We start from the raw sequence: 72,089 nt of genomic DNA, 5'->3' as shown, positions 1-72,089 counted from the left end.
AATAATCAATGACTCTCCTTGCAGGCTGTGATTTGGTCCAATGGAGGCTGGGAATTGTGGGTAGGTGTATGGTGGCAGGTTCTGCTGTGGTTAATAGATGGTGAATGGAGTGAGAGAGAAGGAAAGCAGTAGCTGTTTCAGCCCCCCGGGGATTTGAGATATGATGCGATTCGTTTCTCTCAGTCTCTTGGTGAGATTGAAAAGTAATCCGGCTGGATCCAGAGAGAAAATGCTGGAAAAGTACCGCCTGCACAGGGATTTGGGCAGCAACAAAGGCCACTGTGTTCCAGTAGGGTGTCAATTGGAGATGAAAATCAAAAGAAAAGCTCATGGATATCAGATACTGTTCCAAAATGATACATGGTTATCCTGAGATACAGCTCTAAAATTAGCATGGGCAATGCTGAAATGGTGATTAGTTAAAAACAACAACAACAACAACAACAACAACAACAACAACAACAACAAAAGTGTTTGTGTTTTTAAAGAACAGTTAATTCAAAAACAGTAAAATAAAATAAAATAAAAAATAAATCTAATTTAGTCAGTAGTCCCCTTACCCCAAATGTAGGAGATCAGCAACAAGTTTGGTGTTAGTTTCTTTACTTTTGCAAATAGAGTAATGAAGTCTGTCTCACCTATAAGCTTTTCTATATACAGTACATGTTACACAGATTTGTTGAGGTATTTTAGGACCCAGTGTGACTTACTGATGAGACAAGATCAAAAAAGACACATTATGGCTCAGCCATCTTGAATGTCATTCTTTGTTGCACAGTTTAGTATCAATAATCCAACAGGTCTTGCTTTACAATTTGCAGGCAGAATAATACTGAAAATATGGTTATGGAAATATTGTTAATTTATTTTCAGTAATCTCTTTATCCTGGTCATTGTTATGGAGAATCCAGAGCCTATCCATGGAACATTTGGCAAGAAGTGGTTATACACCATGGAAGGGATGCCAGTTTATCACAAGCATACACATTCGCACCAGAGAACCCAGAGGAAACCCACGTGGACATAGAAAGAATATGCAAGACTATGAAACTCTATACAGCCAGTAATCCAAGCTCTGGATTGAACCAGGGACACTAGAGCTGTGAGGCAGCAATGCCACCTGCAAATAATAGTATACTTTTTTGTTGATACATAGTACATCTTCGGATGCATTTGGCACATGGTCAGTAATGTAATCTGGGGTCATGGAATGTTTTCTGTCTTTCAACATCAGACACCCTCACCCAGTTGACCCAGCTTGCGTTGATAAGGCCCTGGCTTGTTTCCAATTAGCAATGCAACCATGGTTTGCCCCTGTTTATCCACAGATATATCGGTGCCTTATCAGCAGCATGTGGGATGTCCTTGATGACCTTCCTCTCTGAGGCACCTCTAATGTCAAGCAGGTTGTAAGACTTGCAGAACCTTCTACACCCTACTTGAATGGACATGCACTGAGCCTCACACCCTGTCTATAACACTTGAGATATGTGCATTTTGCTCTTTTCTGCTCAGTGACTTCCTCCATCCTCTCTTTCAGCTCTAGCATGTTTAACAATGTCTTCAGGAAAGTTGACTTGTCTACCTAGGTCCACTTTCAGTTGCCAGCCTTTTGCTTTTCCCAGCAAACTAGCTGTTGAAGATGATGGTTTATATGATGAAGATGGTCGTGTGTCTCTCTGGATTTAGGTGATTGCTGTGGCTGATGCAATCACAGATGGTTTACTGTCAGTACGTGGATATACAGAAGCTCCCCTCTCCCATGGCCTTTAAGCAGCAGCTGAGTATGTGCTCCAGTGTAACACTTCACTGGCACAGTGTTGATACTGGTGTTTCCACCTTGCCCCAGCATAAAATATGGGATGGCCTTAGAGGACATCAGAAACCAACTGGCCTATGAAATGAATGCACTGGGTATTGGACTGCCTGAGCTCAAACTACATAATCTTCTTGTCCATTGCAAACTCCCAACTCGTCCATGCATCCTGCTGCCACATTCCCCCATACTATTGGACTGGACCGCTTCAGGCCTACTCAAACCTCCTCTTGGATCACCTCTCCATGCCTTGTGATTTACGATACCCAGCAGGTAGGGCTGCTACCGGCTGAAATGGATCCTACCAGTGTCTTGTGCCTCACTCCTGAATCTGCCAGCTCAACTGTGTACCTTGATCTCTTTCACTTTCTCCTGTCCTGACGTTGATGTCCCCTTGGGATCTAGAGGTTGTTGGATTATTTGAACAGCAGCATGTCTCTTGCATGGCTAACCATGAACTCCTCACTCAGGCTGCTGAATGGGAGCTCAGGTTGTTGTTATGTCCATACAGAGTGATTCTGCTCATGCTTCATGTGTGCCCTAACCACCTGCAGAGCTAATGGCTTATTGTCCTCTCAAAGACCTTGACTGTGGAGATTGGGATCTCATACACTAGCAGGGGCCAAAGGATATATGGTACTGTAGGATGTGATGGTGGTAAATTCAAGCTTTGAACTTCCCTGGCAGACCTGATGTGTGCACTGCAAACAGCCATGACTCCAACTCCTGTGTGTTAGAGGGATGTTTAAATACAAATGTATAAATATAAACTTGACCTAATATTTTAAAAATCTAGTACCACTGATGTAATTTGAAGCAAATGTATGTAGATTTTTGCATGTTAACATTTTTAGGTGAGACATCCTTCCATAAGTTATTAGCTGCATTAGCTATTTTCCTGAGCTAATCCTTTGACACCCTTATCTCAGCTCAAAAGCCCTTGTTAATTACCCAGTGTGAAGGACCAGGTGTGTTAGATCATACTACACAAATGTTTAGTAAATGGGCTCACCATAATTGGACATAAATGGACTAGATTATTATTGACTTATTACCCAATACACATGTGCCAGGCAGAACACAGGCACTCGGAGGTAGAGCTGGTGAAAAAATGTGGGGATTTTTTATTTAAAGTCTGGTGCAAAAAGTGGAATTGCAGGGGTGTTGAGCAGGTGTATGTTGGTCACTATCTTCCTGGAGTGGGGTGCGATGTATGTGTTGGAGCTGCCGTGTGGTGGGACCCAGGAGGCCTGGCGGAGGTCTAGAGGTCTGGCAAGAGGAGTAGCTCAGCCAGGGAGTTCTTCTTCTGAGTTCGGCGTTATCTTTTTCATCGTCCGCCTCTGAAACCAGATAGGGAGTGCGACGAATCACGCACATTGTTTACAGAGCCCAAACTCACCATGCTGTCTCTGCTGCGCACTTTTATAGTTGCTCCTCTCCTCCCCAACAGTGAAAAAACGCTGCTCCAATCATCGTCTGCCAGCCGTGTGTGTTTCTGCCGCCCCGCCCTGCAGACATGTGCTCTCTTGCTATACAACCGGGGTGCTGAAGTGGCACTGTCTGTTCAGCACCCCGCTGGCAGTTGCACAAGGGGCACAATGCGCGTTGTGTGTTTGGGCTGCAGGCCCTCCGTCACAACATGAGATTCCCCTAATTCCATTCAAATATAGAATCTCTTCATGTCATAGGACTCATGAGATATACTGACTTGTGTCTCATACCACAGCCTGTATTTTTACAATATTTAATCAAATATGTACTGTTAAAATATTTTAAGAGTAGATTTATAATAGAAGATTTGTTCTACGAGATTTATTTATTTGTTTATGTTTGACAATGTACAGTCTATTGATCTAAAAGTCACAGGGATCCCCCTACAGTCTGAAAAGAACAAAATAAATGCAACTTGAAAGGGAGCCCATTAGAATTGTGTTATGGGAGGGTACAACGATCCATCCAAAGCACAATCCATCCATCTGTCTGCCATCAGCTGGGAAAAGGCAGAAAAATGCATACAGTAAGAAGAACAATTGAGTTAAAAATTGGTTAAAGAAAGTTAATGCTAACCAACACAATCTCTAGAAACTCTAGAGACTGGTGTGTTTTATGGATAGACAGGGCCAAGAACCTTGTAGTTTCATGGAGAAGTCTCAAGATAGCTATTTGCAGCGCTAATTGCAGGGTGGGGCAGTTTGTCACTTTCAGACCATTCAGAAATCATTGGATTAACTGCAATAAATCCAGTGATATACTGTATATCTGGAGATCAGAAACCAATTAGTTATCAATGTTTAGGAACGTGCAGTAATTACATTTTTGCTAATTTTGTAGACTTATTTGTAGCTATGGATTGAATAAAGAAATCAGTGCAGGTGTATTTCATTAACATTTAAGCAAATGTCAATTAATACATATATTAAATTTACTTTGTTAGTTTGTTCACATTACATATGGTTTATTAATGCTAAAGTTCATAGTTTGTTCATTTTAATTCATGCAATAAATAATGCTAATTTAAGGAACCTAAATGTAAAATGGTATTCATAACCATGACATATATTTAGCAGAGGTTTACCTACTTAGATAGGGGTAGGAGAAAGTGATGGCAATCTCCAAATTGAGGCTGTGAATGTGAATAATCATATTCTCTCATCTCCACATGAATAAAATTGCAACACATACATTTGTCAAGTTTAGCAATACAAAGCAGGTTACTTGTGTAAGAACACTCCAACTGTCCTCACTGTCAATCACAAATACCACATGTCCATGGCAGTGTCTGCTTCACAGCAACACACTGCGAACTTGCTATTTATAATCGTATTACAACCATCCGCTGACAAGACTGCTGTACTCACCATCAATAAAAGTGCCAGTGGCAGGTTAATCTATTTTTATCAGTGCAGAAACCCAGGTGGTGAGGGCCTTGCTGGGCCACAATTACACCCACTTTTAGCTAAGGACTTTTACTGCTGTTGCTTCCTGCACTAGAATCTGTTTTCCTGGAAAAACAACAACCACAGTCTGCTTGGAGAGCGCAGACACCCACACACAGCCAGTGAATAAATATGTTATTTAAGCAGGGGGTTGGGGAAAAGGTGCATAATATATATATATATATATATATATATATATATATATATATATATATATATATATATATATATATATATATACATATATATATATGAGAGTAGAGAATTTTTGTGAATTGTTTTGAAGAAAAGATCAAAAGGTTAAACAATTGAGGCAATTTTTCACAGCCTTTTTTGCTCATATTTACCAAGGGTGCCAATATATATATATATATATATATATATATATATATATATATATATATATATATATATATATATATACAGTATCTCACAAAAGTGACAGTGAGCTGCAGCATGGTGGCCAAGACCATACAGCTGTTTAACAGGACAGGTTCCTCTCAGAACAGGCCTTGCCATGGTCAACCAAAGAAGTTGAGTGCACATGCTCAGCGTCATATCCAGTGCTTGTGTTTGGGGAATAGATGTATGAGTGCTGCCAGCATTGCTGCAGAGGTTGAAGGGGTGGGGGGGGGGGTCAGCCTGTCAGTGCTCAGACCATATGCCACACACTGCATCAAATTGGTTTGCATGGCTGTCGTCCCAGAAGGAAGCCTCTTCTAAAGATGATGCACAAGAAAGCCCGCAAAAAGTTTGCTGAAGACAAGCGGACTAAGGACATGGATTACTGGAACCATGTCCTGTGGTCTGATGAGACCAAGATAAACTTATTTGGTTCAGATAGTGTCAAGCGTGTTTGGCAACAACCAGGTGAGGAGTACAAAGACAAGTGTGCCTTGCCTACAGTCAAGCATGGTGGTGGGAGTGTCATGGTCTGGGGCTGCATGAGTGCTGCCAGTACTGGGGAGCTACAGTTCATTGAGGGAACCATGAATGCCAACATGTACTGTGACATACTAAAGCAGAGCATGATCCCCTCCCTTCGGAGACTGGGCTGCAGGGCAGTATTCCAGCATGATAACGACCCTAAACACACCTCCAAGACGACCACTGCCTTGCTAAAGAAGCTGAGGGTGAAGGTGATGGACTGGCCAAGCATGTCTCCAGACCTAAACCCTATTGAGTATCTGTGGGACATCCTCAAACGGAAGGTGGAGGAGCACAAGGTCTCTAACATCCACCAGCTCTGTGATGTCATCATGGAGGAGTGTAAGAGGACTCCAGTGGCAACCTGTGAAGCTCTGGTGAACTCCATGCCCAAGAGGGTTAAGGAAATGCTGGAAAATAATGGTGGCCACACAAAATATGGAATGTGGAAATAGCTGCATGCCTTGGCTTTAGGGTATAACTACAGCAATAGCTCAGAGGTCCAAGTATAAATGCTCATTTTTAGATGCTCATTGTGAACTGGTTGTGAAGATAATGCTGCTACTCTAACATTTATACAACAGTAGAAGATTTTATTGTTCAACATGTTGTTTATTTTTGTTAGTTAGATGGAGTGATGTAGCTTTAGCTTATTCATAGTGTTAATATTAACCATCTACTACAATACATTTTCATAATTTGAAACTCATTCAACTAAGTATTTGCAATACTCTTTAGTGTGAGATTTGTTGGATAAGATATATTATTGGCTTCCACAGCTTGTGTAGTGTACAATTGAATGCAGTTTGGGATTTAGCCTTTGAATTAGTTTCCAGCCATGTCAGTATTAATTTGCATGATACATGATACATGATACATGCTATTTGTGTTATTTAAGGACATATACACTTACCATCCACTCAGACTCACCAGGCAACATTTTTCCAATCTTGAACTGTCCGATTTCAGTGAGCCTGTGAACACTGTAGTCTCAGATTCCTGTTTTTGGCTTATAGGACCAAAACCCGATGTGGTCTTCTGCTGCCATAGCCCATCTACCTCAAGGTTTCACATCTTGTGTGTGTGTTCTGGATGTGTGTTCTTTTCTGGTCACCGTGGTTGTAAAGAGTGGTAATTGGAGTTACTGTAGCCTTTCTGCCAATTTGAACTAGTCTGGACATTCTCCTCCACCTCTCCCATTAACAAGGTACATGGGCATGGACTTGGGTTTAACATTGGGTGTGGGGTTGGGGGACTGTAGGAGGTACTGTGTTCCACAATTCTGTGTTCTGAATGCAAAAGTAGTAGTAGCATTTCAAAACTTCTAGTGAGGCGGTAAACAGTGCACGCAAATACAATTCGCAATCACTGGATTAGGGTTAGCAAACATTCGTACTTGGAATCTGTCCCTACACACTGAGTCCCACCTCCACACACACTCTTGTGACCTGCTCCATAAAGTGTATGGAACTAGCAGACACTGAGGGTGGGAATACTCTTTAAGCTCTCCAATCAGTTGCCATAATAGTCAGTTTTCCTCCCATATTTTCACATAGCAAAGTTTCGGAAACAGCATACCCAGCACTGTGTTTGTATGTGTCACATAATCAAGAGATTGCAGTAATTCCTTCCACCTTTGGGTTTTGAGGATTTTCTATATGTTATAAAATGCATTATGTGTGTGACTATATCGAATTCCCTAAGGTGTGTGCCATTAACACAAAATGTAATTCTGCAAATTCTGTAAAAAAAAAAAAAAAAAAAGAAAGAAAGAAAAAAAGAAAAGAAAAGAAAGAAAAAAGACAGGGTGGGTGTGAAATGCTTTTTTAAATCACTTAAATCACTTTTGTGTACTGTAAGCCCATCTTTAGTTCAAAGAACTGCTGAAATGATCAGTCTGCCATTTCTCTCTTTCTCTTACTGTGTGTTTTTTGGTTTCATTTTCTCATTCTCTCTCTTTGTCTCTCTCTCTTTTGGAAAATGATGACAATGATGATGATGATAATGATGATGATGATGATGATGAGAAACAGAACTAAAATGAAATGCCATGATAATCACCATAATCCGTAAGCACCCACCTAACACGAATGCTTTATTCTGACATCTGACATTATATGAACCTCCAGTCACACTGAGAATTAGTAAGTAATGCCACTCAAGCCGTTGTAATTAAAGTCAGCCTAAATACGCTCAGCCAGAATAAACGCTGAGAGAACAGAGTGACAATCTTCAGCAACATGAACTGAACTTGCCGACACCAATGTCTTAAAATAGTTTGTATATACAGTACTCTGTGTACTTTCTGTGTCTCCAGGCAACTGTGTGGTGTATAGGTAGGGGGAGAGGTTGAGGCAGTCTCCATGTGAGTTTGGCAAATGGCAGACCATATATATGTGTGTGTGTGATGAGCAGTGAATATGAATAGCTCATCTCTTAAATGGCTGATTCTGTCACCTATCAAGTTGCATTTTCTTTCCATCTGTATATAGCAAGTGTCAAAGTGCAAGTGAGAGAATTGAGACGGAGAGAATATGCTTGAATAATAATACTTAATGTACTGCAATACAAGAATAACCTTCTGTTCTTGGGTTAAAGAAAGCATGAAACAGTAACTGCTTTAGCAGGGGTGGAAAATACTTGAATAGTTGTACTGTACTTAAGAGCTATTTTGGAAGATTTGTACATCTGGTTGAGCATCAAGGTTTGCATCGGGATTGGGATCCTGCGGGATGCAAAACTTGCATGAGTGGGAGGTTTTTACTCGTGGAGCAAGGTTTTATGTGGGAGAGAGTGATTTGAAGTTTATGGTACAATGAGAGAGCATGTTTGTTAACATATGCTGCAACTGCTGCTACAGATATACCTATTACTGGTACATGACCAAATAGTTTACAGTTTACAGACCTATCCTGTGTATTTATTGTCTTGCACTAGTCTCACATTTTGTATATTTGCACTCTATGTAGTCTTGTGTATTGTTGTGTTGCACCACGGTCCTGAAGAAATGACATTGCGATCCAATGTATACAAGATATATAGAGGAATCACAATAAAAACCCACTTGACTTGACTTGATTTACAGCATTCAGTCATCCTAAGTAATGGCCTCATTTAAATTAGGCTAAAAGTTTGTTTATGTTTTGGGATCAACTAAATTTGTTAGAAAATATCACTGGCAAGTACAAGCATGAATTGGATTAATTATACATTAACCCTTGTGCGTCCTTATAGACATTTTTGCCTTTGTCATTTTTTTTTTTATCATTTTGTCTGTGTTAATGCACACAGCATAAATTTAATTGGAATTTTTAATTGGAATATTTCACCCGCATTTGCTTTCATAAATCTATTTTTAAACTACATGCACAAAATAGTTACACTCAGGACCTTAAGGACAAATATGTCCCCATTGAAGCCCATTCAAACTGCAATATTTAATCCCCATGACATTTAAGCATAAATTCATGCATTCTGTGTTAATAGGCTTTTATTTTGTTTCAAAACATAGTTATTTTTTTTTTATTATTTATTTTTTTAAAATCTGAAATCTGTACTATTTTCTCAGGTTTAGCCTATGAGGAGAATGCAGGTGCATCTAAAAAAATTTAATATTGTGGAAAAGTAATTTTTTTTCTGAAATTTCATTTAAAAAGAGGAACATTCATATATTCTAGATTTGTTACACATAAAGTGAAATATTTCAAGACTTTTTTTTGTTTTACTCTTTATGTTTATGTCTTTCAGCTCATGGAACTCAAAAATGCAGTATCTCAAAATATTAGAATAAAGAATTTACAGAAATGTTGACCTGAGAAGAGCTCTAATCAGCTAATTAACTCAAAACACCTGCAAAGGTTTCCTGAACCTTTAATCTCTCAGTCTGGTTCAGTACACACAACCAGAGTCATGAGGAAGATCAACAATATTTTGCATTTCATTTGGAAATCAATGTCCCAGAGTCTGGAGGAAGAATGGAGAGGCACAGAATCCAAGTTGCTTGAAGTCCAGAGTGAGGTTTCCACAGTCAGTGATGATTTGGGGTGCCATATCATCTGCTGGTGTTGGTCCACTGTGTTTTATCAAGTTGAGACTCAATGCAGCTGCTTCAAGCTTTTTTTTTATGTTTTATTGAGATGCTGATTTCCTTTTCCAGCAGGACTTGTCACCTGCCCATAGTGCCAAAACTACTAGTAACTGGTTTGCTGACCATGGTATTACTGTGCTTGATTGGCCAGCCAACTCACCTGACCTGAACCCCATAGAGAATCTATGAGAGACACCAGACCCAACAATACAGACAAGCTGAAAGCCACTATCAAAGCAACCTGGGCTTCCATAACACCTCAGCAGTGCCACAGGCCGATTGTCTCCTGCCATGCTGCATTGATGCAATAATTTGTGCAAAAGGATCCTCAACCAAGTACTGAGTACATAAATGAACATACTTTTTAGAAGGTGGAAATTTCTGTATTATAATTTTTTTTTTTATTCTAATATCTTGAGATACTGGATTTTTTATTTGCATGAGCTGTAAGTTGTAATATTTCACTTTATCTGTAATAAATCTAGAATATATGAAAATTCCACTTTTTAAATTAAATTTCAGAAAAAAATGAACTTTTCCACAATATTAAAATTTTTTGAGATGCATCTGTACATGCTTTTCCTTTTTTCTGATTCTGCTGTATTATAGAGCATTAAATAAATAAATTATACTGTACTGGAAATCACAAATCCCACCCCATGTATCTGAGTCAAAGTAGGCTATTGAGCTTTGAATATTTGAGCCGGCATTTAAAGGGTTAAAATTCTGAAAATGAATGAATGTTTGTTACTTATGATCAGAGCAGATGTTAGTAAAAAATCTAAGAAAGTGAAAGTGGAAAAAAATATTAATATTTACTGTAATATTTCTATGACAGTTTTTTGACATAGACATTTTTGTCCTTTATGAACCTCAGTGGAAGGTTTTTTTCAATCTGACACTGCATAGAAAATATGAATGTATCAAAATTAATGTTGTTGTTAATCACTGATATATCAAAGACTGTAATAATCCAAGAAAAATATTCTGCTTAGCATTTAGTATATGGAAAATAATTACTATTTTTCTTGTTTTCACAAAAAAAGTGTCTGTGGCATTATGTAAACAAACCAGCAAGGGTTACAATTCTGAAAATAAATGAATGTTTGGTAATTATGATTAGAACTGTCACTGATTTAAAAAAAAAAAAAAAAAAATCAACATCAGTAAAAGTGGAAAACAATATTAATATATAATATTAAGCTCTCCTATGACATTGAACACACAGCAGTTTCGTTCACACAGCCAGACTGGTAGCTATTGGTACAGTAGCTATGATACTTGCCATTGGACTACTCTGAGTACATTTGTACTGTAATTAATGCATATTCATTCTGATGATAGTTTGCAATTATTCCTTATTTTCTCATTTGGTATTATCTTGCTATTCAGCTAAACTCTTTCTCTGGTCTGATCTTCTGTGTTCCACGCTTTGTTATTTAATCCCTTCATCTCACCATTGTCCTTTAATAAGTTTCACATATAATTTACTAAGATGTATTTTTCCTCTTTTATGTTTCTATATTTTTCCATGGGGGCACAGTGTCTTAGTGGTTAGCACATTTGCTTTGCACCTCCAAGGTTGGGGGTTTGAATCCCACCTCTGTATGTGAGTATGTAACTCTGTATGTGAGTTTGCATGCTCTCCCAGTTTCCTCACAAAGTCCAAAGATATGCATTGTAGGCTGATTGTCTGTAGTACGTGAATGGGTGTGTGATTGTGTCCTGCACCCCCTCCAGGGTGTCCCCCACCTTGTGCCCTGAGTTCTGTGGGATAGGTTCCAGCCTCCCCCACAACCCTGTGTAGGATAAGCGCTCTGGAAAATGGGTGGATGAATTAACGTTTTTCTATTTACAACAGAGGTGTTAGACTCCAGTCTGGGAGACTCACAGCACCGCAGAGTATAATATTCTACCCCATTTAGGACAACTTCAGCTCATTCAACTTGTCCTTATAGACAGAATATTAGCGTTTGAAGAATAAAAACACTAAAAACACAATGCTATTTAGGGCTTTGGAGCTCTAGGACCTGAGTTTGAGCCTCGTGCTTTACAGTGTTCCCCAGTAAGACCTTACATGTACTTAACTGCTCTGTCTATGTGAATTTTGACCTTAACTATAAAACTACAATTCTCAGATTGTCCATAATAAAATCTGTCCTTCTCATCATTTGTTAAAAATTAATGTTTTATTTATTGCTCTTACAGTTCTTACAATTCCAAAGTGTCAGTGCATTCTTTCAAAATGTTATGCTTCTGAATGTGTAAGCTGTGTAACAGGGATCAGTGTGCTGTGAAAATAAAAAAAGTGTACAGCAGAGGCATTTAGGATTTCACCAAAACACTGACATGCTCTCTGGCATCAAAGAGAGTGCACAAAATGGTTCATAGCTTTCCTGAGGAACACACAAAAAAAACAACATTAGAGGACATTCAGAGAGCAGTGGGGTAAATGGGTTTATAGTGGCAAGAGAGGGAGAAAGGGATGAAGAAAGAGGGAAGAAGAGACCTAATGGTAAGAAAGAGAGGAACAGAGACAGAGAGAGAGGGATTAGGACAGGGAGAGACACAAAAGGAGATTGGTAAAAAGAGCGAGAGAGATGAGAGGGAAAAGGAGATATGTGGAGACATCTGGGGGGACAGTAGAGAGATAGAGAGACATTGTTGGAATGTCAGCAATGGACAGTGAGACTTAGAAACAAAAAGAGGGAAATATATGGTAGGATATAGAGACAGGAAGAGAGAAAGATGAAAAAGATGGAGGGACAGAGAGAGAGAGAGAGAGAGAGAGAGAGAGAGAGAGAGAGAGAGAGAGAGAGGAAATCTGGGTCTGACAGGTGGTGATGGACCACCCTTCAGGGGGTGCAAGTGTGTGTGGGGGGGGCAGATGGAGGCTAGCCCCTGTCCCCTAGGGAGAGAATGGGTGCAGACTTCATGGTGTTTGTACAAGAGAGAGAGAGAGAGAGAGAGAGCGAGAGGGAGAGAGAGAGAGAGAGAGAGAGAGAGAGAGAGAGAGAGAGAGAGAGAGAGAGAGAGAGAGAGAGCTGAGTAAAGAAATGGTGATAATGATTTCCAATAATTCTGAATGTTGAAGGAAGAAGACAGAACAAGGAATGAGAGGGCAGACAGAATTTCCCTTCTACCTTTCACATAAACCGAGAGATGCTTTTAATTACCCAATATACAGTGTGTGTGTGTGTGTGTGTGTGTGTGTGTGTGTGTGTGTGTGTGTGTGTGTGTGTGTGACAGAGAGAGAGAGAGAGAGAGAGAGAGAGAGAGAGGTGCATTAAATGTAGATCATTGAGCTGTTGCATGGGAACAGTAATGCTAATAAAAGCAGCTAATTGCAGCTATTGATTAGTGCACAGTGAGACAATATGGTCCACTCTAATGAGACTTAAGAGAAATAATAGATAGAGGGAGTGAAAGCAAGAAAGAAAAAGATGGAGAAAAAAACAGAAAGAAAGAAAGTGGAGAGGGAGAGTAATAGTAAAAATTGAGATATAACTAAACAGATACAGATACGGGGACAGATAAAGAGAGTGAGACTTGGGAAAGAGAGAGGGATAGAGATTGATAGATTGATAGATTGATAGACAGTGAGAAAGTGATAGGGAATTCAAGGAAGTGAAGGGAAAAGTTAGAAATACAGAAAGAAAAATTGAGATAGACAGGAAGAGAGGGACAGAAAGAGAGAGGAATTTTAATTTTAAGCATTAAGCATTTATTTCAAGAACTTTGTAAAAAAAAAAAAAAAAAGTATAGAAATACTGTAGGTTTTATAATCTTTTATTTTGTTTATTGTAATCTTACAATAGGAAATATTACATACATTAGACTATATTCAAGATATTTTCATTTACTTGTTGCTAGGCTACTGGGATGCTGGAGACATTGACGCCGTCCGTCCGTCCGGCATGTTTTTGCTTGACTTTTTAACCATTTTCAGAATTTTATGTGAATATTCATCTGATCAATATATAGTATCACTTAGTTTAGATAAATTGTTCTTCATTTTGTTTATTTTTATTGCATTTCTCCATGTCTAACAATATATTAGAGGGTGAAGTTATAGCCTGACCTATAGGCTATTGGGATTGTTGCATCTTAGAGCTACATTCAGCTGCCAGACCTCTCTGTGTGGTGGATGTTCGTGCTGACTCAGGCTTGCCTGACATCTCTCCCTTCTCCATCCTTATCTCTTTTGTCTACTGACTTTTTTTTTTTGCTTGATATATAGCCGGTTGACTGTCCAGCTGCTGGAGTCGGTTGACTGAACAGCTTATGTGGGAGACGTTGGTTTAGGTGATCATAGCTATCCCAGTAGTCTACAGCTAGTCTATAGACATTGATCTGATGCGTGAAGTTTATATGTCGGAGTTTGTGTTTTGACTATGGGGGGCTTTCACTACATAGCCTTTGAACTTCGGCAGTTCACCTCCACCAATGCTAAGATCAGCAACGATGTGCTCCACCTCTGTCAGGCAGCGGGGTTATTCCAACAGAAATGCTAAGCTCACTGCTCACTGTGATGTATACAAAGAAGCCATGACTACTTATAACAAAGCAATACATTTGGCAAGAAAGGATTACTTTTCCAAGATTATTGGAGAGAATTCTGGAAACTCTAGAAATATTATACTCTACTACTGACCAGCTACTCAACACATCTCCAACCCCTGCACAGTTCTTTGCATCAAAATGTGAAGAACTCGCATTGTTCGAATTGAGTCACATTGACTCTTCATTTCCACTCTATCTTTACAAAAGAAAGAAAGAAAAATCTCTGAGAATCCTCTGAGAGTAATCAGTGTCACGTGGTAATGCCTACGTGCTCTGAGAATTTTAAGGTGTCCCCAGTTTATAGCCTCGTGCCACATTCTAGGGGTGTCTCCTTATTGCAAGATGGTAATGACAGACACCTCCCTCACGGGCTGGGGTGCAGTCTTAGATGGCTGTCCAGCTCACGGTCTCTTGAGTGGCCCTCATCTGGAGTGGCATATAAATCACCTAGAAATTCAGGCCATATTTCTAGTGCTGAAATTATTTCTTCCTCAATTGAGAGTTCAGCATGTGTTAGTTGTGACAGACAACACAGCGGTGGTCTCATATCGACCACCAAGGAGGATTATGTTCATGCCTCCTGTTCAGGCAGGTGCAACTAATTTTTCTCTGGGCAGAGGGAAAGTTTTTTTTAGTGAGTCCAATGTAAATTCTGGGCAACTGGAATGTGGGGACAGACATCCTGTGGCAGGGGCTGAGGATAGGTGGCTCCATCCACAAGTGGTGGAGTCCATATGAGGGAGGTTTGGCCAAGCGGAAGTGGATGTGTTCGGCTTCAAGGAGACTGCACACTGCCCGCTGTGGTTCGCCTCACTCCTCCCGCACCATTAGGGCTGGACGCCATGGTGCACATGTGTCCGAGGTCACACAAGTTCTAGCAAGAGTTTGCCAAGACTGAGTACGCCAATGTCTGCTGCTAGTAGCACCTTATTGGCCAGCTTGAATAGGCCAGCTCGAATATGGTTCTCAGAGATAATATCCATGCTAGATGGTATGCCTTGGGAGATTCCCATATGCAGGGATCTATTGTCTCAAGCCAGAGGGCTGATTTATCACCAGAACTATGGAAACTGTGGGTCTGGTCCCTGAGGGGCACTAGCTCATAGATTCTGGTCTCGCAACTGAGGTTGTAGAAACCATGTTGAACGCTAGAGCACCATCCACGAGGAAACTGTATGTGCTCAAGTGTCAACTTTTTATCTCGTGGTGTGAGGAACGTCAGCTAGACCCAGTGAACTGTGCAACAGCTACAGTCCTGAAGTTCTTTCAAGGACATTTCTCAGCAGGGTTGGCTGTTCTTACAGTCAGGTATATGTGGCCGCCATTTTGGCCAGCCACACACTATTGATGGAGCCTCTGTGGGGCAACATCCTCTAACTTCAAGGTTTATGCTTGGTGTCAGGTGGCTGAGTCCCATCTGCAACCCACGCATACCTTCCTGGGACCTTTCTGTGGCCCTGGAAGGTCTGTCAGGTGCCCCATCGGAGCCCTTAGAATCAGCCTCTGAGAAGATTCTGACTCTAAAGGTAGCTCTTCTGCTGGCCCTGACATCTCTCAAGTGAGTAGGAGATTTAAAAGCTCTCTCTGTTGCCCCTTCCTGCCTGGATTTTATACCTGGATTAGCCGAGGCCTTCCTGTATCCTAGGCCAGATTATATTCCTAAAGTGCCTACATCTGCTGCCCAGCCAGTAGTGTTGCAAGCTTTCTGCCCTCCTCCGTTCCTCACACCGGAACAAGAGAAAATGCACCTGATGTGTCCAGTACGGACTCTCTGTACTTACGTCCACCGCTCCAGCCAGTGGTGTAAATCGGAGCACCTACTGGTCTGCTTTGGTGGTGACAGTAGAGGTGATGCTGTGTTGAAGCAGAGCATCTCTAATTGGATAGTGGAAGCAATCTCAATTGCTTATGAGGCTTGTGGGCATTCCACTAGAGGGGTCGCTTCCTCGAAGGCTTTGTCCAAAAGGGGTATCCTTTCACGATATGTGTGCTCCGGCGGTGTTGTCGACACCGCACACATTCTGTCAATATTACAGCCTGGATATTCATTCTGCTCCGGGCTCGAGTGTCTTGCAGTGACCCTCGGGCTCGGATCTTTTTGAACAGGCCATACCCTCAGTATGACGGAGTAAGTATTCTCGTTCCCACTGCGTTGAGCTCACGCAACATGGAGTTCCCTTTAAAAGGGAACATCTGGGATATGCATTTAACTCTGTTCCCTGAGAAGGGAACAAGAGATTGCGTCGCTTTGTCATACTGGGGCATGCCTGTTAATTGTTTCTTCACTTCAGATAATAGAAGCTGATGGTGCGGTTCACAGGTGCCATTTATATATCATGTGACTTGCTTAATTGAAACGTCACCTGATCATGGCAGGCCTATAAATAGGCATGAAGCTTCAGATACCAGTCATGCAGGAGTGTGCTTCCCACAGCATTGAGCTCAAGCAACGTCTCGTTCTCTTCTCAGGGAACAGGGTTACATGCATAACCTAGATGATTTTGCAGCTATAAACTCAGTTACTACCTGTCTTCTGGCAGTAAATAAATAAGTAAATATTTTTTTTCAATTAAATGAGGACATAACTGAAATTGTACTGGTCAGCCCTAAAACAAAAAGAAAAATTATGTCTAAAAATCTGGGCAAATTAACTCCCTGGATTAAATCTGAGGTTACAAGTCTTAGTGTTATTTTAGATTCAGATCTAAGCTTCAAGTGCTACATGAACAAGATAACGAAAACATAATTTTTCCACCTTAGAAACATAGCCAAAGTATGACCATATATAAATTTTAAAAATCCTGAAAAACTGATTCATGCCTTTATTTCAAGCCGACTCAATTACTGTAATGCACTTTTTACTGACCTCCCAAAAAAGTATACAGCACAAAAAAAAAAAAAAACAAAACTGAGAGATTCCAGCTCATTCAGTACTCCACCGCTCAGTTATTAACCAGAACCAAAAGGATAGAACACATTAGTCCAGTTTTAGTTGCTCTGCACTGGCTCCCAAAAAGATTTAGAATTGATTTTAATGTCCTTAACAGGCTACATTGCTCATTCCCTTGTTAATTATTTGCCTTCAGTAACACTGTGGTCATCTGCTGCTGCTGAAGGTTTCCAGCAAAAGCTGAAAGAAAATTGGGGATGCAGCCTTTGTCAATTATGCCCCCAAACTTTTTTTTTTTTTAATAATTAACATTTAGCAGATTCTGCAAGGGGTATGTAAATTTATGACCATATGACCATTTATGACCAATAATAATAATAATAATAATAATAATAATAATAATAATAATAATAATAATAATAATAATAATCATCATCATCATCATAACACCAATAATAATAAACTTTATATAGCACCTGTTACGGCCCAATCTAGGTTGGGCCGCACAGAGTAACCAGCTCGGGATTCAAGTAGATTGATCTTTAAATAAGGGAATAAAAATGCAAACAAGGTTGTGTGAAAAAGGTTGTGGTATATTATGTCAGACAATATATACATATAATTGTACAAATAACCAACCAGGTGTCACGAACCTTGAGGCGGTACTGAAGCAGGCGCGGGAGGCGAGTGAACAGAGTAGAGTCGGGAAGTTCCGGAAGCGTAGTCGTAGAGTCAGCAAGGGTCAAGCGATCGGGCGAACAATACAAATGGGGATATCCAGATAGCGTAGTCGAGACGAGAAGCAAGGGTCGAGGATTATAAGAAACAACGAACTAGAAGAGCTTGGTAACGCAGCAAACTAATTTACTGAGCGTTCTGTAATTTACTCGGCTCCCCGTTCAGCTGAGGTTGTCGCTCAGCCCGCTTGCTCCATGGCAACTAGCGTTCCCCCCTTCTGCTTCAAGGAGACCCACGCTCCTCTCCCTGGTCGCACGGGGGACTTCTCTCGGCCTTCCAGTTCAGCTGGGGGCATCGCACCGCTTTCATGCTCTGCCGAGGAAATATCTCAGCCTCCCTGTGCCATTGTAGAAGCCGCCCGGCCTCCTGGTTTTGCAGGGGACATTTTCTCCAGGGGGCCAGGACCACCAGATGGAGGACGTATAATTTTGGGCGCTCCGGGAGTAGCGCCCTTGGGGGAGGGTTCTGTCACGTATCGGGAAACTCTGGACTCCACTTCCCATCAGCCACTGCACTGCACTAGTTGTCACATGACCACCTGCACCTGATTCACGTTTTGGTTAATGAGCACTCATGGGTATAAATAGTCCTTGTCTGCGCCATTAGTTTGTCTTTCGTTGTCTTAGACTCCCGTTGTTCATGTCTCGACGTTTGTTTCTTGCCACAGTGTGTTTCAAGGTTGTTATAGTGTATTTGTTTCTTAGTACGTTTCTTTAAATAAATGTCCTTATCTGCATCTGCGTCTGCAACTGCTTCTGGCTCAACCATCCGAATTGTGACACCAGGCGTATCTTCAGGGTAGGCCAAGGCCAAAATAATAAATAAAATGATCCTATGATTAGGTAGCTAGCTTACCTAAAAGGAAAGAAAAGAAAATACAAATATTCTTCCCTAACTACCTAAGCAAGAAACAGAGACAAAAGGAACCCTCTCCCAAAAGAAATGGCAGCAACACCCCTACTGCCAGTGAACCAATTTAACATATATACAAACTGAAGAGAATACTCAATAACAATATAGGGATAACCAAACTCAAAGTCGAACACCAGGCAAAAGTCAAAACCAGAACAGCAGTCAAAATACAGAGTTAGCCACAAGGGCAAGCAACACAAACCAAGCAATCTCCGAACAACAAATCACACATAAACACCTCCAACATCCCACCCATTCTCACTCTGTCTTCCTCTTTAAGAATGGCTGCCAATCAGTGAGGTCATCCTGGAGGCGGGGGCAAGGCAGGCTAGGGCAGGCTGGAAAGTCTGGGAGGGAGTTCGGACCTGCACACAAAATGTCACAGCACAAAAAAAAACTTCCCCCCAAGATTGCGGGTTGTAACACACCTTTCATACAAGGAATGCAGCTCAAAGTGCTTTACAATCAAGTAATTACATGCACCAAGTGCTTTACAAGAAAATAGACAAAGGATGAATATAAAAAAGGGATAGAATGCTAAAACATGGTTAATACATAGAGTTAATACTAAGTATTAACAGCATTTTGAACACCCTATATTTTTTTATTTTTATATAAGCTAATTTTAGATACTTTATGAAAATCCAACTAAGGAATAGGCATAAGGTATTCAATAAATATTTATTAGTGTCACGTCCCGAGATGTAAGGGAGTGGAATACGGAAGCAGGTGCAGGTAAAGTTTTTATTTAAAATATACTGGGCATATACTGGGCTAGGCAGGAATCGAAAATCGAGGTCTTAGGAAACGGGGTCAATAGCATGAAACATGAAATTAAGACAGGGAACTTGGAGCGGAAAACACCAGCAGGGACAAAGGGAACTAATCTAACGTTAACCTAAATTACTCTATCGAACTATATTAATCTATCGTGGTACGTGACACGAGCTAACTACTAACTAACTATACTAATACTCCACAAGGTGTACAGGCAAGCGAGCGGTATATATCCAGAAAATAATCAGCGTTAAGTGCTGGCAGCTGAAAACAATGAAGCCACACCCTCGAACAACAATCAATGACCGAACAGGGAGGAGACAGAACAGAAACAAAAGAAACGCACTTGTCCATGGTAAACAATGTCACAGTTATCAACATTCGATGAGCGTGCATTCGTTGATCACTCCCGCCCCTGGCTCGTGCACGTGCTCACCCTCCGGCACTCAAAGCGTGCGGCAGACTGCAGCTCTGTCTAAAGGGGTGATTGTGACATAACCCCCCCGGCGCGCCAAGGGCGCTCCTCTCCATTGGCGGTCCTGGCCCCTTGGGCAAAATGTCCCCAGCTGAACCAGGAGACTGAGTGGCGTCCTCAGTGGAGCAAAAAATCAAAGCCGTGTCCTGAGGGGCATCCTCAGTGGAACAGAAAAGCAGGGAGACATCCTCAGTGAAACAGAAAAGCAGAGCGACGTCCTCAGCGGAACAGGTAAGCCGAGCAGTGTCCTCAGCGGAACAGGTAAGCAGACCGGTGTCCTTGGCGGATTCTGCAGGCTGAACTTGGTTGGCTATGTTAACAGACTCAGGTGTGAGCAGAACGTGGTTGGTTGTGTCAGCAGACTTGGGCGTGAGCAGAGCTTGGTTGTCTGTGTCAACAGACTCGGTCATGAGCAGAACTTGGTTGTCTGTCTCAGCAGACTCGGTCATGAGCAGAACTTGGTTATCCGTGTCAGCAGACTCAGACGTGAGGGGAACTTGGTCGTCTGTGTCACCGGTGTCCAGCATGAGCAGAACCTGGTTGTCTATATCAGCAGACTTCGGTTTGATCAGAGCTTGGTTGTACGTGACCTCAGCTTCAGGCATGAGCAGAACCTGCTTGTTACTGACTTAGGGACCGACAGGAACTTGGAGTGATCAGAGCTTGGGTTGGCCGTCTCTTCGACCTGGGTCAGGAACTTGGTGTGAGCAGAGCTTGGGTTGGCCGTCTCTTCGACCTGGGACAGGAACTTGGCATGAGCAGAGCTTGGGTGGGTCATCTCTTTGACCTGGGACATGAACAGGACTTGGGAGGTCACCTCGTTGACCTCTAGCAGGAACTTGACCTTATAATGGAGTTCTGGAGCTGAGATCCCCTCATGGGTCTCCTGCTGAAACTCTGGGTCTGAGGTCACCACATTGACCTCTGGCTGGAGCTCTGAGGTCACCACATTGACCTCTCGCTGGAGCTCGGCATGAGAGACTGCCTTGTGGATCTCAAGCTGGAGCTCTGGGGCTGAGGTTGCCAGGTTGACCTCTGGCTGGGGCACTGAGGCCGCTACATTGCACTCTGGCTGGAGCTCTGAGGTCACCACGTTGACCTCTGGCTGGAGCTCTGGAGCTGAGACGTCCTCATGGGTCTCAGGCTGCAACTCTGGGGTTGAGTAATGCATCTTGGAGGAACCTCCCCCACATTGGCCGGAACCTGAAGCGGAGCTGTGAAGTTTACCCTGTCAATCCCCTCATAGTAGATGTGGAATGGCAGGTCAGTATTGTTCACCACAGTGACTCCCCTCAACAGCTGATCCAGGTCGTAACTCCGCCCTGGATCACCAAACTCCTTCAAAAATAGTTCCATAAACTGTGTACTTTTCTCCAGTCCCCGGGATCCCACAGCTGCTAAATGCTGCGCCCACTGGTGGGTTGGGCAATAAAACCGGGACACCATGAACCTTATCCATTGCCTCTCGCTGGGCTTGGTGTCCATTAGGCTCGAGAAATATGTCTGGCAGTCAACCTGAAAATAGTCAGGGTAGCCAAAAAACCCATCAAACCGATCTGGGAGATCCACGAAAGTCTCTTGAGGAAACTGGATCGAATCCAAGGCGGGGATAGTTTGCATAGCATGGCGCCTCCCCCGTCCTCCTGCTGCATCCATGTAAGGCGGAGCATTCTGTCACATCATGAGACGTAAGGGAGTGGAATACGGAATCAGGTGCAGGTAAAGATGTTTTTATTTAAAAGGAGGCAGGCAGACAAATCCAAAACATGAAACAGAGGTGTAGTCGAAAACAGGCATAGGGTCGGGCGATCGGCAAACAGGCATATACTGGGCTAGACAGGAATCGAAAATCGAGGTCTCAGCTCTGTCTAAAGGGGAGATCGTGACAATTAGTGGATCGTGAATTAAGAAGCATTCAAAATTGCTTCATTTTACTGGAAAAATCTACATCTAGATCTAATCATAAAGGCCAAAATCTTAATGAAATAACTAGCCACTTGTAGCAAACCACATACTGAGGTCTTTTATGTATAGGTTTAACAGGTTTCTCCTGCAATAAATAATGAAAAATATCAAATGAAAAGGGAAGATTGGAAGGGAGGGACATGAAAAAGATGAAAAATAAAATCAAGCCAGACAGAGAAAGAAATGGAAAGAGAAATATATTGTTGAATAGAGAAAAAAAGATGGAATTACACTGAAGGGTGGATATGGTGAAAGAGGTGAATAGAAACAAAGAGAAAGAAGAAAGCACAATTTATAAGAAATAAAGAAAATGTGGATTTTGAGTGATACATGTATAAAAAAATATGAAGAGCACGTAAGTTTTGTAATCACCACAAGGAAATCTACCTGACAGTTGCCATGGAGACAAGGTGCGATAGCCCCAACATGGACCTGTGGAGCAACACTTAATTGGAAAGCTTTTAGCCTGGACACTCACTCACTCAGTCACACACACACGTTCCATTACATAAGCATTCCATTATATACAGTAGAAGCATAACTGGCCAGTATGTGTGGGCATACTGTATCTCTGTCTCTCTGTGTTTGGGGGGGAAAAAGGCTTCGGAAAAAGAAAAATCTCCTCGGGAGATGCTGATTGCGACGTTGCATCAGCATTTATCTGCTCTGCTTGAGTCCATTACAGAAACGTTGATGTAACGTTTGTCTCTCAGCAGGAGATTTATAGAGGAATGTTGAGGGAATGTTATCAGTGAAGAGGCGTGTTTAACCTCCAGCTCAGACACAAAACACTCCTCTCACTTCACACTGAGAGAGACGGGATGAGATCGGCATGGGAGAAAACCTGTTTAAGTTCACACAGGGCTGTAAATCTCTCTCACACACACATGCATGCACACACAACTTTGTAGTACTTATGCAAGTACTTTTCAACTTTAGACTTTCTTTCCCTCTCTCTCTCACTACATCTATCCATCACACACACAGAGTGCATGACATTAGTTTGTGTGAATGTGTGTGTGTAATCTGACTGATTTGATAAGAGTTGGACAGGTCTGCCTGATCCCTCAGCCACTGGGTCAATGCTATCAGCCATCTCGACTGAATAACTGTAGGAAATAAGGCCTATAAGCTCCTCTTCCTGCTACATACACATGCATGCATACACACACACACACACACACACACACATACACACACTGAGGATCGATCTTTATCGACAAGCTCTGTAATTACATTTCATTAGCTTTGGTTGCTAATCCAACAGCTCCACAGAACCCGAGAAAGGAATGAGAAAAAAAGTTAATGAGGAGAAATAACAGAAGCAAACAGATGGGACATGCTGGAAGAAAGCAGAAAAATACAGGAAGAGGATGAAAGGAGTAGGAAGGAAATGGTGGATGTAGGTAATGAAAGAAGGACATTGTTTGTGATTGAGACTAAAGATAAATTAAAAAAATTAGATGGATGATAGATTGTCTTTTTATCAGGGATAGCCAAGGGTTATGCTGCATTCGACTTACCTCAGAAATGGAAAGTCAAAGCTCAGAATTACATTGTTGACCTCCATGTGTTCGAGCCAACTGTGATGAGATCTCTACTCATATGGCAGCAAGACAATGCAGAAAAATCATGCAGATACAGGTCAAGAACTTTAGGCAATATTCACATAAACATCTGAATGAAGAAAAATGTGATCTCTATGACTTTGATTGTGGCATGGGTGTTGGTACCAGAAGGGCTGGTTTGAGTATTTCAGAAAATGCTGATCTCCTGGAAATTTCACACTCAAAAGTCACTAGAGTTTACACAGAATGGTGAAATAAATAAATAAATAAATAAACACCTTGAGAGAGTGATAGATCTGTGGGTGGATATGCCTTGTTGATAATATAGCTCAGTGGAAAATGGCCAGATTGGTTCGAGCTGCCAGGAAGGATATATTAACTCATATAAACACTCTTTAAACTATGGTGAGCAGAAAAGCATCTCAGCATGCACAAAACATCGAACCGTGAGGTGGATGGGTTATAAGACCACATCAGGTTCCACTCCTGTCAGCAAAGAACAAGAATCTGGGGCAATAATGGGCAGCAGCTCACCCAAACTGGACAATCACCTGGTCTTTTTTCAATTTTCAACTGTCAATTTTCTTGCCAATTCTTAACCTCCTTGCTGAGGAAACGTAGGAAATTTGGGATAAAATAAAGTATAATGTATATAAACTAATGAATAAAATTTGGATAATTAATATTGAACAGACAAGTGAATGTTAAAACCTAAAGACAGCTGGATTTTCACATTAGATGATGTGGTGCTCACGTAAGAGCACACCAGAATGAAAATTAGGAAGTTCTAACAGACCTACTGTTAAAGATAACAATGCACACATGCACAGAAAAGCCTCATGACAGATGCACTGATGAAGTTAAGAGAGAAGCACGCAAGCACAAGCGAAAAGAACACACATACAAAAAGGAAGTGAGGATGGACTTGGTTATTAACAGAATATATCCAAAAGAACATTAACATAACAAAAAAAAGGAACATTACTCATTGCTTTTTACAGAATAAAGTTTCACAGTATGTCATATTTAGCACATGGATCTTTATTAACACACAGAGGCCATTGTGAAATTTGCGTGCACTTAGGTGCATTCAAGACTGAGAACGTCTGGGGAAAACGTGAGAGTGGGTTTGTGTGGACAATCAACCATCTTGGAAGGTCCAGGGTTCGCCTTGGAAGGCCCTGGGTTGATGTTTGACCATAGTAAAACATGCCTTAATTAGAAAAATGCATAAAATATAGAATAAGTTACAAGCACAAGTCTGACCCTAAAAAGGCTCAGACAAGGAGCAAAGAGGAGATGGCTGAACAGAGTAGATAACAAAACAAGGAACAACTTTACTGTGCAGATAAGATTTAGATTGCTCACTCACCCATGACAAGAGAAAAGTCTGCCACTCATCTGATGTAGAAATAGATCAAAAGTATATAAGGAAGTAACTGCTTGAAAAGATAATAGACCCTACAGTATAACTGTCAAAAATGATGATGTACATAATGTTACAAGAAAACAGACTGAGGCAAGATATAAGGAAATGTTTAGGGCAGCATTAAAATAGAAAACCCAAGACACCTTGGAGATACATAACGAGGAAACGTGTGGAAACTTGTGATTGGATGTGCAAAAAGAGGAAACGTGTGATTGGTTAAAATTGGAAAATGTATTGGAATGTAAATAAGGATATGGTAAACTAGCAGGAGCTTTGGTGCAAATTACATCTTCATGTGGCGAGCAGTCCTGGTACCAGTTGGTTTGTTTGCTGTCTTGCATTACTGCTTATAAACTTATTTGAATATCTGAATTCATGAATTCGCTGTTTTATTCATCTTGAGTGTAAGATAGATCTTGTAATTAGTTTATAGTTTGAATCTGTGAACTAGCAGGGTCAATGTAGGATGGAGAAGCAGCCACCTGACTGAGGGGACAAAGCCCCGCCATCCTGACCAGACAACTTTGGCCAACCATAGGAAAAGGTAAGCAGAGTGGATCAGTTCTGTGACCCTGCTTAAAAATTAGTAAATTACAAACTAAAAACATAGTAAATTACTAACCAAAAGATAAGAAATAAAATTGTGTTTTTAAAGTAAAAAGACTGGATTGAGAGGAAGAATATACACATTTGCAAATGGGTCTGTCTAAAGCAAATATGAGCACATAGTGATAAAATGTGTGTGCACAATGTGTGTTTAACGACAGACTGTGACTCCCACTTGTGGATACCACTTTTCTTTGAGAAAAGAACAGGTCTGTTACAGGCAGGTTGGGGGTAGGACCTACCTGTGGATACTGCTTGGGTTTTTTTTTTTTCAAGAAAAGAGTAGATCTATTACAGGCAGGTTGGGGCAGGACCCACCTGTGGATACCGCTGGTTTTTTGAGAAAAGAATAGGTCTGTTATGGGCAGGTTGGGGGGTAGGACTCACCTCTGGATACCGCTGGGTTTTTTTGGGGAAAAGGACAGATCTGTTATGGGCGGCTTGAGGGTAAGGCTAACCTGTGGATACTGCTGTTCTTAGGAAAAGAACGGGACAGCACTGGCAGGTTTGTGATGAAAAGCCATCACTGTGGTGATACTCTGTATCCATTGTCGCCGACTCAATCTATGTAAACACCACATCGATCCAAGCAGTTGAATGCTCCAATTTGTTTGGGTCAATGTACCATTAAATTGGGCGTTTATTTCTTCATCTCAAGTGTCATTCTTCTGTGATAAGGATCTCTGTCTTGTGGTGTTCATGCGTTCGGTGCACGTAGTTGGATTTCTCTCAGTGGGTGAGTGGGCAAAGGGTGAGGTGTCCTTGTCAAGTGAGGTTCCACATGGTAGATGGCAGCTTGCCTGAAAGCTTTTCATTTGGAGATATCACTATCTTCTATGATATATGACCGATGTGTGAGATTTTTTGAGTGTATGAATCAAGTTCTTTGTATTGGAGAAAGAAAGTGAGTAAGTAAGGTTTATTGATCTGTTTAAGTGTGTGTAAATATGAAGTAGAAGATTTTTATGTAATAGAAAAAAACTGTAGTTGCTGTGTGTGTGTGTTGAAAACTACAGAGCAGCCAAGGAATTGATACTGTAGCTATTTTGGACATTTGCCTAATGGCTTCTCTTGTAATCCAGAGGTTTTGTCTAAACGATCGTCTCAAAGCTGGTTATGGAGATTTCTTGGGCATTCTCCTAATTGTCATCATTGTGATGATAAAGGTTAAAAATCTCCTCTGTATAACCCTTGAACTTGTATAAAATGTCTTTTGGTTTGACAACTGCATGAGCAGCTGTGTGTGTGGAGTATGAATGACAGGATCCTGTGTGTGTGCCTGTGCGCCTGCATGTGTATCTGTATCTCTCTGTGTGTATGTGTGTGTGTGTGTATGTGTGTGTGTGTATGTGTGTGTGTGTGTGTGTGTGTCTGTGTGTGAAGAAAAAAGAGAGAGAGAGGTGCTGGTTTGTGTGTGTTTGAAAGTGAGCACTTGATTTGAGCTGGCTGACACAGTTTTGAAGTTTATTTTTATTTTTTAATTCCATAAAAACACCATAGAAAGAAGCACAAAACTAGTTCAAGTAAAATAGAGCAATTGATATTTCTGTTTTCTTCTTTATACAAGAAGGTCTTAGCCCAAATTATAAAATACATGGCCAATTTGTGTTAGTGATGTGTCATTTGCTAACGAGTCGGCTCTATGAGCCGCCTCCTGTTTTTATTTTTCTGGAAATTAATACAAGACAGATTAATAGGATGATCTTTTTGCCACACATCATGGCCACGCGCACTTCATGCACTAACTGAATGTTGTGTACATGTGTACGTGACAAATCACGTGTGATAAAAGTCTCCATTTTAATAGCCTATATTTTATATACAGTGGGGGAAATAAGTATTGGATATGTCAACATTTTTTTCAGTAAATATATTTCCAATGAGGCTATTTACATCGAATTTTCACTAGACATCAGGATTAACTCAAGAAATTCGGAAATATAAATAATTCACAACATTACAGTCCATAAATGAAGTCATGTGTAATAAAGTGGAATGACACAGGAAAAAAGTATTGAACACGCTACGAAAAAGCAGTTCTCCAAGGCAAGTTAACTCAAGGAAGCAGCTGAAATCCGAAAGTAATTATACCCCCTATCTGGGAAAATTAATATCAGCTGGGTTAGTAAATTGATGGTCTATAAAAAGGCTTTTCGTTACCAAGGTGTTACACAAGAAACATCTCATGATGGGTAAAAGCAAAAAGCTTTCCCAAGACCTTCGCAACCTTATTGTTGTGAAACATATTGTGGAATCGGATACAGACGTATTTCAAAACTTCTGACTCCTCCAGTAAGCACCATTATCCGCAAGTGGAAGCAACATCACGCCGTAATCAGTGGTCAAGCACAGGAACTCCTCACAAGATTTCTGATGAGGGAGGGAGGAAAAAATAGTCAGAAGGGTAGCTCAAGAGCCAAGGACCACTCGGAAAGAGCTACAGAAACACTTGGAGGCAGTAGGTGCCATCGTCACAGAGAAAACAATAGGCAATGCATTCCACTGCTCACGCTCACCCTGCAAGACTCCATTACTAAAGAAAAGGCATGTCGAAGCTCATTTAAAGTTTGCTACAACTCATTTGGACAAGCCTATGAAATACTGGGAGCATGTAGTCTGGTCAGACGAGAGCAAAATTGAACTTTTTGGCTGTCATACTACACACCATGTTTGGCACTGCACATCACCCTAAAAACACTATACCAACAGTGAAGTTTGGAGGTGGAAGCATCATGGTGTGGGTCTGTTTTTCAATGCATGGTACTGGCAGACTTCATATAATTGAAGGAATGATGAATGGAGCACTTTACCGGGAGATTCTTGAGAAGAATCTGCTGCCATCCACCAGGATTTTGAAGATGAGATGTGGGTGGACATTTCAGCAGGACAACGATACAAAGCATACAGCAAAGGAAACTCTCAATTGGTTTCAGAGAAAAATAACCAAGGTGTTAGAATGGCCCAGTCAATCAAATGACTTGAATCCAATTGAAATAGATTTAAAGACAATTTGAATAGAAGAATTGGCCAAAATAACACCTGAATACTGCGGCCCATTAATTTCTTCATACAGGAAGCATCTTGAAGCTGTCATTACAAACAAAGGGTTCTCCACTAAGTATTAAATAAATTTCAGTTAGCGTGTTCAATACTTTTTTCCTGTGTCATTCCTCTTTATTACACATAACTTCATTTATGGACTTTAATCTTGTGAATTCTTTATATTTCCGGATTTCTTGAGTTAATACTGCTGTCTGGTGAAAATTCCATGTGAATAACCTCATTGGAAATATATTTACTGTAAAAAATGTTGACATATCCAATACTTATTTCACCCACTGTATACCAGGGATGTAATGTAGAATAAACACATGTGAGTTCCATTATAAAGTGATTCAGTCATACATATGCCTTAAGCCTATTACACGCTACGTGATTTTAACCGCAGATTTCCTAATTTCACTGACTAATTTTGCCACCTGGTGACTACACCTGCCAGTTTGGTGACTACTTGTTGTATGCTCCTCTGGCAACCAGCTGTGTAGTGTGAACAGATCAGCAATGCATATTACATAGCCTGTGAACAATCGCTTTTACTCCAAAGATTTTATGCATGATTGATTTCCTCAGTAATTAATTTTTTTTTGTCAAGTACAGCACTAAGAAACAGTCAATGAGATTCCTTGTGGAAGTCTCCTTCATCCGCTGTCATGCGCAGCAGATCCTTGAATCCAGTTTAGCATGTATTTATATATTTGTGTTGGAGAAAGACAAAATGTAAGCACAATAATATTGCTTCTGTTAGAAATGATTTGGTATGTCATACTCAAATGGTTGTTAAGAACAGCATGAAATAAACACAATATGTTTCTTGCCAAGAATAAAAATATCTATATTACTTTTCACGATATGTTGTCTGCATCTCCTCAAACAACTTTTTCTTGTTTCTGTACAAAATAGTGACAGTCACATGATAGACTGCTGTAGCATTTTAATTTTCCTGCAAAAGTGGGATTTGGGATCCTGTAGTGTATATGTCTGATCTGAGAGTGATCCTGTAGTGTGTACACCCCTACAACTCCAAGCAAGTGATTCAAGTCATGTCGTATGAAAGGGTCAGCAATTCTGAGATTTTGAAAGTTGTGTAGCACTCTGCCTTACACGATACTATATCAGTGTCATTGTTGTGTTAAAATACTCTCCACCCATCTGGTCTGTGATGATCCCTTTCCATTGGATAAAATGGGGGACAAACTGTCCAGAGCAACAGATTGAATGATGAATTTGCTTCAGTACATCAGCACCAATTCTTTTCTTCTCTCTTATTATCCTTTCATTTTGTCTGTCGTCAAGAGTCTTAGAGGTAATTTGTTGTAAATGATTGAGATTTACTCTTGAAAGCAATCAAAGTCTTTATTTATAGCAAACATTTCAAGCTGAGCCTTACAGTATGTCCTCTCTTTCTCTCTGTTACGACCCGGTCTAGGTCGGGCCGCACCATACAATAAAATAAAAAAAGAAAAGGGTTGGCGAGACCAAGATTGTGTTTGCTTTGTTTATTCTCCAAGCAGAGAACCTTATATATATACACACACAGTGGTTTCACTCTTCAGAAGCCGGCCAGGCCAAAATAATAAACAAAAATACCCTCTAACCTTACCACAAGAAAACTAACTAAACTACAAGAAAAGAAAACAAAAATACACTGTTTTCCCTCACTCCCTAGCTACCCCAAAACCATGAGAAAAGAAAAATCAACACAAATGGCGCCGACTTCCTACAAACCACTCTTAACTGTACACTATTTACAGAGGTGACTATTAGGGTGTTAATTAACAAAATAATATATACATATATACACAAGTGTGTCACACGAATCTTAACGGGGAAGAGCATAAACAAAGTAAAACAGGCATAAGGTCATACACCGGCGAAATAGTCATACACAGGCGAAAAGCACTTCTCTCTATACACAAAGCAATGGCAATGATCTGCCCTGGGATGGAGACTGATGAGGCTTAAGTACACTTCCGGAAACGTGCAGACAACCAATCGTGTTACACAGTGCCGGAGCAGGCATGGACAAGACGTGATCATCCACTAGCAAGCCGGAACGTGACGCATGCAGCAGGCGGGGCCTAGAGTAGGGGGAGGAGACAAAAGAAACCCATCCCACCACCGACATAGACACATAAATGGCACATAGAGCAAACAGAAATACATTGGATAACATAACACCCCCTCCCTTAAGAGTGAACGTCAGGTTCATAACTGTCATTAAAATAACACCAAGATAGTGAGTCAGCCACAACATTTTCAGACCCTTTCTTATGCTGAATGGTTATGTTAAAACCTTGCACAATCAAGGACCACCGCATGAGCCATTGGATGTTGTTTGACATACGATGTAAAAACACTTAGGGGGTTGTGGTCTGTAAAAACAGTAACAGGGTCAGAGCTAGAACCAATATAAACTTCAAAATGCTGGAGCGCAAGCAAAAGCACAAGGGCCTCCTACTCTATAGTGCTGTAGTTCAACTGATGATGGTTAAACTTGTGAGAAAAGAAGCTAACCGGGTGATCTATGCCCTGAGCATCTTACTGAATCAAGACAGCACTGGCACCCATACCACTGGTGTCTCCTTCAAGTTTGAAGGGCTTCACAAAAGACAGAGCAGAAAGAACAGGTGCACTACATAACAACAGCTTAACAGCCTCAAAAGCAGCCTTAGAGCTAGAAGACCACACAAATGAAACAGAGTTACGGAGGAGATTTGTGAGAGGCAACACAACATCTGAAAAATTCTTACAAAAACTCCTATAGTACTCAGCCATCCCAAGAAAGCGTCGAAGTTCACTTTTTATTTTAGGTGCAGGAAAAGTGGCAATGGACTTAACTTTAGCATCCAGTGGGTGAACAGTACCATGTCCAACCTGTTTATTGAGGTAGGTTACGGTGGTATGATCAAACTCACATTTTGTGAGGTTCAGAGTAAGAGAAGCTGTCTGGAGACGAGCAAACACACAGGCTAACACACAAATATGACTATCCCAGATGTCTATAAAAATGACCACATCGTCGAGGTAGGCTTCACAGTTCTCTACATCTCCCAATACCTGTGCCATTAGCCGCTGAAATGTAGCTGGAGCATTTCTCAGACCAAAAGCCATGACCGTATATTGGAGGAACCTGTATGGTATAGCATTGACTTTTCTATAATTTGTGCAGAACCTATAGCTTTTGTCAGGCTTTGGAACTAGCAGGCAAGGCGAGCACTAGGGACTACAGCTAGGCACAGCAAGACCATTCTCAAGCAAGTAGTTTGTTTCTTCTATCATAATGGCACGTTTAGTGGGATTAACCCTATAAGCATTTTGTTTAACTGGAGCATTATTATTATTAACATCAATGTCATGTCTGTGGACAGCAGTATGAGCAGTACGCTCATAGAGGCAGCAGCTACTGACGTGACAACAAGAACTGAAGAACCAACATCCATGGTAACACAAGAGATCTAAGGCTTGAGCATATTCATATGGCACACATGAGACTTTCGTTTCCATCAGGGTTTTTCACAACATAGTCTGTATCACTCAACTTAGACTCAATAACATAAGGACCTGTGAACCTAGCCTGGAGAGCAGAGCCGGGTAATGGCAGTAAAACCAAAACCTTGTCACCCGCTTGGAATGTACGCACCACAGCCTTTTTTATCAAAACAAGCCTTCATATAGGCCTGAGAGGATGCCAGAGAACTTTTGACTAACTCAAAACCAGTATGTAGGCGCTCCCAAAAGGAACTAACATAATCTAGGACATTCCTAGTTAGGGGTTTCACTGGACTTGGAGACAGGAACTCTTCCTGTAAAACCTTTAAAGGTCCACGAACAGAGTGCCCAAAGACTATCTCGGCAGGACTGAAACCAAGTGACTCTTGTACAACATCACGGATAGCAAATAATAACAGGGGAATCCCTTCATCCCAATCTTTTCCCTGCCTAAACAGTAGGTCCTAAGCATAGACTTCAATGTCTTGTGGAAGCATTCTAATGCACCCTGGGATTCTGGGTGATAAGCACTAGAAGCCTGATGACGCACATATATTTGTGTCATAACCTTCCTGAACAGAGCAGACATAAAATTTGAACCCTGGTCTGACTGGATGTATTTTGGCAAACCAAAAGTGGTACAAAACTTGACAAGACCTCTAATGACAGCACAGGACTTTATGCTACGCAGGGGTATAGCTTCAGGGTACCTAGTAGCAGCACACATCAACGTTAGTAGGTATGAATCACCAGACTTGGTTCGAAGAAGGGGACCCACACAATCTATTAAAATTCTTTCAAAAGGTTCTCCCATAACAGGTTGAAGTGGAGCAGGGGGAATGACCTGATTTGGTTTCCCTGCAACCTGACACACATGACAGGAGCGGCAATACCTGGCAACCTCTGAGCTCATAGCAGGCCAAAAAATGCCTTAGCACATGGTCATATGTCTTCCTCACACCAAGATGACCAGTGGGATCATGGTCATGGGCAATACTCAACAACTGGGTTCGGTATGGTTTTGGAAGCACAACTTGAAAAACTGACCTCCAATCCTGCTCAGAGTTCGGGGGTGTCCACTTATGCATTAATACATCCCCATCAAAGAAATACACTGTAGAACAGTGAGGTAACTGTGCCTTATCTACAGCACCAGCCATACAGTGAGAGTGCAAAACATCTGTTTTCTGGGCAGCCACAAGCTGTTTTCGACCAACACCCCATTTACCACACTCTTCTTCCAATACTGAAGAAGTTTTAGATTCGGGAAGAACCCCAGGACTAGAACACAAATCTTGGTTTTCAAATAAGGGATCGTCATTACACATAAGTCTGAAATATCGACAGCACCTTTCATTTTGCAAGTTTGGGTGCTTGTTACTACACAGGAACTGAAGACAGAGGGAAACTCACGTAAAAGCTCATTGCTCTCATGCAACACGGGAGCGTCTGTTACAACAGGTGAATGGAAAACCTTTCCACCGCCTAAATCATTACCCAAAATAAACGAAACTCCCTTAATTGGCAACTGAGGTTGAACTGCAACCTTAACGAAGCCAGACACAACCTCTGAATGAAGATAAACCATATGCAATGGGGCCTTCACTATACCAAGTTCACTACCCTGAACTAGAACATCTGCACCACAGCTAGAGTGCTCAGACAAAGGAAGGACGTCTTCCAGCATAAAGGACTGAGCGGCTCCAGTATCTCTCAGAATACACAGTGGTTTATGATCTGAATCGGTATCAGAGAAACTATGCCATCCAGAAAAAAAGGTTCAAATGAAGTATCAACTGAAGAAAGTGAATGCAAACTGTCACAGTGTTGTCGTTGTACGTGCACTAAAACCACACTCTTAGGACTGTTTTGTGCTTTCCGTCGATTTTTGTGCATTAACACGGGACAAGCAACAATGAGGTGACCAGATTCGTGACAGTAAAAACATTCACTGGACTCACTAACATTTTTGATGCGCTCACAGGAGCTTTCAGGCTGTAGCTGCAATCAGAAATATCACAATGGGGAGGGGAAAATACAGTTTTGTGCGTGAGCACAAACTCATCAGCCAAAACGGCAGCATCAGCGAGCGAAGAGACTTTTTGCTCATTCAAATAAACCACAATTTTGTCAGAAATACAAGTCTTAAATTCTTCAAGCAGGATCAATTCTTTTAACTGATCAAAAGTAATGACCTTATTTGTGGCGCACCACTTATCAAATAAAGCAGACTTTTCACGCGCAAACTTAACATATATTGGCTGGCGGTTTTGGCATGCTTTCGAAATTTCTGCTGATAAGCTTCAGGGACAAGTTCATATGCTCGTAACACAGCCGATTTAACTTTTTCATACTCCAAGCTTTGTTCCAACGTTAGAGCAGAACATACTTCTTGAGCTTTTCCCACAAACTTGCAGTGTAGCAATAAAGACCAAATATTTCTAGTGGCACCAATGCGCTCAAACACAGGGAAATAGGTGTCCACCTCACTTTACCTAAACATAGGAACTAACACAATGTGTTTACTAACATCAAAACCAGCAGGACTTACAGACGAGGTGCCATGATGCACAAGCTCTAGCACAGGTGATGACTGATGAACAGGTACAGGAAGCGCAGGTGCAGGAGATGCAGGTCACCCGGGAGCTGGCCTATTTTGCAGCGCCAACTCTAACTCCAGCTCCTTCAGCAGCTTTTTGAGGTCTCGCTTAGTGGCGCTCCATGCAACTGATATGCTGTAAAAATCTGCAAGGATCAATAGATCATCCTTACGGCGTCGCTCAACCTGCCGACTTCCTACAAACCACTCTTAACCTTGCACTATTTACAGAGGTGACTATTAGTGTGTTAATTAACAAAATAATATATACATATATACACAAGTGAATCACACGAATCGTAATGGGGCAGAGCATAAACAAAGTCAAAACAGGCATAAGGTCATACACAAGCGAAATAGACATACACAGGCGAAAAGCACTTATCTCTATACACAAAGCAATGGCAATGATCTGCCCTGGGATGGAGAATGATGAGGCTTAAGTACACTTCCGGAAACGTGCAGGCAACCAATTCTGTCACACAAGGCCGGAGCAGGCGTGGACAAGACGTGATCATCCACTAGCAAGCTAGAACGTGATGCACGCAGCAGGTGGGCCCTAGAGAAGGGGGAGGAGACAAAAGAAACCCATCCCACCACCGACATAGACACACAAATGGCACATAGAGCAAACAGAAATACATTGGATAATGCTCTCTCCTTAATTATGCACTGCGTGCAACATCAACATCCCCTTCCAATCAGTTGAAATTAGATGAATGTACTGGTGGGATAGTTACCTTTTCTTTTACTCCTTGCTTAATTTCATAATAAAAATAATAAAGAATGTTGTTAAGAGACAAGCTTACAATTCTTATAAAAATAAATATGTGTGTGTATGTGTCCTGTCTCTCATTATCACAGCAGAAGGAAAGGTAGGAAGAGAGACAGCGAGTGAAAGATGTTTGACTTTTAAAAGGTCTTTATATACTGTTATTTAAGACAATTCCATTAAGAGAGTCATAGACGCAGACCTGACAGTTTAAACACATTACCATGAGAAATTACTAAATGTTGCATCACGGCGAACATGCAGCTACAGTTCCCAGCATGTAGTGCCACCCGTGGACATGGCGGATGAGGACTATGCTTCCCAGCCATGCCGCGCTCGAGTTCGCCGGAGTTCTGATTACAAACACCTGCACTATATGAAAAATTATAAAAGGGGCTCGTTAACGTCAGCTGCTTGCGAAGTAAATGCTCAGCAGCCTCGTCTCTGTTGCATAACAAGCCGTAGTTTCTTATCCGCTATCCTGGTTTAGACATTAGCTTGTTTGTTGACTACGATTCTGCATTATCTCAGTATTACCCGTTTGCCCGATCATCTGACCTTGATTTCCTGCCGTACTCCATCTTTCGTCTGCCCCACGCATTCTGGACTGTTCATCCGCGCTTGTCTCCGCAAAGGAATCGTGACAGATTACTTCACCGACTATGGAGACAGCGGACACCCCGTTTTGGACCAAAACCACACGTTAGCGGTGTATTGGGATGAGATATCACAGTTACGCACTGAGGTTTCACCTTTGAGCACTTCCGCGTCTCCACCCGCGACGCCCTCTGCTCTAACGATGCATCCACCGCCAGACACCTCAACATATGTTCAGCCAATGCAAGCTGCGCACATTCCGTTCATGCAGGCTGTGCACATTCCGGCGCTGGCTATGCACATTCCGGCCGCACCGTCTGCGCACAATCCGCCTCTGCCTACACCAGAGAGGTATGCTGGGGAGCCAGAGGGATGCAAGGGCTTCCTGCTACAGTGCATGCTGTTCTTTGAGAGCCACTCAGACATGCCGGAGGTCCGTAAGCTGACCCACTTTATGGAGCTAGGAGTGGAAGTGAGGAGGTGGTTTCAGACCCTCACTAATGGACCTCCTCGTCCATTTCCAGCACGCCTTTGACCATTCCGCTGATGGCTGGGAGACCGGCCAAGATCTCATGCACATCAGACAAGGCTCACCTACCGCGAGGGAATATGCTCTGGAATACTGCACCATCGCTGCCCGGAGCGGATGGAATGAGCCTTCACTTAAGACCGCGTTTCATCAGGGGCTATATCCTGAGTTATTGAAGGAGTGCAGAGTGCAGCTATTGAAGGAACCCATGCAGCTTGGGCATGCTCGGACCCGCAAGGAGGAGAGGGAGAGAAGATGTCACAGTGCATTTATTGTGGTGAGGGTACTCACGTCATTCGTCAGTTCCCCCACAGGAGACCTTGAATGACTGAGAGGAGCACAGACAACCAACCTCATCACTATCGGGTGAGTCCATTCCAGTCACACATTTCTCATGTATTTGCCTTACCCATTGTGCTAGAGCATTCAGGCCATTCTTTTGTCCTTTCAGCGCTCGTTGACTCCAGAGCGGCTGAGAATTTCATAGATGAGAGGACGGCACAGAATCTCGGCCTCCCCATACGTCCTTTGCTCCAGCCTCGGGAGTTCCAATCCATCGACGGATCCCCCATAGGAGGGGGAATCATATCCCACAGTACAATGCCAAGCAATGTTCAAATCAGTGCCCTCCATCATGAGACCATTGTCCTTTACATCACGGTTTCTATTAGACATCCCGTCATACTCGGCCTACCTTGACTAGCACTTCACAACTCCCAGGTCTCGTGGACGGACAAACAAATTACCAAATGGTCCCCGTACTGTTGGCGCAATTGTCTGAGGGGTCCCACAGTCCCTGTGGCCACCACGACTGTGGAGAGTCCCCTGTCCCATGTCCCGGTCAAGGTCCCTCCTGAATATCGTGACCTCCACGAGGTGTTCAGTAAGGAGAGAGCAAGTAGCTTACCACCTCACAGACCCTATGGCTGTGCCATCGACCTTCTACCCAGGGCCAGTAAACCTCGGGGCCGTGTGTACCCGCTCTCCCAAGCTGAGCAGCGGGCCATGGAAGAATACATTCAGGAGGCTCTCCAGCAGGGGTACATTGGACCCTCCACATCTCCCGGGTCGGCCGGCTTCTTCTTTGAAGAGAAGAAAGGAGGGGGCCTTCATCCATGCACTGATTATCGAGGCCTCAACCCAGTGACAGTAAAGTACCGGTATCCCCTGCCTCTCATTCCCTCAGCCCTAGAACAGCTACGGTCCGTGACCATCTTCACGAAGCTGGACCTGCGTAGTGGGTACAACTTGATCTGCATTAGGGTGGGGATAAGTGGAAAACAGCCTTTAGCAACACCTCTGGACACTATGAGCACTTGGGTATGCCGTATGGGACATGCTGGTGAGGTACATCATCACCTACATCGACGAGATGTTGATATATTCAACATCCCTAGAGGAACACATCACGGATGTTCGACAAGTATTGCGTCACCTGTTGCAATACCAGCTTTACGTAAATTCCGAGAAGTGTGAGTTCCACCAACACACGATATCATTCCTAGGGTGTGTCATTAGCCCGAGAGGAGTCACCATGGACCAGCGCAAAACTCACCGGTCGTGGAATGACCCACTCCCCGAACCGTCAGGGAGTTGCAGCATTTCCTTGGCTTCGCAAACTTTTATCGGCGATTCATTCAGGACTTTAATAAGGTGGCGCAACCTCTGACATCCCTCCTGAGAGGTAAACCCCGGCGAGTCCTTTTGGACCCCAATTGCCCAGGAGGCTCTGGAGAAGCTTAAACAGGCCTTTACCACAGCCCCCATCCTCAGACACCCAGATCCCTCCAGACCATTTGTCCTGGAGGTTGATGCGTCTGAGGCAGGAGTGGGGGCCATTCTGTCTCAGAGATTCAGGGACAAACCCAAGCTGCATCCCGTGGCATTCTTTTCACTTAAGTTGTCGCCAGCTGAACGCAACTATGATGTGGGGAACCGAGAACTCCTGGCTGTTAAGCTGACCCTAGGGGAGTGTAGACACTGGCTGGAGGGAGCTGCACACCCGTTTATTGTCTACACAGACCATAAAAATTCAGAGTATCTGAGAACCGCCAAACGTCTCACACCCTGCCAGGCTCGCTGGTCCCTGTTCTTCTCCAGGTTCCGGTTTACTCTGTCTTATAGGCCCGGAACAAAGAACACAAAGGCCGATGCACTGTCTTGTATCCACTCTTCAGAGGGCTGGGTGGACCAGGAAGGGTATATCATGCCCCCCTCCAATATCGTTGGTGCCATGGAGTGGACCTTAGATCGAGCCTTAGCCCGCATACCCAGATCACAAATCCCGACAGCCTGTCCTCCCGAGAAACAGTTCGTACCGAAAAGGTACTGCCTGGAACTCATCACCTGGGCCCACATGACACTAGCGATGGGTCATCCGGGAGCCCGTCACACTTACCAACTGCTGGCCAAGAAGTATTGGTGGCCTCATATGCCTAGGGAGGTACAGCGTATTGTATCCTCATACTCCACGTGCACTCAGTCCAAGGTGCCGCGCACTCTACCTGCCGTGGGGTTGGTACCGCTATCCACACCTGAACGCCCGTGGTCCCACCTGGCCCTAGATTTCATAACGGACTTGCCGGAGTCGCAGGGTAACACCCTGATACTGGTGATCGTTGATCGGTTTTCGAAATCCCTGTGCCTAATTCCACTACCGGCCATCCCATCCGCCTTTACCACGGCCAAAGTCCTCTTCAAACATGTGTTCCAATACTTCGGCATCCCAGAGGAGATTGTGAGTGACAGGGGTCCACAGTTCATGTCTCGCGTCTGGGCCAGTTTCATGGAGAAGATGGGGGTCAACGTTAACCTCACGTCCGGGTACCATCCCCAGGCCAATGGACAGGCAGAACGGGCCAACCAAGAGGTCATACGGTTCCTTCGAACTTCTGCTCCACCAATCCAGGGGACTGGAGCCACTTCCTATCATGGGCAGAATATGCACAGAATTCGCTACGGCATTCCGACACCCAGCTCACCCCATTTCAGTGTGTTTTGGGCTACCAGCCGCCATTGTTCCCCTGAAACACCACCACCACTGACATACCAGCAGTAGATGAGTAGTTCTGCTGGAGTGAACAGGTTTGGCAACACACCCACCAACAGCTGGTACAGGCCTCCCGCACCACCAAACGAAAGGCAGACCGGTGCCGAAGGGATCACCCCATGTATCAACCTGGAGATAGGGTGTGGCTCTCCACAAGAGATCTAAAGTCACCCCTCAAAAAGTTATAAAAGGGGTTCATTAACGTCAGCTGCTTGTGAAGTAAACACTCAGCAGCCTCGTCTCTGTCGTATACCAAGCTGTAGTTTCTTATAGACTATCCTGGTTTAGACATTAGCTTGTTTGTTGACTACGCTTCTGCCTAATCCCAGTATTACCCATTTGCCCGATCATCTGACCTTGATTTCCTGCCATACCTCGTCTTTTGTCTGCCCCACGCACTCTGGATTGTTCGTCCGCGCTTGTTTCTGCAAAGGAATAGTAACACTAAAGAGCATCTAAAGAATAAAACCTCCCACACTGTTGAGGAGAACAATTGTATACTTATACATTTACTTAGATATTAAACATTTTGTACAGCAGTCCTGTTTTTGTTTTTTTTTGTTTGTTTTTCAATTTACAGCACCAGACTGACAGTAGTTCAATTCAATTCAATTCAATTTTATTTGTATAGCGCTTTTCACAATAGACATTGTCTCAAAGCAGCTTTACAGAAATATCAACATGGTATACAGATATTAAAGGTGCGAATTTATCCCAACTGAGCAAGCCACTGAGTGGCGACGGTGGCAAGGAAAAACTCCCTAAGATGTTTTAAGAGGAAGAAACCTTGAGAGGAACCCGACTCAGAAGGGAACCCATCCTCATCTGGGTAACAACAGATATTGTGAAAAAGTTCATTATGGATTTATATGAAGTCTGTATGGCATTAAGAGCAGCCGTAGTCCCAGCAGTCTGGAATTAAAGAAGATTTGAGCTCCATCCAGAGGCAGAAAGGATCTGGATCTCTAGTATCTCCATAAATTCGTGTGGGGCTCGGCGAAAGGAGAGAGGGAGAAAAAAGATAATTATGACTGCGAAGTAGTAGAACAGAATCTAGTCAGGGTAGGCTTGAGTAAACAAATATGTTTTCAGCTTAGACTTAAACACTGAGACTGTGTCTGAGTCCCGAACACTAATAGGAAGACTGTTCCATAACTGTGGGGCCCTATAAGAGAAAGCTCTTCCCCCTGCTGTAGCCTTCACTATTCGAGGTACCGTCAGATAGCCTGCATCTTTTGATCTAAGTATGCGTGGCGGATCATATAAAACTAAAAGGTCGCTTAGATATTGTGGCGCGAGACCATTTAGTGCTTTATAGGTTAATAAAAGTATTTTATAATTAATGCGAGATTTTACTGGGAGCCAATGCAGTATTGATAATATCGGTGTGATATGGTCGTATCTTCTAGTTCTAGTTAGGACTCTAGCAGCTGCATTCTGGACTAATTGGAGCTTATTTATATTCCTACTGGAACATCCAGACAGTATGGCATTACAGTAATCTAATCTAGAGGTGATTAATGCATGAACTAGTATTTCCGCATCATGTAGTGACAATATGTTTCTTATTTTAGAAATATTTCTGAGATGAAAGAAGGCTATCCTAGTAATATTATCTACATGAGCATCAAATGATAGGCTGGAGTCAATAATCACTCCAAGGTCTTTAACTGCTGCACATGATGAAACAGAAAGACCATCCAGAGTAACCATGTGATCAGAAAGAATACTTCTAGCTACACGTGGGCCTAATAAAAGTATTTCTGTTTTATCAGAATTAAGTAGAAGGAAGTTAATTAACATCCAATGTCTAATGTCCTTTACACAATCCTCAACTTTACTAAGCTTCTGTCTGTCCTCTGGCTTCGCTGAAACATACAACTGTGTATCATCAGCATAACAGTGGAAGCTAATTCCATGTTTACGAATAATTTGACCTAGGGGTAGCATATATAAAGTAAAGAGCAGTGGGCCTAAAACAGAACCCTGTGGAACTCCAAAAGTAACCTCAGTACGCATGGAGAATTCACCATTTACATCTACAAACTGATAACGATCGGTCAGATAAGACCTGAGCCAGGAGAGGACTGTTCCCTTAATACCAACAACATTTTCTAATCTATCAAGTAGAATAGTGTGATCTATAGTATCAAAAGCTGCACTAAGGTCGAGTAACACAAGCAGCGAGACACAACCCTGATCGTAAGTCAGTAGAAGGTCATTTACTACTTTAACTAACGCTGTCTCTGTGCTATGATGAGGTCTAAATCCTGACTGATACATTTCATGAATGTTATTCCTATCTAAGTACGAGCATAACTGCTTTGCTACAACCTTTTCTAAAATCTTAGAGATGAAGGGGAGATTTGATATTGGTCTATAGTTGGACAATTGAGACGGGTCAAGATCAGGTTTTTTAATCAAGGGTTTAATAACTGCTAATTTAAGTGATTTAGGTACATAGCCAGTGCTTAGGGAAGAATTGATTATATTTAGAAGTGGTTCAATTACTCCTGGACCAATCTGTTTAAACAAACATGTAGGTACGGGATCTAGTATGCAAGTTGATGAATTGGCTGAAGAGATTAATGTAGCTAGTTTGGTCTCTCTAAGCGGAACAAAACACTCTAAACATTGATCTGATTTTGCTATATTGTCATGTAATGGGTTTGTTACAGTACTGTCCAGTTTTAATTTAATGGCCTGTATTTCACGTCTAATATTTTCAACCTTGTGTTGAAAAGGAATCTAGAATTATTTTTGTTGTCTCCTATTAAGGTGGAGAAATAGATTTTTCTAGCATCGCCAAGAGATTTCCTATATTTCGGTAGGCTCTCCTTCCATGCTGTTTGAAATATCACCAGTTTGGTTTGACGCCATTTACGTTCTAATTGTCGAGTAGTCTGTTTTAAGGTTCGCGTTTGATAGTTATACCAGGGTGCTTATTTTTTTTCTCTAATTATTTTCCTTTTGAGTGGAGCCACTCTATCTAGCGTGTAGCGGAGTGTTGACTCCAAGCTTTCAGTCGCCTGATCGAGTTCTGTGTGATCTGACGGTGATCCAAATCTAATTGATGTTTCTGCGAGGTTATTTATGAAGCTCGGTGCAGTAGCTGATGTGTAGGTACGTTTTACGCGGTAGCGAGACGAGGTGGAAATATTATGATCAATACATATTATGAACGAGATAAGATAATGGTCTGAGACAACTTCAGACTGCGGAAAAATGATAATATTTTCTATACTTAGTCCGTAAGTTAGTATGAGGTCAAGAGTGTGACCACCATTATGAGTAGGCCCGATTACGTTCTGATTAATCCCTACTGAATCTAAGATGGACATAACCGCTATTCTTAGAGGGTCTTCCAGGTTATCAAAATGAATATTAAAGTCTCCGACGATTAATGCTTTATCTACAGACACAACCAGGTTTGAGACAAAGTCTGCAAATTCACTAAGAAATTCAGTATATGGCCCTGGGGGTCTGTAAATAATAATTAGAGGAATTGACTTATTTTTTGTGGCTACATAACTTATACTGGTATAAAGAATTTCAAAAGAATTAAATTTATGCTTAGGTTTTTGTGTGACGACTAGATTTTTACTGTGGATGAGTCCAACACCTCCTCCTCTACCAGTTGAACGAGGCTGATGTACATAACTGTATCCAGGAGGACTGGCTTCATTTAATGCTATGTACTCGTTTGGTTTAATCCAAGTTTCTGTTAAACACATTAGACGCAAGAGATCTAATGTTTAATAGTCCTAGCCTCAGATCAAAAGTGCTGGCTGTGCATTCAATATGATTTAATTTTATGTTAATTAGGTTACGAAGATAGACTTTCCAAGATTTTCTATATATTTGTATAGCTCGGGGAACAGACACAGTCTCTATAGTATGTATTACCTTTGCCGGATTTTTAGTTGAACATTGATTATACTGAATGTTGTTATTATTGGAAGATGTACTTACGGTAGGCAGTCACTTGGAGTGTAGCGCCTTGGAAATGTTGTCTGAAAGCAGTTCCGCTCCAAGGCTGCTGGGGTGCAGGCCATCAGGACGAAACAACCTAGGACGCTCCCAGAACAGATTCCAGTTATTGACAAACACCAGATTCTGCTCATTACACCAAGAGACTAACCAATCATTTAATGCTAGAAGTCTACTGAACTTTTCTGCTCCACGTCTGTATGTGGGAAGAGGTCCAGAGACGATGATCTTCGCGGTGGGTGATCTGCCTCGTACCATCTCGATCAGGCTGGAGAAGTCCCTCTTCAGAACCTCCATCTGCCGCAGCCTGGTGTCGTTCGTCCCCGTGTGCAGCACAACCGCTCCAATGCGCTCGTCCTTCTTCAGGATCCCGGATACCTGCGCAGCGACATCAAGGACACAAGCACCAGAAAAACAGTGTGTGCGCACCTTACCTTTAGATGAGGCTACACGGACGTTCCGCACAATGGAGTCCCCGACGATCACAGCGTTGGGTCTGGTCTGGCGGAGAGGGGCGAAGCGGTTCCTGGTTGGAATCTCGAACACCGGAGGTGGAGAGGGTCCAGCCCGCGCCTTTCGCCGCTGGTTCACCCAAGGCCCGAGGTGTGTTGGCGCCGGCGTGACGGAGACCACGGCTGGGAAAGTCCTAGGTGCACGGTCCCTGCACAGAGAAACACACGGCGTAGAGGGGCTGGGAGTGGAAATACCACGCTGTGTGCTTACCTTGGATATGTGGGCAGAGGCACAAGATGTTTCCAGCGCAGTTTGTCGCTCCAGCAGCTGGGCCTGCTTATCGAGTAGGCCACGGATCTGCTTCTCCACATCCTCCAGTTCCAGCCGCACCATGTGAAGCTCAAGCGAGTCCTCATCTGCACTCAAAACTGGAGAGACAGCAGACATATATATATATATATATTTTTTTAAAACAGAACAGCGGTAAGTGAGAAATGTGAAACGTAAACAAGGCTAGCGGTAGGTGATGCTAGCGGGCTACGGGCTACAAGCTAGTCGCGGATGTTTTGTAAAAAAAAACAAAAAACAAAATACAGATCAAATTTGCGACAGCGCAACGTTACGATTGTTTTATCTAAAGTGGTGTCAGTTATATTTGTATAACATAAGGTAGATAATTTTAAAGTATAGAGATTAGGAGAAATTAATGTAAATTAATGTAATAGCGTTAGCTCGAAGGGTGCTGCTTCCTCAGTTACACTTCAGGTCACTGCTGGCTGCAAGACAATTTAAAGGTTTACATTAATGTTTTCCTTATAATGCATTATCATATAACAGTTACGTCAACAGTCAAGTCATGGGAGCTTGTATGGTGGACTCTGCACAAAATATAGCACTAATAATAAACAGATTTCTAATAAATGTATTCAATAATTGAATAATTGTAGATATGGTGAAACTTTCTGAAAGAGTATCTTAATAGTGATACATTTCTTGATGGTTTGCTATAAGGCAGAAATTTTTAGTAATCCCAATACATGCCTATTTAAAGCTGCCATTTTATAATTTATGAAAAGGTATAACAATTAAAGATAACTGTGATGACGAAGAATGAGAAGACAGCACCACGCACAGCCTGGATGCCCTCACCTCCCCCTTAATATAAAATACACATTTTTTCCCTTCACTCCTGCCTCCTGAGTGTCTGTGTTCCTCCTGTCACAGCCTTGAATTGCCACAGTGGTGGAGAATGTGGACATGAACCTATACCCAGCACAAACCTCCAGCATGGATCCCATGAACACTGAACCTGCCCAGACCACTTGCATGGATCCCATGCTGCAACACCAGCTGGAGATCAACCTCCAGCAGCAGGTAGTGACCCAGGAGCTGGAACAGAGTCTATGGATCGTCACTCAGGAGCTCCTACAGCTTAAAAAATCTGGCTCTGCTGCTGATATTCCTCCCCTGGACCTCTAACGAGAAGCCCAGCGCATGCTCACCAAACTCAGCAGTGAGGACAATGTCGAGGTCTTCCTGGAGACCTTTGAGTGGGTCGCCCTACTCCTCTTGGGGGAGGAGCAACGGGCCTACTACCCGCTCCCGTCTGAAACTGCCGCTGACTAAAAGACCCTCAAAAGTGAGATCCTGGTTCTCTCTGAGATCCATGCCCACGGAGCCAGACCCATCCACATCACAGCAGACCATCAAACCCTGGCTGGCTGGATGTGTGCACCATGAGCTGAAGACTCCCGATGCTCCTATGATGGCTATCAGGGTGAACAGCAAGCCAGTCTCCACCCTCCTAAACTCCGGGAGCACCGTGACTCTGGCACAGCCCACCATACTATGCTGAGACCCTCAGGGAACCAGAACACTCCCGGGTTCCTGCATCCATGCGGACATCCAGGAAGTTCCTGCGGCCGAAGTCAGGGTCTGGACTTCTGATAAAGACTGGTCTTTCCTCATTGGGCTCATCCCAGATCTCCCTGTCCCATTACTTCTCATGTGAGACTGGCCAGGGTTCCAAAAAACCACTCTCCCTCCAGGGCCGACACCAATGGAAGCCACCAGCTCCCCAACTGTGGGTCCAGTGGGCCTACCTGGCCCATGGAGAAGGGGACGCCAGGGAAAAAGCCACTTCAGGTGAGACACCTACACATTCTAACCCTGTGTCTTCAGTGTTTCACCAGGTCACTTGGGAAGGAAACTTTGGGTGCAAGTAGAAGGAGGACAACTGCTAAAACACTGTTGGAGGAGGTGCAGCACATAGAGGGGATTAACCAGAATCCCAAGCAGAGACTGCCCACCGCCTATTTTCTAGTGAAGAAGGGGATATTCTACTTTTGGACAGAAAGCCAGGGTCAGACCTGTGACCTCTTTTTCATCCCATGGTCCTAGACCCAGCTACTGATGCACCTGGCCCACTTGCACCTGCTGGGGGGTCACCTGAGGGCCCGGAACACCTTGGAGAAGCTGAAGGACAGGTTCCTTTGGCCCGGCATGGACATGGAGGTCCGAGTGTTCTGCTGAAGTTGCCCCCAGTGCCAGCGGACAGAACCCCGGAAGCCAGCACCAACCCCTTTGAGAGGATTAACATGGACTTCAAAGGGCCGCTCCCAATTCCGCATGGGGTCACGAGTATATCTTGGTCATCGTGGACTATGCCACTGAGTATCTCGAGGCAGTACCCCTGCGGAAAGCCACCTCCCACAACATCGCGATAGAATTCATGCTTCTGTTCACGCACGTGGGGATCCCCAAGGACGTCCTAACAGACCAAGGTACGCCATTCATGTCAAAACGAATGGTTGTTCTGTTCTGGTGGTTGCAGGTCTGACCGACGACATTTCTTTATGCCTTACAAAAGCAGAAGCAGAAGTTGACAGCATCGAAGATGACACTCCCTGGCCACACTGCACTCTCGACTCATGCTCCTTTCAAATTAAAATGTCTTGTGGTTTACACAAAATATGTTTTAAAAATGTTATATAGTCTCTCATCATCACTTTACACAAGTTCATTTCATTCTTGTTGCAAAAATTAGACACCAAGTGTTGTCATTTCTGACTCATTCAGATTTTAACACATACATTTAAATCACTGGGACATGGGATTTATCACAGTCTCTTACTAAATAATTCATGACTAAAGTCAGATTGATGAAGTCACTCATTTGATGATTGATGCCAAGATCTAAAATCTACTCCAACACACACACACACACACACACACACACACACACACACACACACACACACACACACACACACACACACCTGATGAGGTAATATTATGAAATGTAGCAAAAATACTAAACATTTACTTTACAACGTTTTGACACATCAAAAACAACTATTTGTCTGCTAATTTCAAATTGGTTAAATATCTGAAACACAGCTTTAGCATAAAAAGGAAGAGTCACTCAAAAGCACAACAGATTTTTATATTTGCAGGAGTTACCAAAAGACTATCAGATCAAACATAACTGATCTAACATAAACTAACAAATGAAATAATTTGTTAATTAATAAATCATGAATTAAAATAATGAATTAATATAAATGAATATGTAAGTATTTAGTGTAAGACTGGATACTCACAGTTTGACACAATTTCGATGAACATTGGACCGTATAAAGCTTCTGGTACACTAAGAATGCCACAGTCCAGGAAAAAATATTTACTTTAATATAGAATTCAGTACAGTCTATTATGGCTACTGCATTGTAGATTAGCCATTGTCACTTCAGTTATTAACAATAATAAGGAATTTAATTAAAGTACATTTTACAAATTCGTACATGCAATATCCATAAATAATGTATATACATGCTTGTCATTGCAGACTATACCAGTCTTGCCAGCATAATGACTTTGTCACTAAGAATTGAAGACTTCTTAGACAACTTTTGAAACTTTATTTAAAAAAAGAACCTACACTCTAAAAAATGCTGGGTTATTTTTTCTACCCAAATGCTGTGTTGAGCCTTTTTGGTCATTTGGGTAGTTTTATGGGGAACACTTTCTATTAAGCCCATGCATATAATGAATTAAAGCCCCATTTATAATTATTTATTAGCAAGTATTACTGCTCTAGAAACACATTTATAACAGTACATAATGACCTCTAGTTGGGTATAATAACATATATAACTACATTTTTATTATTGTTAGAATTACATAAGTGATACACTTGCTTTTTCAATGCCCATGCTCATAATGTATTATACACCAATTTATAAGTATTAATTAGTCAGTCTTATGGTTCCATTCATGTATTCATAAAAATGCAGCCTACATTTTTATAATGATATTATTTTAGTTATAATGACACCAGCTTAAGTGAATTATTTTATATTGTTGTTGATAGTTGTGTTGTGCTGCCTTAGAAATACTTATTGTGAGTTATAAAGGTTATTGATTGTGTCATTGATGGCTTTAAGTAAAATCATATGAATACAAAAGTGAGTTGCAAAGTTTTTATTTTTTTAATGTTACATACCATCAAAACATTGTAACATAAATGTTTGGAGTATAATGTCAAATCAGAATATGCATTTCCATGCATATGGCTGAGGAGCTAGAGGTTTTAACAAGTCAAACTTTCTAGTCAAACAAATATTGACAAACAAATTCCTGACATCAAGAAATGCCTGAGATGAATAAGTGCATATTGAACAAGTGAACAAGTGACATACTATGTCTCAGAAGGTGCTGGCTAACGTTCTCCATCAATTTTCATCTGGGAGATTGTCTCTATGATGACACTGTTGATGGCAGCAGGACATCTATCAGTAAATGAGGAGAGCTTCTCCACACACTCATTCCATGGAGTGATCCTGTCAAAGACCTCATAAGCAGCTCATTTCAGTTCATTAATATGATTTGTTGTATTATTATTTTTTTTTTTCATTTTTTATTAAAACCATTATTGTTCAGTAGTAGCATTTACAAATAAACAATTTTAACCCTTTTTTACCAGTACACTGGAGTTTCATTCGGCTGGTGGAATGGAAATCGAATTATCTGGCACTTGCAATCAGTATAAACAAAGTATTTTATCGCCGCAAGTCTGTTATAAGATTGGCTTTCTGTATGTGCAGTGTCATGATGGGCGCTCACACTAGGCTAAGCATCCATATTTCTGTTGTCCGCCACTGCAAATATAGGCAAGAACAGGATGTTACATCATCCGTGAAAATCATGCAGATGCTCTTTTTAAGTTGTTTTTATAATCTTTCAAAGCTGTGTTGTAAAGTACATACCATGATACCGCTAAAATTAGAGCTTCTATTTTTTAAAAAATAACATTTTATTAATTTTTTTACTAAAAAGGTCACGCAGTGACATCATAATCATCTATTGGCCACATGCCTTCACATGACACGATTATGCAGGCCAGAGTTCACCAAATTTGAACCTTCATCACACAGTGAACTTGCATTTCTGGTCTGCCGTTTTCAGATGCGTTTGTGCACTAAAGCCTAGTGTGACAACTCCATGACTCTGGCGATGAATTGGAAGTTTTTTTTGAAGGAAGACAGCATGAATTGAGCGGAGGAGCATTCCAGCAAGGAATGGACATGGTATATACTTTCAAAAGTATATAAATTATGTTGCTTTCTATTTTTAATTTTAGCTTGTAGCGTGGAAATGTCTTTGTTTGCAGGTAGTATGGAACTATATCTTCCTACATGTAGCATGGCAGTATTTTTAATTTTTTTTCACATGTAGCATGGCATTGCATTTTGTAGAATAATAAACAACAGCAAATGCAACAGCATGGGTTCTCTGATAGCTAGATAGAAATATTTAATTATTATTGTTATCATATAAATATAAAAAGACAATTTAGCATTTACTATGGGTGATTTTGGTTACTTGTATTGTACTTTGTATTCATGATTATTTATTGTTACAGAGAAGAAGAAATGCTCCTCATCCTCCTCACACTTCTTCTGAGGCCTTCTCCCCCAACATGCACGTGGAATTTTCCACTGCAAAACTGACAACTCCATCTACCCTCAGAGAAGTCAGAGAAGAGGGGTCACTTGTGTATCACTCATTTGAGCCATTAGGAGAGCCAGTGCTCCTGCACCTACAACACAACCTGAACAGGTGGCACAATATTAACGAGGATGAAGGGGTCTCCTGTACAATATCACTTTTCTCCAGCCCACATTCCTTGGGTACAGCTTGATAGCCAGCAGAAGCACACATCTCTAGAGCTGTTCTAGTTATTTTTTTGGTAAAGCCACTCTGCAACAACACAAACCGGTATGCAGAGTAAAAGCAGAATGGTATGTAGGCACCATGGAGTCCTGTAACTAGCCTGAAAATATGCAAATTCCTGGGCCTAGTCATTTACTGTAAATATAAAGCCATCAAGAGATTGAGATTTGTGGAGAAAGAATAAGCTACATAATTTTCCATTCCAAACCTCTGTATGGGCATTCTACAGATTTGATGCAATATTCTGGATCCTTACAAGCAACGTCAAAGATGATGAGCAGAATGACCGGCTAAAAGGCATCACTAGCTATGATTGGCTCTTTTATGTGAAGCCCACCAGGAAGCAGCTCTTATTGACATGAGGGGTATACTGTCCACCTCACCAGAACCTGGTCATCGATGAAAGAAATGGAAGCCACAAGGTCTAGAATTGTGGATTTTAGGACTTATGAGGCCATGGGTTCAGTGTGTCTGAGCCAGTGCCGGCTCCAACTGCCAGTGACATATCACAGATGGCAGAGAAGAGGCCATGCTATCCAGTGACAATTGTAAACACCTCAACCTCTGCCCAGAGAGACAAAGCCTCAACTGGGAGAAAACACTGTGTACTGCCTTCAAAGGAAGTTCACCAAGACTATTTACAAATACAGGTCTTGTGATGTGTTCCTGTGTACTATATTGGACCATCTTTGTTTCAGTGAGTTGGGATTATGCCAAGGACAGCCAAGCTCTATGATGCGCACTAGAATATGACTCTTAATATTTTTTTATTAAGGTTTTTTGCACTTTTGTTCATGTTTTGCATATAGTAGTTTATATTTTGCACTTTCATATTTGTTGTAAATAGTTATTTTTGCCTCCTAAAATCCAACCCCATGTCTATGTCATAGGGGGTGGAAACAGCACCTTCTGCATGCCTATATTACATATTTGACAGTGCTAATTGGGCTCTTGTGCTGATTTCAGTAAAGGGTAAATGAGATGTTTCAAAGTTCCAAACTCTTTATTTGTGAAATTGCACATTCTGTAGCTAAGAGTTTCATGGTTTTCCAATTTGTTATTTCATTTTGTGCCATTTGGATATGTTTTTGTCTATTTTGTTGGTGGTTTGTGTCATATGGACATGTTCTCTATGTGTAATAAACTCATCTTCATGATTTCTTAACATGTGCATTATGGAAACTACATTCTATGCTTTCACATTACTTAAAGCCATCAATGATGCATTTATAAACGTTATTAATTATATTATAACTTACAATAAGTATTTATGAGGCAGTGCAACACAACTATCAACAACAATATAAACTAATTCACTTATTGGACATAGAAATAGATCTACATTATGAATAAGTCATTATAACTATAAGTTATGATAACATTATAAAAATGTAGGCTGCATTTTTATGATTACATTAATGGGACCATAAGACTGACTAATTAATACTTATAAATTGGTGTATAATGCATTATGAGCATAGGCCATGGGCACTGAAAAAGCAAGCGTGTCACTCATGAGTAATTATAACAATAATATACCTGTAGCTATAACTGTTATTATAACAAAGTATAGGTCCTTACTTGTCGTTATAAATGTGTTTATAGGGCAGTAATACTTGCTTATAAATAATTCTAAATGCGGATATAATTCATTATAAACATGGGCTTCACAGAAAGTGTTAATGTTTTGTGTAACCTGTAATTTTCACTGATGGTTGAATCAAAGGACCCCTCCCTCCCCCACCATGACACATTAGCTCAGTTCCATGGGTCAAATCAACTGAGTGCGGACTGTTTGAATTCGCCTCAATTTTTAGTTAGCAGTTTTCACATGGACAGACCTAGTTGTTTTGAGAAACTAGGTTAACATCAATATATTTATCCATAAAACCATTACTGTACACTAGAAAAAAGCTAAAATGTGTGATAACAGTCCAGTTTACATGACATTAAATGCACTGCTATCTTTGTTAGCTTTGGCTTACTTGTTTGTAATGTCCACTGGATTGTAAGTTGGTTACTCCGTTTTTTGGATGTTTTAAACGTCTCCTTTGATCAAAAGCTGAAGTTTTCATCTTAAATATATGACTTATTTCAGTCATTTACTTCAAAGTCTATATATAACACCACTTTAGCAGCCCTAGCAATACATTTCTGAACACCTTATTGTGTATAAATAAAGGATAAAAATTGACATATTTGTTTATAATGTGGTATATCTGACATTTTCAAAGGGTAAAAATAACCCTGAAACCTAACCCATTTATGAAATAAAATGAACCCAGAATTTTTGCAAAAATGAAACCATCCTTGCTGGGTTAAAATTAACAACCCAACTTGATGGGTTAGTTTAGACCGAAATGTGTTCTATATTTACACAGCTGTTGGGCTAAAAATAACCCAATTTGTGTTGTTTTTAACCCATTGTTTTTTAGAGCGTAGAAACAAATTTAGTGACCTTTTAACCAAATGATAGTGACTGTCTTACACCCAATGCAGCTCTCCAGTTCACAGTACATTTGCTGGTTATACCAGTTGAGAGAGGAGGTTTGGTTGACTGACTGACCACCAGTATCTATCTATCTAGCTGTCTATCGCTTTCCCTTATTGTTACTGACTAGTGACTAATCACCGTTGATCCCAATGATCAATTACTGATCACCATTGTTTCCAATGATCAATCATTGTATTCTATTCTATTCTTTATGTGCCTTCTTCATGTAAAATAGTTTGATATGTAAATAATCACTACAAGTTAATGAATATGCAAATTAGTTTATGATGTCATCTGGTGACATCTAGTGAATTTTCACTACCTATACTTTCCCATGAAAAGAATTTGCAACATTGAACTATATCCTTTGAATTGGTACTGTATGCCTATTGTAGTTTGAGTCAGGGATGTAGCACTTCCTGTTGAGGTCACATAGTGTTACTCTCTGTCACAGTGTCATGATTTATGATCCCTTGCATTATGGTAGATCCCTTCTATTATGGTAGTATTATAAAGTTGTTGATTTTAAGCCTGATTTAGCCTGTTATAGCCTGATTTACAAAATTCAGTTCAGTTGATACAAATGGTTAGAGATCATCTTCATCAATATTTTTTAGAAGGCTGTCACAGTGTCCATGGCCTTAAAACACCCAGCAGCAAAAGTCATGTCCTTCATAACTTCTATAATTTACAAGATTATTACTCATGGCCAGTAGCCTGGAATTTGTACTAGTGGAGATTTAAAAAGATTTGTATGAATGAAAATCTTCATCTACACTCCACAGCAACTTAAATCTGTTATAGCAAATATGCATGAATTGCCAACAGATGGCCACTGAATGTCAAAAGCTATTCAAGATCACATCTATCTCTTACAATAAAGGAGGAGATGAATGATTTCTATTGGATTACAGGGCTCAGCGAAAGAGAGAGAGAGAGAGAGAGAGAGAGAGAGAGAGAGAATGCACATGTGAAAGGATTTATTGTCAGAATGGTCTTCCGCTATTTTGTCTGAGAACCCTCAGTGTGCACCATAAAAGATAAAATGTCATATAATGCATATTAAAGATATAACGATAAAATGCCATAATAAAGTAATATAAATAATAATCAACCACATCAATCAGATACTGACAATAATAAAGATCTAAATAATGATTAATATACACTGTGCATGTATATATTAGCTGTACACTTGCAAGGTATACCAAGCAAGGTAGCTGTGTCCAATGCTTAATTTTATCATTAGGTACTGGAACACCAACATAACAACAATTCAGTGATGTCATGGGAGGACTGGAAGACACAATTTTGTGAATGATGGGCCAACAAAGTGTCAAAAGCAGAAATTATGCCTCCATAGAGAGAGAGACCATGTCAGTGGTGCAAAAGGACTATAGCCAAGAGGTGATTTTGATCTTTAAATACTAAATCTTTTTGATTTCTTTTAACTCTTAATAAAAGTTATTTTCATTTCAACAATGCTTTGGTAAAACTTTATCTAAATGTGATCATTTCTGAACTGAATGGAATTGTATTAAGTAATGAAAGTATAAAAAAGCCAGGTGGAGAAAGTTAGAGGGAGATAGAGATAATCAACAGAAAGACCATAATGATATATTACAGCAAAAAATCTGTATAAACATGAAAATACATGTAAAAAACATGTATAAAAATATTTCTCATGATAAGATTAGTTCCCTTTCAAAGGGAACTTTGACGTTGTGTTTAGCATAACACTATGGGAGCGCCTCTCCTGCGTGACTGGCATCTGAAGCTTGTGTAAAATCATGCCTATTTATAGGTCTGCCATGATCAAGTGACATGGCATTTAAGCGTGTCGCATGATATAAATATGGCACCTGTGAACCGTACCATCAGCCTTATTATCTTCAGCAAAAGATTGCATGTTGGTTGTTTGTGTAAAGAAAGGGAACCTGAACCTATCCCAGGAAGCATCAGGCACAATGCGGGGTACACCGTGGAAAGGGTCCAATCCATCACAGGGCACATTCACATACACATGGAAAGGGAGCTACAGAAAGGGAGGGTGAGTCAGAAGAAGAAATAGTATTGACAGACAGAGTGAGAAATGGAAAGAACTTAAGGTGGAAAGAAAGAAAAAAAAGTTAACATAATAAGCTTAAAATAAGTATAGTAAGAGAACCAGGCCAAACTATTTGCCAGTGTAGATGATGCAATCAAGAATTATCTGTGATATCTTGCAAAATATCAACAAACTGAAAAAACATCAACAAAATATTAACAAACATTTCGTAGAGGAAAACAATCATCATATTTACACATGAATTAAGTGTAATGTGACAGGATCAATTGCTTTTCCTATAACAAAACAGACCAGCATGAAAAGAAGGACAGAGCTGGACAGCAGTACTGAGGAAAACACAGAAAATATTTCTTTGTTTTATTCTACAAAGCATGAAGGAGAGAGAGAGAGACAGAGAGAGAGAGAATGATTATGTTTGTGTATGTATGAGAATAAGAGAAAGAAACCGGTTTACTATTCAGCATAGTCATATACAGTATGATATGAATGCAAGAGAATAATTATTTGATATTCTACCCTGTCATGTGAGTCAATTCCATAGACACAATTACCTCAAAATACTTCAGACTGCTTCATTTTTTTTTTCAAGGATTTTTGCAGTTACTGTGTCTCACGATATGAAAATTACTTGGTGGTTAAAGCCAAAATTGGTGCAATTAAATGGCAGTGAAATCTTTTAAGGCAGTCAAAACCGCTTTATCCTTAATTTAGATATAACAATACAATGTAAAGCTTCTAGCATCAGAACCAGTTTAGAAAGTGACTAACTGTGGCCAGGGGTCAAGTGAGCAAAATTAGTCATGTTGTTTTGGTGGAAGGTACATACACTCTCCCTGTCAATCACTGTAACATTAGTCAATTGCAGGCATTATAAGTTCATGAATGAGGAAGAGGGAAGGAAGAACTTTCATCCGAGTGTGTTACACTGCCCTGTGATGCAGCATGAGCAGCAGTTAAAAAATGTGGTTGGCTGGTTTCACATGTCTCAGAAGAAGCATGTTAGCCAATGATGGTTGGTAGCTGTTGTATAATATGCGATAGTTGGGTGGAAATTGATAGGTGACTGTAGGACCTCAGCACACAAGATCATAAGCATAAGATCACCCCTTCACATAAGCCTTAAATCATGAGCACCTGTGTGCAGCCAATTACAGCTCATTGCAGATTGCTGGGATCTCATCTCAATGGATGATCCCTGACAGATTAGCAAACCTCTTCTAAAACTCTTTAATCTAGGCCTCTGGCCAAGACGTTGTGGCAGGCCTACAAGATGAAACTTGATGAAAAGGGGGGTGACTCACCCAAACAGGCCCCAAGGACAATCAACACAGGCGAAGGCCTATGTTCTCTTACCCAGTTGACATTTTTAAATCATGGTCCTTATCACACCTTTGTCACACCAACTGAATCAGGACACCTCATATATTCTAAAAGATGAAGGACTGCAAGAATAATACAATAACAACTGAAATTGCCTATTTTCTTCTATGTGTTACCCTGAAATTATCATGCTTGTAACCACAAAGTTGGATTTAGACATTTGTTTAACATGCATGAGTGTGATTGATTATGGATATAGGTGTGTGATTAATTATTAGTAATGTGCTAACAATGGCCAACATATGTCTAATTTGTTATGTGTATGTTCCTTGAGTGATTTGTTAAAAGCTGAGTGAGGAAAATCAGGTAGAAATTTGTTAGGTATAGGTACCAACAGTTAAAAGTTTTGATCCACACACTATAAAGAAAGAAAAGAGAAGGCATGAATTGTGGTCCACAAGTCCATGGACTGAGTAAAATCATGGGCGGAGAACATAGCTATTGTTGTGGATAAAAAATGTCATAAAATAAACATAAGGGAGAAGAAGGAAAAACGGGCACCTAGACACGTAGAAGCGGGATTAGGCGGACATTGACAGATTGGAATTACGAGCAATTTAAGAGCAGTAATAGTCAAAAAAAAAAATCAAAAAGAAGTGTACGAGCTGAGGAGTGCTAAAAACACACACACACACTCGTGCAGTCAAGGGCGGGCAAGTAGACACAACATACATAAACACACATGAATAACTTTAATAATATCTTATAGTAATAGAGAAACTCTATAAAAAAACAGAATAGTAGGATATGCAGGACAGTAGAACTGTAATGATATTAAGAAGTTGGAAGTACAGTAAACCGCTTTTCAAGTAGTATAAATATATATAAACTAAGAAATATAGTGCAAATATGAAAATAAATTATAAACGAGAAATACAGGGAAAAAAGGAAAATATAACTTACTCATGATTCAGATGGGGAAGATTCTCGTCTCGCAAGGAAAGCCTTAATTTTTAGAGAACCATGAAGAAAGCCAGTTATAAGGGTGGCTGCCCCCCCCCTCGAGATAACGATAAGACCAAGGTCCCTCCCGGTTGTTTAGTCGTCTTGCTTACGTCATTTTTTTAACCTAGGGAAATGAGAATCTTGGTTTTTGAAAACCTAGGGAAATGGGAATCTTGGTTTTTGAAAACCTAGGTAAATAGAAACACTGGGTTTTTGTTTCCTGGGTTGTTGGAAATGCCTGGGTTCTGATTTTATGTGTAAAGTAAAACCCCTGGTTTCAATTCTATGGGTAAGTGAAATAGGCCTTTTCTGGAAACCTATGGGTTATCTAGTGTGTAAATACAGTATAAATACTGGAGCTTAAGCTCAGGGTATGGGGGATCACTTTTGAGAATTCTCATCGGTGTGGATCTCGTGTGGTGGAATGGAACAATAAAGCTGGACCCTTGCTTCTTCTCACTCACGGCTGGTGTGTTTTTTCTATCTCCAATTGGGCTCAGAGGTAGATGTGAGTATTGGCTTCTAAGTTGAGTTTTAAATGTTTTTGGGTAATAGGCTAAATTCGAGCCAACATTTGGCACCCCAGATGGGACTGGGCTAAGATCTATATGTCTGGAATCTCTCCCGTGGGACTTTGCTCTCTAAGCAACAGACAGGCCGTATAGGAAAAGGCATTGCAGACGCCTGTTATTTCAAAGCTCTGTTTTAGTGGTCTGTTGTTACGATTGAGAAGCCCCGGGGTGGGAAGAAAGACTAAGTGGGTCTCCAAAAGAACCTGGAGTGAGTGAGAAGAGGTAAGAGAGAAGTGTAGATTGTAGAATGTACTTTTTATAATTGTAATAAAGAAATGGTATATGTGTTGTGTGAGTGAAAGTCCTGCAATACCGCTGGAGGAAGGGAAAAAAGGTAGAAAAAAGAGTAGAGAAATAGAGAAATACTCCAGGGCTGGGATAGAAAGCAGGTGGAAAATGAGGCCTCAGACCCCAGATACCGGCTACTAGACTTGACTAGCAGTCTAGTGGTGGCTGCATTGGTGGGGACCCCTAATACCGCTGGAAAAGGATTAGATAAAAGATAGATAGATTAGATTCCAGGGCTGGATAGAGAGGGGAATAAATCCTGGGCCCAGGTCCGGGTCGTGCAATATAGCATGCCCGGTGTATGAATGGAATATGTACTAACACATGTGTGTGCTTAAAATATATGTGCTTAGAATATGAGTGTGGTGTGAGAGCGTGTAAGTTTTGGAGACAGGGAAAAAGTATTTATTAGTGCTCTGAACAAGAGAGCTCCATACATTTGACGCTTGATAAGATTTAGGGAAAAAGAAAAAAGGGAAAAAAAAAGGGAGAATAATAATAATAATTTTTTTTTTTTTTTTGAAAAAGTTGTATTTAATTTATGTGACTGTAAGCTTCATACATGCGAGCTGGTGTGAAGGCGTTTTATATTCTGAGACCACAATGGTGTGTATGTAATAACTAAATATGTGTAAGAGAGTGTGTGACACAATGTGTATATGAGTGTGCCGACGTTGTTGATAGAAAGGGGTGTATGTGTGTGTTCCTATCTGTTCTTATCTGCACAAGCAGGCCTGTCTTCTGTGTGGAAAGGAAAAAAGGAAAAGAAGAAAAATGTGTGTGTGTGCGCACTTCAGATTGAGCTGACTAATACAGAACAGTGTGAGATTTTTGTTTTTAAATTTGTTTTAATGTTTTGAATCTGATATGGACTTTCTGTGACTGTGTGACTGTGTGTATTATAACTTTATTGGTATCAATAACTGCTGTTTTAAAAACTGGAGGAGCATGCAAGAATTGTAAACAAAAAAAAAAAAAAAAACATTTATTTTTTTTTTGTTTTTTAATATTTTAGGCATCTGTCAGACTGCCCATTGGGTGAATAAGAACTTCCAGACCAGTAATATATAACAAAATTGTTGAGAAATCAGGGAGTCAGTCCATTGGGACCTTTTCATTTATATTCCATAAATTATGAAGGTGTTGTTCAGTTAAATGACAAATAATAATACAATTTAATTTTTGTTTTATTACCCAAAATTGGGTAATGTTGAATAGGTAAATATTATGTCTAAGAATATTGTAAACATGTAAGAATTGTCTGTTGTGTGAGGCTGTGTGAATTACCTAAAGTTAAACTTAAAACTTATAAGAGTAATTGAATCATTTAACTTAATTAATTAATCATCATAAGTAAATTGAGTGTATGTACTTTGAGTGTATGTGAGTCCCTAGGGAGGCTGGCTGGGCCAAGTACCGACGGAAGGGAAAAGCGGGCATAAATCGGTACGAGATAGGCTAAGCAGGCGGGAACAACGGACAAGGTAGGAGGAAAACATTTGGCTGTGAGGCATAACTTAGTGGATTTAGGGGGTGTGTACGACCGACTTTAAGAGCTGAGAGGTGTGAGACACGACCAGAGTTATGGCTGAATGTAAGAAAAAGATGAGCCCGATAGAGAGGGTGATAAGCAAACACTGTACAGATGAGAAGGACATTAGACATTATTGTAAAAAATGGAGTGAGAAGACTAGTGGTGAGTGGAAATGGCCCGAGGAAGGTACTTTTGATGAACAGCTATGCCAGATAATGAAAGAGAGATTAGCTGTATGGAATGAACAGAAAAAAGGCTTGAGAGTGAGGGAGAAATGTGTGAAGACAGAGAAGATAGTGGACTGGTTTGTGGAGGCAGGGAAAGAAGAGAAGGAGAAGGATAGGCGGCAGAGAGAACGAAAAGAGGCGGTGATACGGAAGAAAGAAGAAAGGGAAGCAAGCCTAGGAAAAAAGATAAAAGAAGCCATTCAGGAGGAATTGGCCGAGGCCCCGCCCTCATATAATCCTCAGTACCGCCCTCCAGTGAGACCTGTCGGAAGTGCCCCACCCGCCGGGCTCTACATGATGCAAGACCTGGAAGACAGAGAAGGTGAATGGAAGGAAACTGAGGTGGACATAAAGGGAACATTCACCGGATACCAAAGAATGAGGCATCGCATGCGGGAGGATGAAGAACGTATCAAAATGGATGAAGGAGCTGCCGGATACGAGGATAGAACCCCGGTCGAGCGCGAAAGCCCACGGCTGGACCTCCCACAGGTAGGCAACAAGGAGAGGGACAGGGAACTACAGGAGTATATGAAAAACTGGACCCGCACTCCGGGGTGGCCGGAGCACAGGGAGATTCCCCCCAGCACTAGCACCCCGAGGCCAGGGTCACGGCCGATGGTGCACAAGCAAAAAGACAAGGAACTGGAGGAAATACAGGAGCAGGAGGGGCATGGGACCAGGGGCAATCAAGAAGGTCGTCGGAGCGAGAGAGGGCACGAGGGTGGAAACGGAGCACGAGGGGCTCCACATACCAAAGGAGGAGGAAAAAGTGAGCCGAGAGACAATGTGGGGCGGATGGTCCGTATAGAGGGGGATGTGGTGCTCTCCATATATGCTGTCGAGGAGGATAAGGAATTGGAGGGCAGGATTCGACGGCTAGAGGACGGGATATCATACGGCGTGGGTAAAATGGATGAATTGAAAAATCTCGCAGGTCAAGCGTTCCAAATGGCGACTGCTGTGAAGAATAAGTATGCGCACAAGCCGCGTTTGGGAGAGTCAAAATCACAAAGGTCGGGAAGAGCACTGAACCAGTCAGCAGGAAAACATGTGAAAAGCCTGATTAAGGCCTCAAAAGTCCTAATATATCACCAGCAGAAGAAGAAGCAAGTAAGTTCAGACATGGAACTGGACGACCAAGTGGGGACTGAGAGCGAGGGGACTGAAACAGACAACGAAGGAAAAGTTGAACAAGACGTCAATGAGGAGGAGGACTTGGACGAGTTGAAGCTTAGAGGAGCTAGAACACTACGGAACAGGGAAAGCCTGAGGCCCCCAGTGAGATTCGAACCTGGTGTCACAGCGTGCTTGGCGCATGCCCGCTCCCAGTCGGAGCCCAGCCTTACTCAGATGCCCCTCATGGTTAAAGGAAAAGCCCTACATTATGCACCCTGGAGTTTCATGGACCTAACGGGCCTGATCCAACGATTACCCAACATGTGTGAAGGGGGGCAGAAATGGATTACACAGTTTGAGGAAAAAACATCAGGACAGCACCTGGCGATAGGCGATATCAAAGCCATTCTCTGCCAAACAGTGGGCAAGGGACGGGCTGAAGAAATTTTCGATGGGGCAGAACATAGGGATTTGATAGACGACCCCAAGGCTGATGCCATCCCGTTTGGCCTATACCGACAAGAAATATGGGATGCTGTGAGGAGTATGTATCCGGCTAAGATGGACCCTGGGAAGCTTGAAAATATAAAACTGAAAGACGAAGAAAACGTGATAACCTTCATACAAAAGTTTCAAGATAAATGGAGGGATGAAACGGGTGCCAAATGGGACGATTCAGTGGCAAGTGTGGGACTGTTCAAACTGCTATTGAAGAAGGCTCTCCCTGGGGAGGTACAGAAGAAGTTAGAGCAAGTGGTGGGGCTCAACGCAATGGAATGGGCTTCATTTCTGGCACATGTGACCCATCACGTGGAGCAACACAGGAAGCTGAAAAAAGAAGCTAAAGATGCTACTGAAACCCTAATGAGCCAACTCTATAAAGCACAGCTCGGCGAACTGACCAGGACTAAACAGGAAGAGAAGGAACGGAGGAGGGAGCACATTAAACAAGCGGCAGTGATGGTGCCCCATCCACAAGCGTCAGCCCCAGCACAGGCTGACCCTATGCTGTTGGCCAAGGGATACCAAGCCCACCCACAACAGCAAGTCCCACACATAACTACTATGCTGCACCCTGACCAGATGGATTACATATATCATATGAGGGCCCCCATGCACCCGGGAATGCCACCTGCCTGGGGGAGGGGACGAGGATACGGACGTGGTCGAGTTTTGCCAAGGCCAAATATGGCAACTGAAGGGTGTTGGGGATGCGGTGATCCTAGCCACTTCAGGAGAAATTGTCCACGTGTCCCACGACCAACTTGGGGAGACCGCGTGGATAGGGCTGAAAGAAGAGGTCAGGTGCTTGGACCGAGAGCACCGGAGAGCTATGGAATGCCACCTCGGTGCCAACCGCTACCCCCAGTACCCCAAGGTGGCCCCATGTATGGCCCCTATGGGGAGCCGGGACCCAGCCAGAGTTGAGGAGGCCGAGAGAAGCCCGGGGGGGAGCTCATGCAGTCCGTCACCACACTGCATCCAGAACAAGAGCCAACTGTTACAGTGACGATCGGAAACACCTTGCAAGCACCTTTTATGATCGACACTGGAGCTACATATTCAAGTATAGGGAAAGAAGGTTCACAGCTCCCCCTCACCTGTAAGGCTATTCAAACTATGGGCTTCTCAGGAAAAATACAGACCTTACGATTCACCGAGCCTGAAGAACTATCTCTGGATGGTGTGACAATACAAGCACCACTGTTATATTCACCAGGAGCGCCTGTTAACTTACTGGGACGTGATGCCCTGTGTAAGTTGGGAGCTCAGATACAGTGCGAAGCGACTGGGATTTGGGTGACGTTCCCCAAATCAATATCCACACAATTCTTACTGTTGCACGAGCCACCTAGCACCGCCCGTAATGTGAGGATGGTATACTGGCTAGAGATGTCCGATCCAGCTAACTCGGAACTCTGGCACAGATACGCAGAATGGAAACCATGGTTACAGTACATGCGGCCCGATTGCACCGAAGTGGAGGCCCCTTTATATTGCACTATTAAAAATGATGACGGTGGACGAGACCAGGAATATGCTCAGCTTTGGGAGGACATGGAACAGGGACAAGTAATGGACATTAAAACCATGGAAATAATAAGCGGCCCACAGGGAGTGGCGGCTATTATAAAGCTCCCAGATAGAATCGCTAACTGGTATCAGCTGGAAGGGACAGCGCCCCATGTCACACTCATGGTCACCAAAGGCCTGGAACGGGAAGAGGTAGAGCCAATGATAGGGCAGGCAAAAGAAGTACAAGAGTGGAAGCCAACTACCAATCCATCCTTGCACAAGTCGCCTGATGGAAAGTTTGTGCGAATCTCAGTAACAGCAGTTGATACCGCCGTGGCCACTAGTGTCTGCATATGCACGAACACGGACCGGAGTGGTTTACAAATGGCAGTTAAGGCAGCAAAAGATCAGGACAATGAGGAAATACTGAAAACTATTCCAGAACAGCTATGGACAAAACATCCGACCGACGTAGGGTTGGTTAAATCCGCCGACCTAGCTCAGATTAAGGTAAAAGAGAATGCAAGGTTGCCCTACCAGAAACAGTATCCGTTGTCAGTGCAAGCTAGAGAAGGCATACGGCCCACAATACACGGATTGGTAGAGGCCGGAGTTCTAATCTCCACGCGAAGTCAGTGCAATACCCCCATTTTTCCAGTTAGAAAACCTGACTCAGAGAAGTGGAGGCTAGTACATGATTTGCGTGCTATTAACCAAATTGTGATACCGGAAACACCAGTAGTGCCAGACCCACACACCCTATTGTCGAACATTCCAGAAGGGACCAAATGGTATACTGTCATAGATTTATGCTCAGCATTTTTTAGCGTGCCACTGCACCCAGACTCACAGCATTTGTTTGCTTTCACATACGAAGGGCAGCAGTACACATACACTAGACTTCCGCAGGGATACTGTGAAAGCCCATCCATATTTAATCAGGTACTGGCTCAAGACCTCTCAGCCCTGGAGTGCCGTAGCACCATCTTGCAATATGTCGACGACCTTTTGATTTGTAGTGCGTCTAAAGAGCAATGCCAGCACGACTCTCTAAAGGTTCTAAGAATGTTGGCCGAAAATGGCCACAAAGTAAGTAAAGAAAAGTTGCAATTTTGTAGACAAAAGGTGGAATAACTAGGTCGTGTGTTAGAGGGAGAAAGCCGTACTATAGCACCAAAGCATGTAGAGGCCATACGCAAGGCCCCACAGCCAACCACCGTGCGACAGATGTTGGCATTTCTAGGAATGGCGGGGTTCAGTCGTCCATGGATATGTGAGTTCGCGCTAAGGGTCCAACCATTACGGGATATGATTAAGGCAGCAGACCAATCACAGCCAAATGCCCCCCTCGTCTGGACTCCTGAAGCTCTAGCTGCACTCGCAGATATTAAAATGGCCTTAATGACCGCTCCTGCATTGGCTAACCCAGATTATAGCAAACCTTTTCACCTCTATGTATCCGAAAGAAAGGGGTACGCATCGGCCGTCCTAACTCAGCAGCAACAAGGGATGGGAAAACAGGCCATCTCCTATTACAGCACGGCTCTTGATAACGTGGAAAAAGGGATGCCCCCCTGTTATCGGTCTTTGGCAGCGGCCGCATTTGCATATCAGAAAGCGTCCTCAATCACCATGGGGCACCCAGTTACATTATATACGACCCATGCACTGCATGCGCTCCTAACGAGTCAGACCTTTGTGATAACGAACTCCCGTCGAACAGGATATGACTCCATTCTGTCAGCCCCGGAGCTCACCATAGAACGGTGCACCACGGTGAATCCGGCCGATAAACTGGTAACCCCGATAGATGGTGTACCCCATGAGTGCGTAGCAGTATCAGAGATATTTTTGAAAGCGCGTTCAGATTTGGAGAACTGCCCTATTGATAATGCTAAGCATACGTATTTTGTGGACGGTTCCTGTTATCGTACTGATACGGGCAATAAGGCTGGGTTGGCAGTAGTAGAAGCACGACGAAACCCGGCGACGTTTGAGGTAGTGATGAGTGTTCCGCTCCCCCAACCCTGCTCGGCCCAGCTAGCTGAACTACGGGCGTTGACAGCTGCATGTAATTTGGGCCGTAATGAGAGTTGCAATATATATACGGACTCAGCCTATGCTCATGGAGTCTGCCATGTGTTTGGACCAATCTGGGCTCAAAGGGGATTCCAGCGGGCAGATGGGACCGCCGTGACCCACGGGGAGGCGATTTCAGATTTACTATATGCTATGACATTGCCCGCAAAATTAGCTGTAGTGAAATGCAGGGCACATAGGACCGATGACTCCTTTATCACTAAAGGGAACTCACTGGCGGATGAGGCAGCTAAGAAAGCTGCCGTAGGGCCGGGGCAGATGATGGCCCTAACTCAGCCTGGGGAAAGTCCGATGCGGCATCCGCAGGTAGACAATGTGGCCCACTTGGTGGAGCTGCAGAACACCGCAGGTGTGGCTGAAGTATCGGCGTGGATAAAACGGGGGGCGAGAAAAGAGGCGGGTACTGGATTGTGGCGCAGCATAGAAGGATTGTGTATAGCCCCAGCCAGTTACCTCCCGCTTTTGATCAAAGAAGCCCATGGCTTGGATCATGCCCATAGAGCCGAAACTATCCGGAAAATCCGTCAGGAATGGTGGTTCCCATTTCTGGCCAGTATGGTGGACTATGCGTTGAATAGATGTGAAGTGTGTATCAAGAACAATGTGCGAAAGAACTTCACTGCTCCTTTAGGACATATTCCCCCGCCGACAGGGCCATTCCGGCATATAATGATGGATTATGTAGACATGGGAGCAGACAACCGGAAAGAAGGGAAGCGCTACATTCTAGTAGTAGTAGACCGCTTCAGCAGGTGGGTGGAGGCAGCTGCAACTTCCAAGGAAGATGCAAGGACCGCGGCTAAATTTTTATGTCGCGAAGTCATTCCCCGGTTCGGTATTCCAGATTTTCTGAGTTCGGACAACGGTACCCACTTTGTGAATAACGTCATTGACAATGTGGCATCTGCCTTGGGGATAGATCATAAGCTAGGATGTGTGTATCATCCTCAATCCCAGGGCATGGTAGAACGAGTGAATGGTACCCTAGTTAATAAACTGGCAAAAATATGCGAGAGCTCTCGCCTGAACTGGGTACAGGCCTTACCACTGGCCTTGATGAAGATGCGCTCTCAGACCAATCGTATGACGCACTTGACTCCTCATGAAATGCTTACTGGGCGCCCAATGCCTATGGCATTCACCCGAGGTCCATACACAGGGCCGTCTTTGGCACAATTGGAGGACGAAATGCAGGATTATGTGCGAACCCTCACCAAAATCCATAGACATTTGTATTCACAGGTTCGTGAGGCAGTCCATGGAGAGAGCGAGGTACGGGAGGACGTGCGCCTAGTGGCACCGGGGGACCAGGTATACATTCGTGTTTTCAAGAGAAAGAGCCCCCTTGCGGGACGTCGGGAAGGACCATTCACCGTGGTCGCTGCAACCCCCACGGCTGTGAAAGTAGAGGGGAGGAATTACTGGTATCACTTGAACCACTGCAGCAGCGCCGAACCAGGTAAGGGACCGCTACTGCAAGACACTACCGACGAACAACCATCGACCTCAAGACTAGACAGTACAAGGAAGCCCACTGGGGCAGTGGTGTTCACTGATAGTGACAGTGATTCGGGTGCATCCCTGAGCCCTGCCTACGGCACTCGAGCCCAGAATAAGCGGCGAGCTGTGGAAAAACTCGATAGACTGTCTCAGTCTGATGCCAGTAGCCTCACCGTTCTCACGCCCCAAATAGAAGTGACGGGTGTAGTTATCTGCCCACAGGAAGTTGTAACCCCAGCAACGGAGGATTTTCTGTCTACATTCGCCACTCTCTGTCAGGACCTTGACGACACCGCTTTGCCTCTGAGCTTAATCAACTCAGATACGCTACAGTCTCTAGCAGCACAGTTGAACTTACCCGAGCTTACTCCTGAACGTCAGTCTCCGCATGAATCCTTGCGCACTCCCCTACCCCCAGTTCCGGAGGGGACCGGTGGAACAAGCTCCACAGAATAGTAGCACGTATGTGGGTAAACTGATTTTTACAGCAGGGCTAATAGTACTCTTTTTCTTTTTCTATGACCCAATGTTTAAAAGAAATGCCCTGGATTCCTATCATACATTACGCCCACTAGCGACTGCTACTTCCCGCACAGCCCTCTATCCTCGTATTAGGCGTGTTCGATCCTGGACGGCCCCTGGCTCCACTATAGGTTCCCGTAGCTCGATGTGCGCGTTAGCTCTCCTTAGACTCGCCCATGAAGAGTCCCTGATTGGGAGAAGTCCCTATTTGGCCTCATTCACTTTCTCCCCAGCTCGGTCTGTGGAGATTCACGTAGGACATCTTAGAATTACTGGTAGGGCACAGACGAGTAGGTGCTCCTTCAAGCTGCCCACGATTGGCCCCCTGTGGCTACCGTTCCTTTGCTCGGCTACGGCATGTTCTTACCATGATAGTACAGGGTCACCCTTCGCATCCCGGGCTCTCCACCCCCTCCTCATTGCCCCGATGTCAACTCCGCTCGCACATAAATTAATGAAATTACAATATTATTCAATCTCTACCGCTAACACTTCGCTCACGGAGGAGCAGAGTAACATGTACATGGCATGGATGGTCCACACTGCTCGATCTGTGACGGATCGCTCGTGTCTCGTATGTCATGATCGTAGCCTCACCCCCCATTTTATGCTGCCTATGGGGAACCTCACAGAATGTCTCACCAACCCCTATTCTGTTGATTTTTTGTGTCCTACTGTGTGCCTCCTTGGGGCCCTTTCGGCTGATTTTGGCCCATCGTGGATGCACAATGCAAGCTCCTCATGCTTGTTTCACCCTGTAACCACCCAAGTGTCGACTTTTGTCCGCGTCCAACCGTCTCTGCCCTCGTTCTTTCCCATCTGCCTCTGCTCCTCTGTTGGCGTATATCCTGTGGGAAATATGTCTGCCCGATGTAATGTCTCCCTGTTCGCTAATGATTTGCAAATTGAAACCCCCTCTGTTTGTGATTCACCCCCATGCACCCCCAACGTGGTAATTCCCCTACCTGATCTTAGTGGTGGTACTGTTCCCCTTGCGGATGTGTTCTGGTTTTGCGGGGGCCAACGTGTACGCCAGACCTTGCCTGCGGAGTGGCAGGGATGCTGCGCCCCGGTTAGGTTGGATGGTAAGACCCGTGTTTTGTTGGTGGCTGACCGACCGTCATCCGGCCGGTCCCGTTCACGCCGCGACGTGGCCCAATGGACTCAGTATGTCCGTGACGCTGATGCAGCGAACTATTCTGACTGGGCTGCTGATGAGACCGTCCATCTTGACTTTGGGGGTACCCCCGTTGGCGTTCCTGCTCGCTACAGAGCCATGGAGGCCGTTGGCAGTGGTGTAGCGTCTATTTTGCTCCCGGCCGTGCAGATCAACCGCAACGTGGCATGGATTAATTACATGTGGTACAACGAGCAACGCTTCATTAACTACTCGCTGAGTGCTCTCGGACTGGTCCGTGATCAGCTCCATGCCACTTCCCTCATGGCTGCTCAGAACCGTTTTGTCCTGGACCAGATGCGGGCCCCGGAGGAAGGTGTCTGTACAATGATTGGTCCCGAGTGCTGTGCTGCAATCCCTTTGCACACTGGTTCTGAGGGAGCCCTCTCCAAGGTCCTGGGCCAACTACAAGCCCTCCAGACGGAGCAAGCGGCTAACTCCGGCTTTGGGTCTAGTCTCCGCCTCCCGCCGTGGCTCTCCTGGTTTCTTTCTGGAGATTGGACTGCTACCCTGACCCGCTTGGGAGCGTCCCTGTTCGTCCTCCTTCTCCTTATGGCTCTGGTGGCCTGCTGTGTGATCCCCTGCGCACGGCGGATGGTGATGTCCTCAGCCTCCTTTTCTGGCCAGTATGTTGTTAAGGGTGAGGCGTTACCGCCTCAACGGGGGGTGGTGATTGAGACCATGCGACGGGGGTCAATGAGCAGCGACAGCAGCGACAGACAGGGGTCAATGAGCAGTGACAGCAGCAACACCAGCGTCTACGAGAACATGAGACGGGACATGAGCCAGGACTGATGGGAAAGGGGGCGCAAGGACCCGTTTGTACAAGGTAGTGGCAAGGTAATGGGCCTATCCGAGACAAACGGGACCTATTGGTGTTTTCTATATGTTCATTTGTGTTGCAGATCTACTGAACCCTGAGGGGTGAGAAGAAGATGTGATGATCCATACCCTGGGTGTAAGTGCTAGCCTAACCTCTCCCCAAAGGGTGGTTCTCTACAGTACGTAAAGTGCTTGAGCCGAAGACAACTGGAATACAGAGGGATACTGCCGATAGAGACTGTTATGCCGAGTGTTATAAAATGTGTATGTATGTATGACATGTAATGTGATGGGCAAAAAAGTGTGACGCAATCAGGCACAGAAAAGTATAATGGTGCTGCTGAGCACATGGTGCTGGCAGGGTGGGAATTTTTCCTCGTAAGAGGTTTTTTCGCCCACCCCTGACTGCGAAAGACTGGGGTTTGGTTTTTGAGGGGAAGCAAGAATCTGCAGGTCCCGACAAATACAAAACTGTGGGCTGACAGGCCTAGTTGAGAAAGATAGGGACGTGTAGATCAAGTAGTTAGTTACTGTAGTGTACTCATACGTATGGCAGTAGTAGTAGTAATAAATGACTAGGGGAACTCAGTTAATCTTATAATCGATGTAGGCAAACAAACGTATAATCAAGGTAGTTAAATTCGAAATGAGATATATATATACATAGTTAAAAGGAGAAGTAAGTTAAGGGTTAAGAGTTATGGCTAGGTACATCTACACATGTCCGGCACAAAGTGGATGTAGGGGGGTCCTAAGGCCCATTCTCCAGCTGCCAATCTACTATGAGACCCCAGGGCGCACAACACTAGCACGTCTCCCACCAGGTCTACAAAACCTCCTCAGCTCCTGTTCGGATCAGTGTTGCGTAGAAGTGGTTAATGTAAGGGACCCATTGGATTACGGGGACGACGGGCGCAGGGATTATGGCCTTGTTAGAGTAATCCTCCGACAGCTAGCGGGGGACGGCCATGGGGTGCGGCAGAACCAGTTCCTCCACAGATACCCGCTTAATTAAGGTAGTGTATGAGGCTTCACAGCCTCAGAGGGGGAAATGTTGTGGATAAAAAATGTCATAAAATAAACATAAGGGAGAAGAAGGAAAAACGGGCACCTAGACACGTAGAAGCGGGATTAGGCGGACATTGACAGATTGGAATTACGAGCAATTTAAGAGCAGTAATAGTCAAAAAAAAAAGTCAAAAAGAAGTGTACGAGCTGAGGAGTGCTAAAAACACTCACACACACACTCGTGCAGTCAAGGGCGGGCAAGTAGACACAACATACATAAACACACATGAATAACTTTAATAATATCTTATAGTAATAGAGAAACTCTATAAAAAAACAGAATAGTAGGATATGCAGGACAGTAGAACTGTAATGATATTAAGAAGTTGGAAGTACAGTAAACCGCTTTTCAAGTAGTATAAATATATATAAACTAAGAAATATAGTGCAAATATGAAAATAAATTATAAACGAGAAATACAGGGAAAAAAGGAAAATATAACTTACTCATGATTCAGATGGGGAAGATTCTCGTCTCGCAAGGAAAGCCTTAATTTTTAGAGAACCATGAAGAAAGCCAGTTATAAGGGTGGCTGCCCCCCCCCTCGAGATAACGATAAGACCAAGGTCCCTCCCGGTTGTTTAGTCGTCTTGCTTACGTCATTTTTTTAACCTAGGGAAATGAGAATCTTGGTTTTTGAAAACCTAGGGAAATGGGAATCTTGGTTTTTGAAAACCTAGGTAAATAGAAACACTGGATTTTTGTTTCCTGGGTTGTTGGAAATGCCTGGGTTCTGATTTTATGTGTAAAGTAAAACCCCTGGTTTCAATTCTATGGGTAAGTGAAATAGGCCTTTTCTGGAAACCTATGGGTTATCTAGTGTGTAAATACAGTATAAATACTGGAGCTTAAGCTCAGGGTATGGGGGATCACTTTTGAGAATTCTCATCGGTGTGGATCTCGTGTGGTGGAATGGAACAATAAAGCTGGACCCTTGCTTCTTCTCACTCACGGCTGGTGTGTTTTTTCTATCTCCAACTGGGCTCAGAGGTAGATGTGAGTATTGGCTTCTAAGTTGAGTTTTAAATGTTTTTGGGTAATAGGCTAAATTCGAGCCAACACTATACCCCACCCTAACTTCATGCTGATTGGAGCAAAACCTTTTTGGGTTCCACCCAGCTCGGAAGAGTTAAAGCCCTTGGACACCATGGAAACAATGAGTTCTCTTCTAACAACACCTTTCAAAAGGTAGTCCCCAATCAATATCTTCAGGGAGTCCTCATCGACTAACAATGGCTACAAGAGTCTTCTTCAAGCCCACATCTTAAGGAGTTCTCTTCAACCAGCATGTTCCAGGAGTTCTCCACTCAACCTCTTCAGGAGTTCTCTCTTCAACTAACATCTGCAAGTCAACGTCTGTGTGAATTGGTTCCGGCAAAGCTTCCTAACTCCAGACATTAAAGAACCAGGAGAACTGAAGCCAAGCCTAGGAGACTCCACTCCATTCACCATTCAGAGTGGTCCTCGTAGATGCCGCTTAAAAACAACTAGTTCTCTGACGAATCCCCACTAACCGGAAATGCAAGTAAGCACCTCCAGGTCTCAGTCGAAGCTGGTGTATTTAATAGAGCTGTTCTAAAATAAAGCGAAAATTAAATTAATTGTTGATGGTTCGTTCAGGTTGAGGTCTAAGAACAACGTAAAGTGTTAAAACTAGGGAGCCATTTATTCTCCCTCAAAAACTACTTTCACCCCCTTTGCCTGTAAGTGTGTGTATGTGCATGTGCTTATATGTTAGTTTAGTTTCTGTGTATTAGAGTAGTTTAATAAAGTCTCCTCTGATTTTAATAGCAAG

At 42.6% G+C, this 72,089-nt stretch overlaps 1 long non-coding RNA gene across 1 annotated transcript; it reads left to right on the top strand.

Annotated features, from left to right (window-relative positions):
* Positions 1-25,032: 25,032 nt before the first annotated feature.
* LOC128635410 (uncharacterized) lies at positions 25,033-51,640 on the top strand. The gene is made up of 3 exons (XR_008398386.1): positions 25,033-25,627; positions 49,694-49,815; positions 50,151-51,640. It is a non-coding gene; the product is annotated as an uncharacterized LOC128635410 (long non-coding RNA).
* Positions 51,641-72,089: the final 20,449 nt, after the last annotated feature.

Source organism: Ictalurus punctatus, chromosome 19 (genome assembly GCF_001660625.3).
Source record: "Ictalurus punctatus breed USDA103 chromosome 19, Coco_2.0, whole genome shotgun sequence".
Lineage (NCBI taxonomy): Eukaryota > Metazoa > Chordata > Actinopteri > Siluriformes > Ictaluridae > Ictalurus > Ictalurus punctatus.
This window is presented reverse-complemented; position numbering and strand designations above follow the sequence as displayed.